This window comes from Coenobita brevimanus, chromosome 87 (genome assembly GCF_032717465.1).
Source record: "Coenobita brevimanus isolate Jiangsu-jjx chromosome 87, ASM3271746v2, whole genome shotgun sequence".
Classification (NCBI taxonomy): Eukaryota; Metazoa; Arthropoda; class Malacostraca; order Decapoda; family Coenobitidae; genus Coenobita; species Coenobita brevimanus.
Genome location: NC_137040.1, coordinates 21,481,954 through 21,554,042, shown reverse-complemented (window position 1 = coordinate 21,554,042; position 72,089 = coordinate 21,481,954). Strand labels below are relative to the sequence as shown.

The 72,089-nt window shown below is 41.9% G+C and overlaps 2 protein-coding genes across 2 annotated transcripts in view; one reads left to right on the top strand and one right to left on the bottom strand.

Annotated features, from left to right (window-relative positions):
* LOC145411029 (uncharacterized) overlaps positions 1–15,302 on the top strand; it is a 132,901-nt gene extending 117,599 nt beyond the window's left edge. Inside the window, exons 4-6 of the mRNA XM_080281090.1 lie at positions 4,100–4,229; positions 5,356–5,531; positions 15,169–15,302. Coding sequence (XP_080137216.1) covers positions 4,100–4,229; positions 5,356–5,531; positions 15,169–15,302 — 440 coding nt within the window. The remainder of the gene's footprint in view (positions 1–4,099; positions 4,230–5,355; positions 5,532–15,168) is intronic.
* A 12,221-nt stretch (positions 15,303–27,523) lies between these two features.
* JMJD7 (Jumonji domain containing 7) lies at positions 27,524–54,525 on the bottom strand. Its single transcript, XM_080281077.1, has 7 exons — positions 54,361–54,525; positions 51,138–51,212; positions 49,654–49,807; positions 47,883–48,036; positions 47,491–47,647; positions 33,729–33,975; positions 27,524–28,470 (listed from the first exon to the last, which is right to left on the bottom strand). Exons 1-7 carry the CDS (start codon positions 54,365–54,367, stop codon positions 28,299–28,301), a joined length of 966 nt encoding a protein of 321 aa, XP_080137203.1. The 5' UTR covers positions 54,368–54,525; the 3' UTR covers positions 27,524–28,298.
* Between the last annotated feature and the right edge of the window lie 17,564 nt (positions 54,526–72,089).

Genomic DNA, 72,089 nt, shown 5'->3' with positions numbered 1-72,089 from the left:
GAAACTTGCTTATCTTTTTCTCTCATTTCTTTCATACGCTTTTGCCTGTTCAGGTATTCATATTTTTCAGTCGCCCTTCTTAACTCCCAATCCCCCTCTTTCTTACAGGTAAGCAGGGATAGATAGATAGACAGATAGGCAGGTAGGTAGGCAGATATGCAGATATAGATAGGCAGACAAATAGATATACATACAGATAGACAGGTGTGTGGAGGCTGGTAAAGATAAACAGATGGATGTAATTCACCGGGTCGGTCAGCATCACTGGATGGTCGTGATCGTCAGCTTTTACCCTCCCGGAAGGGAGCTGAGAGCTCATATAGTCCGATCTAAGGGCAAGGCTGTGACCTTCACACACACACACACACACACACACACACACACACACACACACACACACACACACGTCCCCTTGCTCAAGGGGGACAGTAACCACCCACTTCATCAGTGAAACTTTTCGCAACCTGAGCGAGGCGCGAACTCCCGTCCACCAGTTGGCAAGCGAGAACGTTACCACTGCACCAGCGAGCGGTGTGTGTGTGTGTGTGTGTGTGTGTGTGTGTGTGTGTGTGTGTGTGTGTGTGTGTGTGTGCGTGCGTTGCGTACCTTGTAACATCACAGTACCATGAAATTGTGTACTCTGCTTGTCCATCTCAGCACCACTGCTTAGAGTTCATTTGAAATTTCATTAAGATTTCTCAGCCCTGCAAGGTGCCGCTTGTATTATTTTATTTTATTTTTTTTTTTAAGCGTGTATCCGAAGGTGTGGAGGGTAGAGGAGAGGCAAATGTTTGACTATCCATTCCATATAACTTTGCGATTCGGATATATGTTTGCATTCTAGGTGGCAATGGAGTATTGGTAGCACCTTTTCCTCACTGGTTTCTTCTGCTACCATACTCTCTCTCTCTCTCTCTCTCTCTCTCTCTCTCCACATCCACTCAGCCACTCTCCATCACACGCAGCCACCTCTCCCTTGGGATGGTGCTCCTATTCCTTATTCTCTTTCCGCGACAGGAGATGGTGGGGTTGTGACAGCCAGTGACACCATCCACTCACTCACTCACCCCCCCACTCACTCTCTCTCTCTCTCTCTCTCTCTCTCTACTTCTTAACCGTCTCCTCACACTGACACACTTTTAATGAAGGCCATATGAGTGACCCTTATAGCCTATACCGCTCCCCTTCCACTCCGCCGGGCAATATCTCGTGTTTTGCGGGGACGACTCACTCAGCGTTAGCAGTGTCTATCCTGCATCATTTGTTCATTTCCTACTCCCTCTGCCACACGCACGCCCACACCAGCAGACTGATTCCCCCCCGCAACACAAGAAATCGTCAACTGAATGTCTAGTGCTCTTTACAGAACATCCAGCATAACCCCTCCAGTTCAAAGTCTTCCCTAACCTGAATGAAACTGGCTAAATAGCAAAAATTATACAGCAGGGACGCCCGCGGATTAAAAAGAGTAAAAAACATGGAACCAGACGCCCTCGGTGAACGCAGCCCCATCACAAACTCGAATCTGACCAACACAGCGCACCGCCAAACGCTGGAACATCGGTCTCACTCAACACCAACAATTAAAATTCAAGTTGACAGTTCAGAGTCAGTGGGAAAAGTACAGAGCCCGGCCACCCACACAGGGAGAGGGATTTTTATTTCTATACTTGTCTTCTTTAGTTCATTTCAATACATATCTTTTTACTCTTTCTATCTACCGGTATCTCAGTTCTTCCTCTATATACCAATATATCTCCATTTTCTATACGCATATATCTGCCTTTATCTGTTCCAATATGGCTTTATTTCTATAGCTGTCCCAATCTGCCCCAACATATCTATAACTAACTTTATCTGTCCCTGTATAACTCTATTTCTCAGTCTATCTTCCGTCATAGGTTCCAGCATCTATTTATTTATCTGTTTATTTATACTGAATACACATTAAGGCTGTCTCAATCAGGACTGACGTGATGGTACTAGCGGAAGTATTTTTATGACATGTCGATGGGTCTTTCAGACAAACATTTGGGACTATAATAATGACATTCATATATACAAACTGTTCCTTGCCACAGCCTAAGTAAGATCTAGCCTCCTATCTATCCTCAACTACGTCAGTGTCCTGTATACTCCTATCCGTAATTAGCCTTTATATCTTAACAGATCTTTCATTACATCTAGACGATTCTCTGCCATCACAAACCATGCTAGCTAATCCTGATTTACTCTAAACTTTTCACGTCCATTACAAATTGTCCCAGTTATGAAGATGGTGATGGTGGTGGTGGTGGTCCTCTGTGATGATGATGATGATGATGATGATGATGATGATGATGATGATGATGATGACGATGATGATGATGATGATGATGATTGAGATGATGACGATGATGATTTGATGCCGATGACGATGATAATGACACTGATGCTGCTGATGATAATAATGATAATAATGAATGATCCTTAAGAAGTTGTGGAAGCAATGAAGAAAGTCAAATTGGGGAAAGCCCCAGGAATTGATGGAGTGTGTGGTGAAATGCTTAAGCATGGGGGAGAGATAGCAGTAGAATGGATGTGGAAGATATGCAGATTGGCCTGGGAGGAAGGTAGAGTCCCGGAGGATTGGAAGTCAGGTATAATTATTCCCTTGTACAAAGGAAAAGGGGAAAAAGAAGTGTGTGGTAATCATACGGGCATTTGTCTTCTTAGTGTAAGAGGAAAAGTGTATGGTAGGATACTTACTGACAGAGTTAGGGAAATAACAGATGAATTAGTTGGAGAAGAACAGGGAGGCTTTACAAAGGGAAGAGGTTGTGTAGATCATATATTCATTCTTAGATCTTTAGTGGAAAAGTTTCTAGAGAAGGGAAAGAAGTTGTATGCGGCCTTCATGGATTTGGAGAAAGCATGTGACAGGGTGGATAGACAAGGATTGTGGAAAGTGTTAAGAATATATGGAGTGGATGGGAAGTTGTTGAATGCAGTGAAGAGTATGTATGATGGTGCTAAGGCTGCAGTGCGTGTGGATGGTGAACTGAGTGAATTTTTCTCTTTGAAGGTTGGGTTGAAACAGGGATGTGTCATGTCTCCAAGGTTGTTCAATCTGTATATGGATGGGGTAACAAAAGATATACAAGCTAGGGCAGTGGATGTTGGAGCGGCCCTAGTGAGAGAGGGTAGCGTTTGGAAACTCCCTGTACTGTTGTTTGCAGATGATACTGTGTTGTTAAGTGAAGACGAAGGGGAGCTGCAAGGCTTGGTGGATGAGTCTGGGAGAGTATGTAACAAACGGAATCTAAACGTGAATGTAGGGAAGAGTAAAGTGATGGTCTTTGAGAAAGGTGAAGTCAGTGAATATACAGTGAGGTTGGATGGTGAGGAAATGGAAAATGTGAGTACGTTTAAGTACTTGAGGAGAGTGATGAGTAAGGATGGAAGTTTGGAGAGTGAAGTGTTTGAAAGGGTGCAACAAGGAAGAATGGTTGCTGATTCCTTGAAAGCAGTGATAAGAAACAGTGAAGTGAGCATGGAAGTGAAAAAGTTGCTGCATGGCAGTATTGTGATACCAACTCTGACGTATAGAAGTGAAGCTTGGACGTTGTTGGAAGGATAAAAGTCAAGAGTGAGAGCAGTGGAAATGAGTTATTTAAGAGGAGCCTGTGGAGTCACATGGAGAGACAGGCTGACAAATAAGGATATAAAGGAGCGTTGTGGTGTGGATGTGGATGTGATAGGAAGCGTTAGGAGGAACACACTGAGGTGGTTTGGCCATACGGAGAGGATGAAGGATGAGAAACTGACGAGAAGAGTGTATGTGAGTGAGGTGGAGGGGGGGAGAGGGAGGGGGAGGCCGAGGATGAGATGGAAGGATGGAGTGGAGAGGTATATGAGAGAGGGGGGTGTGAGTTGGAAGCAGGGCAGTGAAATGGCGGGCGACGTGGAGGCGATTTGTTTGTGGCCACCCCGTACGGGATTAAGGCGTCTGGCAATAGACAGATAGATAGCTAGACTGAAGTTGATAAAGATGATAATGATAATGCTGTTGCTGGTACTGATGATGATAATGCTTTCCCCTCCCATCTGTCCTGCCCAGCTCCGGCCCAGTACGTTGACCTGAAGTACTGGCGTCCCTCCGAAAACCTGGTGAACGTGACCTGCTTCGCGTCGGGGGCATCACCACGACCTGAGTTCACCCTCTTCACGCGAGACCCAAATGGCACCAGGTCAGTCTATTTCGGTACACTTTCCTGCAATAGTTCCTTTCCTCCTCCTGACCGACAGTACCAATAATGTTATATTACATTTCATTTACTTTAACTTGGCCCAAGTTTTCGTCCTTTTGCAGCCTATTTCCCGTAGCTCAGTGGCAGAATATGATAATGCTACGGCTCTGCACTCTTTCGACAGCACTTTCTCGTGAATAACACCGTATTCTAGTGCTAATGTATTAATACAGCTCAGCATTAAACATGGAGAGATAACAATTTCAGGCCAAGGTAAAGCGAGCAGAGTATAATCTGGGTAAAGTTGCAAGTGGTCACCATAACCTGGTTGGTTGGTTAAGCAGTTACTTGTAAATAACTCTTCCTTTTTAAAGTTACCCGAAATAATATAAACTACTGAAGGGCAGGAGGAGGAACGGAACTATGCAGACAACTGTACTTTCCTAAATTTTTACTCTAACTTGGCTTAAAACTGCAATCTCTCCACCTTGAATGCTGAGCTGTGGCAATACTTTGACGCCAGAACATGAGTCTAGTCATTAAGAAATGTTATGGAAAGGATGAAGAACCAATGCATTGTCTTATTCTGCCATCGAGCTACGTGAAATAGGCTGCAAGAGGGTATAAATCTGGACCAAGTTAGGGTCAAAATAGTCTCGATGTCCAGTGTTAAGGCAGCAGGTCTATGCTTTACTACAATGCGCGAGTAACAGCTCACGATGACACTCGTCCAGTCTAGAAAAGCCTCGGAGTGGCAACAACAGACCTTTGCTGGGTGTGAAAACCTGTGTACGACTTCCTGTCTATGACTTATTATCTCCATGGTCTTCTGCATCTCCATTTTCTATCTCCATTATGCTACCTGTACATCCCGATTATTATCTATATACTTCTTGTCTGTCTCACTTATCTGCATATATCCATTATCGACTTCTTATCAGCTGATCTCCATCATTTATACTGTATATCTCTAGTACTGTACCTATAAATATTCGTCATTTATCTATCTCCATTCTCTGTAATTTTCATTTCTTCCATTATATAAATATCTCCAATACCTCTATGCCTGTATCAGTTATCTACATATTTGCCTTATCTATCTACTTGCATTATCTATCTACGGCAGACAAGAGGTAGTAGTGCTGGGTGAGAGCGGTGGCCGTGAGGACAGTGGCGTGTGGGCGGCAGGTGCGTGGGGTCTCATACCGTGGGCCGAGACCGAACCAGAGACCATTGTGGGTTGCACCGTGACCCTACCAGGCACAGACCACGCCCACACCACCAAAACGGTCTATCATCCAGGTACGTGTGGGAATGAGGGAGTGGGGTGTGTGTGGGTGAGTGTGGGGTGGGTAGGAAAGTACAGGTTGGGTGGGGAAGTGACAGGGTGTTGGTCGGGCAAGGGAGTGTGTGGGTGTTGGGTGGTTGGGGCAGTGACAGCGTGGGGAGGGTGGGGGAGTAACTGTGGGGAGGGTGGGGGAGTGACCGGGTGTGGGGTAAGTGGGGGAGTGACAGTGTGAAGTAGGTGAGGTTGAGACTGGTTGTGGGTGTGGAGTAGGAGGTGGAAATGAGGCAGAAGACAGAAGAGGGAGATGAGTGAGGAGAGATGAGTCTGGGTGTGAGTAGATCTGTGGGAGGAAAAAAAATGGGTGGTAGAGGGAATGATGACTGAATGTGAGTCTGGGTGTGGGTGGGGAGGAAGAAGGCGAAGTGTGAGATAAGTGGGATGGGTAAGAAAAGGCGAGAGTGAGTATGGGATGGGTGGCTATGTGGCAGTATAAGTTATGCAGCGTCTGACATTGACCTTCCACTGACTGTTCTCGGCAGTCATTTCATCCTTGCCTTTCCCTCAGCCCTTCCTCCAAGTTTGGCTTATATCAGATCAAACCTTCAAGTTAACCTTGCCATGTGACACTGTCCTCTGACGTACTGTTCTTAAAAACCGGTATATGTTAGTTCCTGAGAAGACATCCAACCCTTCCACCAAGTTGGGTCCAAACTGGATCAAAACAGTTTTAACACACACACACACACACACACACACACACACACACACACACGATTAAAATACTGCCCTGCTCTCGCTTCGACAGCACGGGCGTAAATATGGCAATCTGCATATGTCTATCAGCCTACTTAATCGCCTGTTTCACTACGATACCTAAAGAAACCACTAGTTTCTTTGAACTATCCTTTCTCTGATACCTAAGCCTATATGAATGTAGTAATCCAGTGAAAATGGACTAACACCAGTATGCAGCGCTCCAGCACAAACAGACATAATTTAAACAATTTCACGAAGTAAAGGCAAACCTCACTTCGCACGTGCAAGGTTGCAAACCTACCACAATCTCACGCTATGTGAAGTTATAATAAGTCTACTTTCCCAACATTACCACAGTTCAGACTAATTGCCTCTTTATCATTGCAGGGTATACATTAATTACTTCCGACTGCTACGAGAAATTTAAACGTCAGTCTAACATGCCTTGTCAGTACGCCTGCGCTTTGTTGAAAAAATCTACCGTGGAATTTTAGCCATAGTAAACAAACATTTACAATACTTTGAGCCTCTCATTACTTACTTCTGTTATAGCTACGTACAACGTAAGCACAATACCATTACACGGAAAGCCAGGAGAGAGGAAGAACTGGGGTATTTATTAAAAGGATCGATCTACACAATAAACAAGGGTGGGAGATAGTGTACCGGGTCCTTACCTTCATATTTTCCCGAGTCGGTCAAACTGTACACGACAACTGTGTACATCTTCCGCGACTGTCTCGTGATCTCTCACTGTGAAGCACATCCTGAGTCCAATAACCAGTACATTTAGTCAGTTAACCTAGCAACTTATGGCGGGAGTTCCTACCCAACTCACACCCACCACTAACTCAACTCCTGAATGTTTACGTCATGCTTTCGGCTTACGTTGTGGCTTATTTTTAGGTAATTTGTGTAAAAATACAATAACAGAGAGTGGTGACTTTCAAAAATAATACATAATCCAATAGCACTGAAATACTTTAGCTTAAAACGGATTTTCATAGACAGCAGTTATGTTTTTTTTTATTACATAAGTAGGAAATAAATAGTTAAAGGCCGATGCTTTGTTTCTAAGAGTTTAAAAAGACATATCATACCTGGACTTTGGTTTGACGTGTAGTTTAGTTTCGGGGTGATCTCGCCCTCAGTATATGCTGCACTATTTGATAATCACACGAGTCGAAAGAAATTCACCAACCTTCAATTAGGCATATGGATTACACGACATGGTGACCCAGATTCTAATTCTCCCGAAAATTCACCCATACTCTCGGCCACTCCTTGTTATTTTACAGTATGATATCAATTCTACGCACACCGTCATCTCCACTATCCTGGCCTTTTCTCCCACCTCAACTTGGGGCAAGGCAGGATCTAAAAACAAAGGAAGGGAAAGTACAAAACTGGGTGAGCCATCCATCAGCATGACCACTGAAGTATGCCACTCCAGTGATTCACTCTTCATGCAAACCCTCTGAATCCTGGCTCCACACACACACACACACACACACACACACACACGTACATATATACGAGTGTATATACTGTATATATATATATATATATATATATATATATATATATATATATATATATATCTATATATATATATATATATATATATATATATATATATATATATATATATGGGCATAATATAACACAATACTGTATGTAGCTATATACCTATAGGTAACAATATGTAAAACAGGTAGTCATGTCTGAGTTCTCCTGGAAGAGTTACAGAACACATCCTCTTACCTAGACGAACCAAGAATGTCATTCCATATAATGTATATCCACAACCTTTGTTGTCCCAGACCATCAAGATCCTTAACCATACTATGTATCTCAAACTTCCTCATAGCCAGACGAACAAGAATTTCATGACGTATTCAAACACGTGGAGTAACCAGCTGTAGCCAGCTAGTCCACGTGATAAGAAATTTGCCAGACATACACATCCTCCCCCCCCCCAGATGAGAGAAAGGGGAGAGAAGGGCTAGAGAGAAGGTCCTACGTCAGGGTCACGCACTGCTAAACTGTAATTCACTTTTTAATAACTGTGTTCAATTAACTTTGTAACCCAAGAGTACTGTAACTCACCTCGTTGACACTGCGTCTCACCGCTTCATTCTGGCTGAGCTTAACGGTCCATAATCGATTGCCCTATCTCCCTAAAAGTACCTAAGGCCACGCTATCGATATATATATATATATATATATATATATATATATATATATATATATATATATATATATTCTTTATAGAGACACGTACCAGAGCACATAACTTTTATGTCATATATTTTATAAAGCAGGTGATGGAGAGGGACGCTTTCACGTACTGGCACCGCTATGGCGGGCGGTGAAGCTGCCCTGTTATGCAAACGTCCCTCATTCCCCTCCTTATCCCTCGAAAGGATTATGGTGGACTGCGAAAAAGGAAATAGCTTTGACCTACAGTCCTCTGGGTTCACGTTCAAATGACCTGAGGTGCAGCCACTACAACCTTTTAAAGGAGAAGCCCTTTAGATGCAATTAAGAAGCGTTTTGGGATTCAGATTCTTATTATTCTTTTTTCTTTCTCCGTTTCGTCATTATTGATTCATGAATTACACAATGGACAAGTAGTATTTCAAACTTTTAGTAATTCTAATGTTATCTAGAAAAGGTACTGATGTATAATGTGAATGAGGGGGCTTTGTCGTACAATATTCCTTTCATGAACTTCCATTATATTTTAGTACAAAAAATTTATATAACTCCAGTTTCCATGTCATTCCTGAATGGCAGTAATTCAGAACCGAATAAATACGTTATGTTATGTTCAATACACCATATGACACTAGGACAGGAGTCTCAACTAAATCTATGATCAGTTTCATGTAACTAGGATATACTGTTTGCAGGATTATACCTTTCACTTTCCTTGTCTGTCTTACAAACCAGATTTCATTAACAGCAAGAAGGAGCACTCACAGAGTTCCTCGTTGTTGGTCTACAGGTCGAACACATAACTTTGCCCTGTGACCATGACCGACAGATTCTTCTCAGAATCGAATACCTCATCCTTGTCTTACCCTCAACCATTTCACCAAGTTTATTCCAGAGTGAAACAAAATTGATTTATCTGACCTTATCTTTGACCTTGACCTATGACTTACGGTTCTAAAAACCGAATCTTTTCATCCTTGACTGACCATTAACTCTTCCACTAAATTTACACCAAACCAGATCAGCACACCAGGAGCTGTAGAAGCAAAATTTTTACCATTTCCCATGACCTTGATCGTTCACTCACTGTCCTCAGAGTAAAATCACATTAGCTTTTCCATACTCTCAATCCCTCCAGCAAGTGTGTGGGTGTGTGTGTGTGTGTGTGTGTGTGTGTGTGTGTGTGTGTGTGTGTGTGTGTGTGTGTGTGTGTGTGTGTGTGTGTGTACCCCCCTACAATATGTCTACCCCCAATGTATATATGCCCCCCCCCCCAATGCATACATGCCCCCACTAAACTTGCTGACCTAGCACGCTTTCCCAGAGTCCCAAGCCTGGGAAGATGGCGCTACTGCGTCAGTTCAGAGCAGACACTCAAGAAGGGCAGACTATTTTGTTGTGAGCTCGTAATAAACTCCTTAATTAGCTGTTTGTACACGGAGTTTCTATCACCAAAGTATTGCAAGTTACATGTGTGTGTGTGTGTGTGTGTGAGAGAGAGAGAGAGAGAGAGAGAGAGAGAGAGAGAAATGAGAGAGAGAATAAGGAGGAACAACAGAAAAATACATTAACGAGCGGACGAACTCAAACAAAAACAAACACACAGTCAAAACTAAACACCATTAAAATGCCAACCCACAACTTTATAGTGATGAAGAAAGAAAGAATGAAAAGAACAAAAAAGAAAGAAAGGAAAAGAAAAAGGCCTCCATCCTAAAGTGAGGTACGGTAATATAATCAATAGTAGTCAATTCATACAACGTAATTATCTCGTGAATTAGAGGCAGCTGGAAGAGAGAGAGAGAGAGAGAGAGAGAGAGAGAGAGAGAGAGAGAGAGAGAGAGAGTTATTCATGGTGAGTTAGGTAGATCGATGTGATGTGTGGGATATCGATTCACACACACACACACACACACACACACACACACACACACACACACACACACACACACACACACACACACACACATACATCAGGGGAAAACAACAGCTGAAAAACTACATCGATGCCTGGAAATAACACAAAGAAAACACCTACACAAACACAGGCGAACTCACGCACGCACACACACAGACACACACACACACACACACACACACACACACACACACACACACACACACACACACACACACACACACACACCAAGGGAGAACAACAGCTGAAAAAATACATCAGCGGCTAGAAATAACAACGAAAACACCTACACAAAAAGCACACACACACACACACACACACACACACACACACACACACACACACACACACACACACACACACGCACACACAGCTAGCTCCGGCCTCAAATGAAAACCTCACATCCTACCATCTACGTAAAGAATAAGCATCCAAGTGGGGGCATGTGACGGTGTGATGCCACCTGCGATAGACACGATACTGGACTGCTAGACCTCGGAAACGGACCTTATGAATCATTCCGCGTAGGTAAAACAAAAATAATAACTCATTCTAACTCTGAAATCAGGTAACAATACAGAATTCTCTCTCTCTCTCTCTCTCTCTCTCTCTCTCTCTCTCTCTCTCTCTCTCTCTCTCTCCAAAAAAAAGGAAAGGGAGGCGGGTGGGAATGACAGCCGTTTCACCCACCTCGTACCCATTTATTTTCTTTAATTTTGAGAAACTGACACTCTGACTATTGCATCAACAAGTTTTCCATACACTGTGATTATTGTTCATAATGTGTGTGTGTGTGTGTGTGTGTGTGTGTGTGTGTGTGTGTGTGTGTGTGTGTGTGTGTGTGTGTGTGTGTGTGTGTGTGTGTGTGTGTGTGTGTGTGTGTGTGTGTGTGTGTGTGTGTGTGTGTGTGTGTGTGTGTGTGTGTGTGTGTGTGTGTGTGTGTGTGTGTGTGTGTGTGTGGAGGGGGGTGTAGGCTATGTGTGTATGAGAGGTTATAGTGGATCACTCTGTGTGTGTGTGTGTTTGTGTGGAGGGGATGTATGTGTGTATGAGAGGATGTAGTGGATCATTTGTGTGTGTGTGTGTGTGTGTGTGTGTGTGTGTGTGTGTGTGTGTGTGTGTGTGTGTGTGTGTGTGTGTGTGTGTGTGTGTTCACTGAAGTCGGGTATAGTCCAGCCAGAATCAATATTTCTTTCATACGTTTGATGGTGGAATTCGTTTGATTATCACTAACCTGTTTAGCAATACATCATCGAGTTTGAACAATATGTCATGAGTTCTCAGTTTTCCTCAAAGGTTATAGCACTATTTCATTACGTTATTTTTTTTTATTCATTAAGTTTTAGCAATATCTCATTAGACTTAGCAGTATCTTTTGTTACAGCTCTGCATGAAGGATGGAGGTGGCAATTATCGGTCAGGTTAAAGGAATATAGCATTTTATTTTCTCTCAGCATTATTTATTTCGTTGTCATCAAATAAGAAAATTCTGCAAAAAAAAAAAAAGTTCTTACCATTCAGCTCTTCTCTAATTGAACAGATTTGATCATTTGACACCTTCATAAAACTGGTCATGCAGTAATAACTAAGGCTAATTGCGCTCTATTGTACATATATTTGTTTCAAAAAGTTGGCGCCAGGGCATCAAAAAATATGCTACAGCAATTAACTCCTGTAAACTGTGCCTCAGTGTTCATGTATTAAATCTCTCTCTCTCTCTCTCTCTCTCTCTCTCTCTCTCTCTCGAAATAACCTTCATCACAGATATTCAAAATTGGCTAAAATTGTATGGTTGCAGCCAAAATGAGATGAATAAGGCGTCCTCGGCATGAAGAAGTTATTCGTACACCCCATTCTTATTTTCTGGGACTTTATTTACCGTTTTCTGAGACCTATGTTTTTTTATCCGAGGAAGAAGGAACCAAAGGCTGAGCCCGCAAAATGTTCCCTCAAAAAAAAAAAAATGAAAAAAATGAAAAAGAGCCAAATTCAAGATCCATTCATTTCAAGATGCCTGGACACACTGCGTTTGAAAGACTGGAGATCATAGGAAGTAGGAATTACAGACAGAGGGAGACAGTTCCAGAGTTGACCTGTTGCATAAATGAGGGACTGGGTGTAACGGTTAACTCCTGTATCAGAGAGATGGACAGAAAAGGGATGAGAGTTTGTTCCTAGACGGAAGCTACGCACCCGTCGTAGAGGTGGAGGGATGCAAGCAGACAGTTCAGAGGAGCAGTGACCATGGAGCTAGCAGTAGAAAAGAGAGAAAGAGGCAACAGTGTGGCAAAGAGACAAAGACTGAAGGGAGCCAGTAAGACTAGGAGAGCTGATGAGACGAAAAGCCTTTGACTCTAAGCAGGGGGCGAATAAAACCCGTGTATAAAGTCAACAACTGTTCAGGGGTATAGAAGGCATGGAGGCGGGCTAGCACACCTAATCTCTTAGAAGCAGATTTTACAAGAGATGCAATATGATCTTTCCAAGATAAGTCCCGTGTGAATGAAACCCCAAGCATGTTCGAGGATGATGCAGGATTGAGCTGGAGATTATTAAGCATCAGTGGGTACTCCTGTGGAAGATGTTGACGGGTTGATAGGTGTAAAACTGAGTCTTAGATGCATTAAAAACAACCAGATTATTTTTACCCCAGTCAGAGATACGAGCCAAGTCAGACATTAGGTGTGCCATAGTCTCATCCCTTGTTTGTTGAAGTAACTGCTGAGATGGACGTTGCGGAAACCGAATGGAAAGGTGAAGGGTGGAATCATCAGCGTATGAGCGGATAGGATTAGATATACAGCTTAGAAGATCACTGATGAGTAAAAGGAAGAGAGTTGGTGATAGGACAGAGTCCTGAGGAACACCACTGTTGATAGATCTAGGAGAAGAACGATGGCCGTCTACAACAACAGCTATAGAACGACCAGAAAGGAAGCTATAAACGAAGGCACAGATAGAAGGATAGAAACCGTAAGAGGGCTGTTTGGAAATTAAAGATTTATGCCAAACTCGATCGAAAGCCTTTGACATGTCAAGTGCAATGGCAAACCTTTAGCCAAAGTCCCGAAAGGAGGATGACCATGAGCCTGAAAGGTAGGTGAGAAGATTGCCAGTGGAGCGTCCCTGACGGAACCTTTACTGACGATCAGAAAGAAGGTTGTGATAGGAAAGATGCTTTAAAATTCTTCTGTTAAGAATAGACTCGAAAACTTTTGAGACACAGGATGTTAAAGCAATTGGACGATAGTTAGAGGGTTGGGAATGGTCACCCTTCTTTGGGACTGGCTGAATGAGAGCAAACCTCCAGCAAGAAGGAAAGGTACGAGTTGAAAGACAAAGACGAAAGAGTTTACCTAGGCAGGGTGTAAGCACAGAAGCACAGTTCTTGAGGACAATAGGAGGGACTCCATCAGGCCCATATGCCTTGTTAGTATTGAGGCCAGTGATGGCAGAAAACACATCAGCTGAAGAAATTTTAATGTCAGCCATGAGGAAGTCAGAGGGGGGAAAGTGATGGAAGAACAGCACCGGAATCATCTAAGTTGGAATTAGAGGAGAAAGTCTGAGTGAAGAGATCTGCTTTTTCAGTAGAAGAAATAGCTACAGAGCCATCAGAGTAGAAAAGAGGAGGGAAGGATGATGAGGTAAAGTTGTTAGAAAGGTTTTTGGCAAGGTGCCAGAAGGAGCAGGAAGAATTCGAGTTGTAGAGTTGAGAGCATTTAGTACGGATGAAATTATTTTTAGCAGAGCGAAGAACAGACTTAGCACGATTCCAGGCAGAAACGTATAAATGATGTGATTCAGGGGTGGGTTGGCTTCAATACCATTTATAGGCCCTCTCTTTGTTGCGGACAGCATTAGAACATGCGTGATTAAACCAAGGCTTTCTTCCATTAGTCAGAGGATATGAGAAAGGAATGTATGCTTCCATGCCCGAGAGAATAACCTCCGTAATGTGCAAGGCACACTTAGATGGCTCTCGGCCATGGAAGCAATAATCATTCCAGGGAAAATCAAAGAAGTAGGCCTACAGCCTTAGGGCCTCCCAATCTGGAGCTCCAAAGTGCCACAGACGATGTTTCTTTGGAGGGTCCACAGGCTGTACCGGAGCAATAGGACAGGTTATGATCGGAGGAGCCCAATGGAGAGAAACGATTAACAGTGTATGCAGAAGGAATAGTTGTAAGGAAGAAGTCAAGGATGTTGGAGCTCTCTCCAAGGCGGTCAGGGATACGGGTAGGGTGCTGTAAAAGCTGCTCTAGAAGAATAGAAAAGATGTAGGATTTGTTCGCCAGGCGGATTAGTGAAAAGAGGAGAGCCAAAGGTGGTGGTGAACATTAAAATCTCCTAAAATGGAGATTTCAGAGAAAGGAGCAATGGATAGAATGTGTTCCATCATAGAAGTAAGATAGTAGAAGAATTTTTTATTGTAGAGTTAGGAGGTAAGTAAACAGCACAGATATATTTAGTCAGAGAATGACAGAAGAGCCGAAGCCAAAGAGTAGAGAATTCAGAAGAATCAAGTTCAGGAACACGAGAGCAAGATAGGTCGTTGCCCACATATACACATCCAGTTTTGGCTTTGAAATTAGTATAGAGAAAGTAGGAGGATACAGAAAAGGGTTTGCTATCAGTTGCCTCAGACAGCCGAGTCCAAGTAAGTATTTATTTTTGTACTAGCTCGTATTATTTTGTAACCTAATTTATTGTTTCTAGCCACATTTATTTTTGCATTCTCCTTGGCCACCTTTCAGACCTGCCCATCATCACTACCACCACCACCACCACCACCACCACGCAGGCCCCCACCACCACCCGACCGCCACCTCCTCGAACCAACATGTCTCAAGACGCAGCCAACAATGCTACTAATTTTTTCGGTGAGTAACGTGTATTTGTGTGGGTGTGTGGATGAATGGACGTGTGTGTGTGTGTGTGTGTGTGTGTGTGTGTGTGTGTGTGTGTGTGTGTGTGTGTGTAGACAGAGATAGATATAGACTGATTGATATACTGTAGATAGATATGATAGATACGTGTGTGCATATGGATAGATAAATAGATAGATGCATAAACAGATAAAGATACATAGATATAGAAAGATAGATAGATATGATAGATGCGTGTGTGTGTTTTGTGTGTGTGTGTGTGTGTGTGTGTGTGTGTGTGTGTGTGTGTGTGTGTGTGTGTACCTCGTTCTTTTGGTGCTCGTAACTCAAATCTATGTATTAGCTGATTGGAAGGGCAATTTTTACATAGTTCGGTATGTCATAGGATATAATAAGATGCTTGACTTGTTACTGTTATTATTATTATTATTATTATTATGCAAATGTACGTAGCATATTAAAGTGGACAGCAAGACTGACGCATTATTTCTCTCTCTTCTTTCTCTCTCTAGATTTCCACAGCTTCTTCGGCTCAGGTAAGCCAAGTTCACATTCTTATGAGGTAAATAAGAAACACTCCCACACACCCGAGAAAACAGACAGTAGGGCAAGCAGGTAAAACTATTCAGTACTGCACAGAAAGTTTTACATCTAAAGTAATTTGATGAATGAGTGAGAGTAAAAGTTATGTTCCTGGAGCAAGAATCAATTTGCATGGAGTTAACATTTACGTAGGTAGGTAGAAAATACAGCATTAGTTTTTAAAGTTTTTAATTTGGGGAATTCCAGGTGGTTTAAATGGCTGTTCTGTAATTCACGTTTTTATCTATGCTCCTTTTACTCTTCAGTCTCTCTCTCTCTCTCTCTCTCTCTCTCTCTCTCTCTCTCTCTCTCTCTCTAATTCCTTCCTACTTTCCAAACCTCTCCTTCCTTTCTTGTCGCGTCTCTGTTATTCACGGTTATTGAATTCTAATTATGCACTTTAGGGTAGCTCAGGTGCATGTACAGTAAGGCGTTAAGTATGATAATTACGACAGACTCTAATCATGTATATATTATTTGATGATTAATGAATGGTTTTTAGACCCACTGTACTGAGCACTCTGTTGACGGCTTCTCGATTTTGTTTTCCCTTTCCCCTTTTCTGGTCGCTACACATCTGTTTGAAATAATGGATTACCGTGATGATGATGATGAAGATGATGATAATGATGATGATGATGATGATGATCATGATCTCTCTCACAGCCAGCAATGGAAGGAGAGAGTTGCCTTTTGTGTGGCAATCTCTATGCAGTCTTCTGTAAGTATACCACACTACCGTTATAGTATTGTTATATTTCTAGCAAGATAACTATAGTAACTACCCAGATCAGTATCTTTATACTTAATAGTTACATGTAAGAGCGTATCATCTCTTCTCCATGGGAACTCGCAAAAACTCTGTAACTTGGCGAGGGTTAAGTCTCCTGGTTATTTTGTTTTTACTCATTTCTCTCGCACTCTCAGCCACACTTCTCCCCACTCCCACTCTCTTAAGCTGCTATATATTCGAGGGAAGCAACAAAATCAGTCTGAAGAGGCCAGGAAGAACATACATGATTTAGCATGCCCTTTGTAAAATACACACACACACACACACACACACACACACGAAATCGTCTCTACCTTTGCAACCACCTCATATGTCCCTTTCCCTTCCTCTACAGAGCTTCCTTTTCTCTTTTACAGGGTTGTGGCCGGAGAGCTGATGATAAGGGTGGGACATCTGTGAGGACATAACCTGCCTTGCCTCTCCCACCTACATACTCATTCATTCTAACCTTGATACAGTCCTCAGCCGCACCACTTGTTCTTAAAAGTTGAGAGAGAGAGAGAGAGAGAGAGAGAGAGAGAGAGAGAGAGAGACAGACAGACAGACAGACAGAGACAGAGACAGACAGACAGACATACAGTGTGTGTGTGTGTGTGTGTGTGTGTGTGTGTGTGTGTAACACTCAGTGACTGAACACATGATTCAGATCATTAAAATCATCAGATGAATACCATGGTTAGTGAATGGGTATAAATATATGGTATTTAATAATGACAAGCACCTGCTGATTTTCTCTGTATAAGTACTGTATATAATAATAAGAACAACATATGTAAAATGTGTGCGAGCACTTGAGGAAAATCTGTTCTTTTTTACAGTGAGATGTTATGATAGGTCTCGTGTCCTCACCATTTATCCTGTATGATTTATAACAGTGAGCTTATATCTTTGACATTTAACATTAAGAATTACAGAAATGTGTGATGTTAGGATAAGATATTGGGATCCAGAGTGACAATACTTAAGATTTACAGACAGGCAGTGTCATTTTTTACGATGCTGCTTGACTCCATGGAAAAGCAGATTCTTAAAACAGACTTTGCAATCAACGATGTATATTAAATGGTATGCTAAAAGGTGAGTACGTTTAAGTACTTGGGGAGTGTGATGATTAAGGATGGAAGTTTGGAGGGTGAAGTGCTTGAAAGGGTACAACAAGGAAGAAAGGTTGCTGATTCCTTGAAAGTAGTGATAAGAAACAGGGAAGTGAGTATGGAAGTGAAAAAGTTACTACATGACAATATTGTGATACCAACTCTAACGTATGGAAGTGAAGCTTGGACGTTGTTGGAAGGACTAAAGTAAAGAGTGAGAGCAGTGGAAATGAGTTATTTAAGAGGAGCCTGTGGAGTCATATGGAGAGACAGGCTGACAAATGAGGATATAAAGGAGCGTTGTGGTGTGGATGTGGATGTAATAGGAAGCGTTAGGAGGAACACACTGAGGTGGTTTGGCCATTTGGAGAGGATGAAGGGTGAGAGACTGACGAGGACAGCGTATGTGAGTGAGGTGGAGGGGGGGAGAGGGAGGGGAAGGTCAAGGATGAGATGGAGGGATGGAGTGGAGAGGTATATGAGAGAGGGGTGTGTGAGTTGGGAGCAGGGCAGTGAAATGGCGGGGGACAGAGCGACGTGGAGGCAATTTGTTTGTGGTCACCCCGTACGGGATTAAGGCGTCTGGCAATAGATAGATGGATAAAAGTTGAAATAATGGATGATTTCCCCAGGTCTTGCGAATGCTGTATATATATAATTATTGAAAAACTTGTGGGAAAGCTTATGAATACTGTAGAAAGATAGCCTGACGAACAGTTTCAAAAAATTAACTGAACAGCAGCATATAAAAATATAAAAATGCTACTGAGTTGCCTTGGCACCCTGATGACTAAAATGACTTGCAATAATATTCTGTTACTGCATAACTTTGCCTTTGCTTTCTTTAAAAGTATACATTAATCTTAAGTATAATGTACTTAAGTTCTCGGTGCCTATGTCAGTATCAGAATGAAAGGTTTAGTCCACCGTGGAATGCATATTTATCTCTAAAATCAATATTACAAAAGTAAATTAAGTTCACAGTCGAACATTTCATTGCATAAGGAAAGGCAACTCTTTGCTGCTTTTAACTGCCATTCCAATAACGGTGGTTAGTGATAGGATCCTGTAGATGCAGCCCAAGTTAAGAAAAACTGAAACTTCACAGCTCCTAAATTGTAGTAAAATATAGAGGAGGCTATGCTTGACAAATAGTGCCAGGAGGTGAGTCTGTCTCCGACCCAGACAGCTTGCTGCTCCTGTCTGCACCGTGTGAACCAAGCTCACTCCAATATGTTCCAGCACCTAGGCTACTACGTTCCCCCAAGCAGTTTCTCATGTTAGTGATCCCCTAAAGTGTACTGTATGCCATAGCGCCTTTGGGGCCCGTCGTTATCCTGGTTTGTAGGTGCCATTTAAAAAAAAAGGGTCATGCCTTGCGTTTTCCTGCTGTAACCCTCTTGGGCTGCACCCTGCATCCATACAGAAGCTGTTCCAGGGGTATGGCATCCTACCCTTCCTCTGCTCCTCTAACTCCTAGCCTCACCAAATAATAATAATAATAATAATAATAATAATAATAATAATAACAATAATAATAATAATAATAATAATAACAGTAATAATAATAATTCAACTGAATGTCAGTCATGGAAGCTAGGGTCATTAACAATCTCACAGGGCCTGTGAGCTCAGGCACTGAGACCAGGCAGCCAGGCCCCGAGAGCCATCACCCTTCCAAATGCACCACCTGCTTGCACGAGAAGACACATAACCATAATACCCCATCGACTGGCAGTGATGAAAACTACCGAGCGATAAATGACATGAAGGCAGGTTTTGGAAAGGTCATGATTTAGCCTCTCTGATGGACAGGTTGAAAACAGTCTCGTCTCTGACATCAACTGACGTGCAGCGTCCTCAAGGTTCTAGGAGACAGTACGAGTCATGTGTCTTTGACTTGGGTGCGTCAGCATGTTCCCCTCACTATAGCCACCATTTGTGGAGTGGTTGATAACGGTAGCCTTAATGCATTTCCTTAGTTGCATTAATGATCAAAACAGAGAAAGGTTTGACCCTGTGCAAAAAATTGCTAACTTTTTCAGATGATCTGGGTGAAACACCTTTCTGCTGAAAAATATGGACACACCCACAAAAAAAAAAAAAGGGATAATTTTTCATTCACACAATGGATTGGACTGAACAGTCTGATCTCTGGTGTAGTAACTATTCAAAGTTATTAAAGAGTTGTGTGGCATTATGTGCAACATTCTGATATGCTTAAAAAGCGTGGCGGTCTTTTCTCTAGGTCTGAATATCTAAATCATATATATCTAGTCAAACAGTGTGCTTGAGAAGAGCCAACTAAAACAGATGCTCACTGTATTTGTGGCATAAGTCCTAATCCAATACTCTTATTATATTAACTAAACCTGAGCCTCCCATTGCAGATACCAAATTTTCAGCTAAATTCAACAGTCCAAATTTGTATCCCTATATGCTAGCTTTGCACATGGCTGGTGGCTAATGTATGCAATAGACTCATCTATAACTCTTGCCTTAAACCTGTGAGACCTCTGTTGTACTGGAGAAGACGCTGGCAGACACTGGACCCTATTGCCAGTCGCCTTGGATATTTCGGAACGCCTCTTCCTTAGCGATTTATTTTGTCTGTTACATTTGTTTTACCCTCTTGTAACTTACTGAATCAAATTTTGTCAGTACAAGATCTATATTAATAGCATGAAGGAAAATTAAGGTGCGATATGCAAGATAAATCGCTAAGAATATTGTTCTACGAAACCTCCTGTGCCACCTAGAATACGGCCCACTGTATTAACTGCCTTTGTACTTAACACCTTCAGTTCGGTGACGTCATTTGTTGGCTGATTCTTGCTACCTCCAAACAATTGTATTCAGCTGAGGAGACGCTTTATAGTGAAGAGAAAGACTTCTTGTAGCGAAAGGGGAAGACCTCTTGCAGCGAAAGACTTCTGTAGTCTAGGGGGGAGACCTCTTGTACTGGAGAGAAGACCTCTTATAGTGGAGGGGGGAGACCTCTTGTAGTGGAGGGGGTGACCTCTTATAGTGGAGGGGGGAGACCTCTTGTAGTGGAGGTGACCTCTTATAGTGGAGGGGGGAGACCTCTTGTAGTGGAGGGGGTGACCTCTTGTAGTGGAGGGGGGGGACCTCTCGTAGTGAGGGGGAGAGACTTTTTTTAGTGAATGAGGGGAGGCCCCTTGTAGTGAAAGGGGGAGACCTCTTGTAGTGAAGGGGAAGAACCTCTTGTAGTGAAGTGGAAGGACCTCATGTAGTGAAGGGGAAGACATCTTATAGTAAAAGATGAGGACCTCATGTAGTGAAGGGGGAGACATCTTATAGTAAAAGATGAGGACCTCATGTAGTGAAGGGGGAGACATCTTATAGTAAAAGATGAGGACCTCATGTTGTGAAGGGGGAGACATCTTATAGTAAAGATGGGAACCTCATGCAGTGAAGGCGAAGAACTTCCTGGAGGGAAGGTTGGAGAAATATCTTGTAGTCAAGGAAAACCTCTTGTAATGGAAGGATGAGACCTCTTGTTGTAAAAAAGGGAGACCTCTTGTAGTGAAGGAGGAGAACCTCTTGTAGTGAAGGGTGGGGAGGTCTCTTGTAATGAAAAGGGGACACAAGTTGTGAAGGGGCATGTGAAGGCTATATCTGACCCCTCCAGCTTGAAAAGTTTCTCCTCGGCTGAATAAAATCGTCTGGAGACAGCGAGTGTAACTTCAGTTCCTCAAGTCCGATTACTTTTTTTTTTTTTTTTTCTGTATTACCTCCAAACAATTTTATTTAGTTTTATTCTGCTTGGAGAAAATGGGAGAAATGGCATTCCCCCGAGCTAGACCCTGTATTGGATCATATAGCCCTGCTAAGTTACAGGAACGCGCTACCACTCCCGGCACGGCAGTCCCGGGCGAGGCCCGAACTCGCAATCCCCCGATTACGAGCTTGATGCTCTACCACTGAGCCACCGTGCCCCCCTCAGTATGGAGAGCACCTATGTACTGGAAGAGACGATGGACGCTGTTACTGACTACTGGTACTCGAAAAGCCTCTCCTAAGTTGAATGCAATCGTTTAAATAACGAGAACGGAAAATTAAGACAACAGGTAATCGGACTGAGGACGTTTAAGACGCCACTGGTTTGAAGGGGTGAACACTGAGTCGGTACTTTGTTTCTGTGTGAACTTATGTACTGTGAACATTTGAATTTTTGAACATGAGTGACACCCAAGTGCATGCAAGAAAAAAAAAATCCAAGTAATGTGCATTTTGTGTACCGGATGTTTAAAATGATTTATCCACGATGTTTTCAAGGTAATGATATAAAGAGGTTCCCTATATTGGTCGTATTATAGGTGCCAAAGGAGGCTTCGTAGCACCTCTTCCTAAGAGATTTAGTTTACTTATTACATCTTAGCATTCTCTTGTATCTTGTTTAATTATTTATTTTGCACTTATAAGCTTAGCATTCTCATGTATACAGTTTTAATATCAATTCAGTATCAGTCAGTAACATACAACAGGATGTTGATGGTAATGTACATAATAAATCGCTAATGGAGACATGTTACAAAATCTGCAAAGCCTCTTATAATGCGATCCTATGTACAGAGAAGAAAATCGCCTGAAAGACTTTAACCACCTCAGTCCCAGTGACGTCTATTTTAGCTTATTCTTGCTGCCACCAGACGAGTTTATTAAATTTCGGACAAGCTTCTCGTACTGAAAGGGTTTATTAAGGCTACATCTGATGCTGGAGAGGGACGCCTTCAGATGGTGGCACCACTATGACAGGGTGGTTCCGCTGCTATGCAGAGAATTTTCAAACCGGAGGGGTTTGATATTCTCGTAGTCTTTATTATCCCTTCACTGTTAGATGACTGTCCCTAAGTTGCATAAAATCGTCTGAATAACAAAATATATAAACATGTCCTTGGACTGAGATGGCTAAAGCATGTACAGTATAAGCATTGCTTTTCTACTGATCCCTCATGAGACATTTCAAGAACACGTAACTATGAATTGTTACGGTCAATGGTTCGCTGACACTTCCTTGCCGGCTGTTGCCACGGAAAGTGTTAAACGGTTTTTTTTTTTTTATTATTATTATTATTTATTGTAAGAAACAAAGAATAAAACCCTTCAAGTCCTTTCAAGCAAAATCTAAGCAGAAGAAAGCCAAATTCAAGATACGAAGCTCATATTGAAAGGATATTAGATGGAAAGATAATCTTCGACGTCCAGTATGGAATGAGAAACAAAGAAGACAGGACATAATGCTGGCAGGGGATTGTGGGCGGTCCTTTGCTTTGTGATGGGGCACTGGCAGTCAAATCTTGTATCCCCCCTAAGCCACAATATGAATATCTATCAAATGAGGTCAAGAACAGAGGAACTTTCGGGAAGAATATGTGAGGTGTTGGGGTGGCACTGAGAGAGAGAGAGAGAGAGAGAGAGAGAGAGAGAGAGCGTGTGTGTGTGGGGGGGTGAGTCATATTCCTGGTCCATATTCAATAGAGATTCACACTGTGGCTGGGAGTGGAACACAACTTTGGACCGCCAGTGTACTTGCGTTGCTGGCCAGGGGTTCTTTTCTTGGCCCGTATTCTAAGTGGCTTTAGAGATTTCATAACACCTTTTCCTAAGTGATTTATTCAGCACATTGCACTTCCATATCCTTTTTCTTGTTACTTATGAACACTATGATGATGTTAGTAGCCTACAATAAGATACAAGAGAATATCAATGTGTGATTGGCATAATAAATCACTAAGAAGTTACAATGTCCCTCTGGCCAGCCTCCCCGTGTGTAACCACTGCAAGGCTTCTGGTTGTATTCTTGTTGGCAAAGGAGACTTCTAAGCACTTCTTGCTTACTGTATTCATTTTGCTTTATCTTATCCTCATGGTATGTGGCTACAGCATGTATCTGGCTCAGGGAAGATGGATACCCTTGCCTTGCATAGTATCGGGCCATCCTGGGGCAAGGTGCAACACCCATTAACCCACCAAAAAGAAAAGGCTGTAGATGGATGGTTAACATCGTCCTGGGAGGTACTACCACGGAAGTGATGTGGGATCAAGGCCCAATCGCTGACCATGCACAACACACCCATACAGGGAAGTCAACTGCATTTACCAAGTAATTAACATCTGGGCTGAGACTACTATTCATAAACATCTCCTACAGACAGCTCATCCTCTTGGGGAATATACCTCATTTCTCCCTGTGAGTCGCAGTGTGGTAGGACCTTGTCCTGACCCTGGAAAGGTGCTGTCTGCCTCAGAAAAGCAGCTGTTTGCTTATGCTTGATGGATTTGGTCTGCTAGACAGATCAGGGTAGAAAAACAACAATTTTATCTTTGCCTAAAACTGACATCTCTCCTTCCTGAAGGTTGAGCTACAACAGATTAACACTTGAAAACAATGCTGGTCACTAAGAAGTGCTATGGAAAGAATGTAGAGTCATAGCAGTCATATTCTGCCCAAGAGTTATATGAAGTAAACTGCAAGAGGACAAAAATCTGGACCAAGTTAAGGTGAAAAGAGTATATTAATGGAAATCCCAGGCTCATCTAAAAATAAACCCAGTAGACTGCAGGCTGATGCTGCCTCTCTCACAGCACACCATCCTCCTTTGGGGGGATAGAGTAGGAGATGAGGGACATTTCCATAACTGGGCAACTCCACAACCTAGTTATAGTGGTGCCATCACATGAAAGCATCCCTCTCCAGCACCCACACCCCAAGTTGGACCCTCTTTTGGAACTGGTACTGACAGAACATAATAAGAAAGTGTGGTGCACGCGCACACACACACACACACACACACACACACACACACACACACACACACACACACACACACACACACACAGAAAGAGGGGGATAGGGAGGGGTGATGATAGGAAAGGGATGTGCTAGAGAGCCTGTTAAGCTGACAAGAATACAGCCAAAAGTATACAGATTGGCAGTTCAGATTAGCATGTTCTGTCTGCCTGCACTGTATAATGTAAGGCTGAACATTTGTACTGCAATATTATTTTGTAAACTATTGTTGTTTTTAAATGATAAATGTCATAATATATTTATTATACAATCTTTATCTTTTATTAACCTGTTTCTTAGCTAAGGCTTTTTGATACTCTTCCTAACAGTGTCTGGTGGTCTATTGGGTTAAAGCACACCAGCAGGATGTAGCCCAAAGGGTATCAAGTCCTAGGAAAGTTGGAGCTTAATGCTCACATAATGTCACTCAAGGAAGAATGACTTGTATTTTGTCTTAAATGTCTCGACTGAAGAGCCTAGTGCCAAGCCTCTACACATGATGGGGCAACACTGAACTGGATAAGGGATGGATGAATTAAATATTATTAATGGGAAAGAATTTGAAGATCAACCTTTATTTCATTTCATTTATAAAGGCTCCAGTGTGTTTGTATGCATCAGTCTTCATCACCTAATGGTAGTCCACCGTTCTGCTCGATCTCTAGCTACCTCTCTTTTCAGTACCTTATCCTTAAGGCTGAACTCGGTTACCTCTTCCCAAGTGTTTTCCAGTTTACATCTCTTAACTCCACTCACAACATTCACATCTCTCACCCTCCACACCCAATTGTCTTCCTCCATCCTCTCCACATGCCCAAACCATCTCAAACTCAGTATGGAATTACAGTACCTATAAAAGTTCACTCCAAGAGCAATGCACATGTCTGAAGCATGAGCTGCTAAGAAATGAGTTATCATCAGGATGAAGAAGATGAAGCAATGGCAGGTTCTCTAACAAAAAGTCCAGACATGACATCATGATGAAAATTTTATTGGTAGTCTATAATTTTTCATATTTGGGATACTGTCATTAATCAACAATTGAAGAATATTTCCATCTATCTATTCACTCATCCATCAGCCAGTCCAGTTTTGCCACATCAGGTACATAAGGGCCCTGGACTAGAATACTCAGTCCCCTTATCCTCTTTATCCTGAGGACGTTTTTCTGTGATATAATATTGCTACTGAAAGATAATTTCGTTCAGCTTAGGATCAACTCTGAATTGAAAGGGTTAGATATGAACAGAAACAGCCCCTTCTTGAGAAGTTCTTCATAAACTAAATAAAAGTGTCTGGATGTAGCAAGTATAAAAGTAAAAAGGATATCATGATTAAGAGGTTAATGTAAAGTAGAAAGCAAGACCAAAAACAATGAATGATAACACACATGTAGCAAAAGCCACCAATCATCCTACCATTAATCCTCTCAATCCAGTGATTTTTTTTTTTTCTGGTACTCTGTTCTGCTTTGAACAGACTTGTCAAAATGAAGTTGTTAGATACACCCTTCATTAACCTTTCACATTTATACCTTCATCTAGAGTTGAACAAAATTATCTAATGACAGCATGAATAAAATAAAAACTATACATCACTGGACTGAAGGGGTTAATTATCTGATCTGGGATGAGGATCAATTATCTGGCAAATGAGCTCCAACAATAACAATACAACAGCAGCCTCATACTGTCGTAACAAACAAAACTGACGCGATATTTATCCCCAAAGAATCTGGGAGGCTCGCCAATTAGGGGGCTAATTGATGGCGGGCTGGGGCTCCGTTGGCCAATCCTATATAATCTGGTGAGCTCGAAACAAAGCCTTTCATTATCAGGCTTAAGAGATTCCGGGATGGCTATGCTAGTGATCTCCACATTTTCTCTAAAAAATAATCATTTAACTTGCATGAATACATAACTCAGCCCTCAGATGACACATCCCTGATAATGGCTTTCTTTCCTTTACTTATTTTTGAGGGAACAACTTTGAAGATTTATATACATCCCTCTCATTAAATTTTCTTTAGAAGTGGTTGTTTTGTAGACCTTCAGTCTTGACTCTCTCATTGATAAAAAAAAAAAAAAAATCTCTTTCTCTACCTTCACATTACATAATCTAAACATTTCATTGATTTTATACTTGCATGATACTCATCAACTACCCATAAACAACATATTACCTGACTCTACCTATAAATAACATTTTTCTGACTACCCTCAGATATTGCCTTACATGACAGTATCCTCACATATGACACATTATCAAGATTCGGTTTATAATTGAACATATGATACATTTCCTGTCACACTAATGTCATGTTCTGCAGAGGCATATGAACATCAGTTTCAAACATTTTATATACAAGAAGAGGAATCCATAAAACAGCACCATTGCCCCACCAGACATTCATCATTTGGAGGACAAAGTACATCTATAAGAGAAACACTCACTCCAACTATATCCATCACACACTTCAGATGCACACCACACATGCCATAAACACATCCCAGAAATGCACCAGTTGCACTAGACACACCACTAATAAATACCTTCCAATCCCTCAACATACACCCATGAATGTGACCCTCATAAAACTCTATGGTTGCAACTTGCCTGATTTAATCTTTCAAAAAGTTACTGTGATTGTGTGACTGGCACAGTTGGGAACACACACAGGAATTGGCTGCCCATTAGAATATGGCAAAAATTTCTGATGAAGATGAAGATGATGGTTGTGGTGCTGGTGATTGCCGCGGTGGTGACTGAGAAGTATGGAACTTCATAATCTTGATTTCTGCTGAGGACTATATAGTGGCAATAGAAATTTTTATTCACATTTTCTCACAAGGAAAACAATATTTATCTGGCTAATTAGTCTGTGGATGCAACACTTGGTGTAATGGTTACCAGAAATTTAGTTCCTTCAATATATTACTGTCTGTCATACTTTATTTCCCAGATTCTACCTCATTCCACACTTAGATGAGGAAAAGGTGAGGATGATGATAATGGTTTACTTACTAGATGATGATGATTATCTTATTTGCACTACCACCAGTGTGTGAAACCCCTAATAGTAAAGAGATTAACACTGCGACCACTCAAGGTTTTACATAATTTGGTAAGCTAAAAAATATATAGCCTACTGTACACTGTATATCATCATCATCATTATCATCCGGACCTCTTTTCCTACCCTAGGACAGGGTGAGGAGTAGCAACATCCAGACAGCCCAAGTTTGCCCAATCCAACGGGCCATGCTTCCATTCACTCATCATTCAAGCCCCCAGAATCCTGGCTCAGTCTGATATGCCAAAAACATTCATGGCTCTACCTGATACACCAAAAACATTCACCACATTCTGTAGCTTCACATAAACATATCTCATAGAGTATACTGCATATATACAGTATTTATAATATTACACTATTGCAGCAATGCACACTTGGAAATTTTAGCAAAAGAAGCAGAAACTGGACACCGTAAGGAATACAGTACACAAACATTAACCCCTTCAATCTGGTGATGTCTTTTTCATTATATTCTTGCTATTTTCAGATTATTTTATCAACCTTAGAGGAGACTTTTCAAACTCAAAATGTTAAATGTAGACCACCTTAATGATCTGGGGGCTCTTCTAAGCTAAAGGAAACTATCTGGTGATGGCCTGATTGAAGTGAAAAAAATGTTATAGGATGGAAGAGACTGAACTAGGATGGCTTCATTTGCCAAGTAAGGTTCTGCAGGAAGGTGTAGTAACTGTACTTGATGTCATAGTCCATGTCATACCAGAAGTTGACAGCCAGGCAGCCATGGGATTGCTGTACATGATGGAACCACAGTGATGGCAGGTACAAGGCATCACCTGCTGATACTCGACACCTGTGGGGAAGATCCAGTGTAGATGATACAGCTGACTCAGTTATGGTGCTGTACTGTCAGTGGCTATGAAGATTATGTAAACTTCTTCCACAACAATCAATTTTGTACATTACTCATTTATTTAATCTAGTATCTAGTATGCTCTTGATGCATGTATGCAGATGCCATAATCCCATGAGGAGTGACAAAAAACAAATCACCTCAGTGTCCTATCCTCTGCCATTTGGTTGCTTTCCATCCAACTCACACACCCCTCTCTCATATATCTCTTCACTCCATCCCATTATCTTATCCTTGATCTCCCCCTCCACCTCTCCTCTACCACTTCATTCACATACATGCTTCTAGCCATTCTCTGATTCTCCATCCTCTCCATATATTAACATCAGGAAGTGATGAGAATACACTATGCATAATAATTCACTATGGAAGTGGTCTTATGAAGTCTCCAGTGAAAATAAAGCTTGTGAAGTGAAGAATAAATGAATGCTCTTTAGGTAATGCACTATTTCCCTATCCCCTGAAAAGAGGATGGTGAACTGCAGGCATGGGCAAGCTTAAGTCTGGAGTCCACCAGGCTCATGTTTCAAATGAACCTAGGGCCACAGCTAAAATACAATAGCAAAAATCTATGTATCTTGAAACTTTTTTTTTTTTTTTTTTTTTTTTTTCTGCTTGGAGGAAATAATTCTGCAGGCTTCTAGCCTTTGGCCCTTCTTCCTTGCATTAAAAAAAAAAAAAAAAAAAAAAATTACAAACCTCACACGGGAGATACCGTATATGGTGGTATAACCTTAACAACAACAACAACAAAAAAGAATAATACAAGCAACAATACACATTAACCATTCAGCATGATGAAGTCTTCTTTATTACATTCTTGCTATTTCCAGACAATGATAGTGATTAGGAGAATGTATATGAGTGACGTCTATAGGGAGGGGGGAGGGGGAGATAGAGGATATTAAAATATAAAATGCACAGATCATCATCATCATCATCATCATCATCCAGACTTCCTTCTCCACCCAAGGGCAGGGTGAGAAGTAATAAAGTCCAGAGAGCCCAAGTTTGCTCAATCCAATGGGCCATGCTTCCATTCACTCACCATTCAAGCCCCCAGAATCCTGGCTCAATCTGCTACAGCAAAAACTTTCACCACATTCTGCAGCTTCATAAAGGTATCGGATAGAGTCAATCCAGATGCTGTCAAGTTCAAATGGGGTGCCAAATCCCTGATCATGCACTTCTTACAACAATCATCCAGCCAGCTAAATCTCGTCAGTCCCCTAGCCTCATCGACTTCCATACCTCCCTTCCTCACACACTCATCCACCATATCTCTCCACCTTCTCCTTGGCCTTCCTCGCCTCCTCCCTCCTTTAAATTAGTTCAGATAAACCTTTTTCACCACTCTATTGTTATCCATTCTCTCCACATGACCATCAAGATCAACACTTTAAAAATAAAGTTACCAGTAAGGGTGTAGCTGAGGTTCAGACCAGTGAGAATGCTTCAGAAATGGTAAGTTATGAATCAGGTTTGTGCTTTTATTTGGAGGGGGTTAAGAAAGTCCCTAAAGAAAAAATGGCCCCTCCATATACACTATAATGACTGGTTATTTATGACAAACAGGGACACACAAATATTAATCCCTTCAATCAAATAACATTTTATATATATATATATATATAAAAAATGTAAGTAGACCGTAGCACAGAGAAGGAATGCTGATGACAGGGAGACCTGGAGCTCCCGTTTCATCAGCCCTCGGGACTAGTTCCTGACCATCCCCCTTTGCTGAACTTTTTCAGTGTTTCAGTAACACAGAGAGTAGGCCAGCATGCTCTCTAAACCTGTTTCTCTAACTGTCAAAAAAAAAAAAAAAAAAAAAAAAAAACTCTACATGCACAGTAAACACTACACTACCTTTTCAAAATAAAAAAAAAAAAAGGAAACTGGTACACCTATACCATGCCTTGGAGTCCCCGGGAGGGGGACCATAAATGCTCCCACCATCCGCCCCTCTCCCAGTGACAACTCTTTGAGTCGCCTGGATCCACTGTTTGACTAACTTCTTCTTCATTTCTGCAACATTCGCAGCCTTTCCTCTAACTTTCTCTCTGTCGAACACCACTTCTCTTCCTCTAAACCTCACCTTCTCTTTCTTACCGAGACTCAGCTGTCTGAGGCAACTGACAGCAAACCCTTTTCTGTATCCTCCTACTTTCTCTATACTCATTTCAAAGCCAAAGATGGAAGTTGTGTATATATACGCAACGACCTATCTTGCTCTTGTGTTCCTGAACTTGATTCTTCTGAATTCTCTACTCTCTGGCTTCGGTTCTCCTGTAATTCTCTAACTAAATATATCTGTGCTGTTTGCTTATCTCCTAATTCTACTGACAATCAAAAATTCTTTGACTATCTTACTTCTACGACGAGAACACATTCTATCCATTTCTCCTTTCTCTGAAATCTCCATTCTAGGAGATTTCAATGTTTACCACAACCTTTGGCTCTCCTCTCCTTGCACTGATCCACCTGGTGAACAAGCCGACATCTTTTCTATCCTTAATGACCTAGAGCAGCTTGTACAGCACCCTACCCATATCCCTGACCACCTTGGAGAGAGCTCCAACATACTTGACCTCTTCCTTACAACTAATCTTTCTGCTACACTGTTAATCTGTTCTCTCCAATGAGCTCCTCCGATCATAACCTTATTACCTTAACCTGTCCTATTGCTCCAGTACGGCCTGTGGACCCTCCAAAGAAATGTCGTCTGTGGCACTTTGGAGCTCCAGATTGGGAGGCCCTAAGGCAGTACTTCTTTGATTTTCCATGGAATGATTATTGTTCCATGGCCGGGAGCCATCTAAGTGTGCCTTGCGCATTAAGGAGGTTATTCTCTCAAGCATGGAAGCATACATTCCTTTCTCATATCCTTTGACTAATGCAAGAAAGCCTTGGTTTAATCATGCTTGTTCTAATGCTGTCCGCAACAAGGAGAGGGCCTATAAATGGTAACAAAGCCAACCCACCCCTGAATCACATCTTTTTTATGTTTCTGCCCGGAATCATGCTAAGTCTGTTCTTCGCTCTGCTAGAAAGAATTTCATCCTTACTAAATGCTCTCAACTCTCCAACTCAAATTCTTCCCGCTCCTTCTGGCACCTTGCCAAAAACCTTTCTAACAACTTTACCTCATCATCCTTCCCTCCTCTTTTCTACTCTGATGGCTCTGTAGCTATTTCTTCTACTGATAAAGCAAAGATCTTCTCTTAAACTTTCTCCTCCAATTCCACCTTAGACGATTCCGGTGCTGTTCCTCCATCACTGCCCCCCCTCTGATTTTCTTACAACTAATTTCCTCAGCTGATGTGTTTTCTGCTATTACTGGCCTCAATACTAACAAGGCATATGGGCCTGATGGAGTCCGTCCTGTTGTCCTCAAGAACTGTGCTTCTGTGCTTACACCCTGCCTAGGTAAACTCTTTCGCCTTTGTCTATCAACTTGTACCTTTCCTTCTTGCTGGAAGTTTGCTCTCATTCAGCCAGTCCCAAAGAAGGGTGACCATTCCCAACCCTCTAATTATCATCCAATTGCTTTAACATCCTGTGTCTCAAAAGTTTTCGAATCTATTCTTAACAGAAAAATTTTAAAGCATCTTTCCTATTACAACCTTCTTTCTGATCGTCGGTATGGGTTTCGTCAGGGACGCTCCACTGGCGATCTTCTCACCTACTTTTCGGACTCGGTCATCCTCCTTTCGGGACTTTGGCAAAAGCTTTGCCATTGCACTTGACATATCAGAGGCTTTTGATTGAGTCTGGCATAAATCTTTAATTTCCAAACAGCCCTCTTACTGTTTCTATCCTTCTATCTGTGCCTTCATCTATTACTTCCTTTCTGGTCGTTGCTGCTATCGCAGACGGCCATTTTTCTTCTCCTAGATCTATCAACAGTGGTGTTCCTCAGGACTCTGTCCTATCACCAACTCTCTTCCTTTTACTCATCAGTGATCTTCTAAGCTGTACATCTAATCCTAGCCACTTGTATGCTGATGATTCCACTCTTCACCTTTCCATTTGGTTTCTGCAACGTCCACCTCGGCAGTTACTTCAACAAACTAGGGATGAGGCTATGACACACCTAATGTCTGACTTGGCTTGTATCTCTGATTGGGGCAAAAATAATCTTGTTATTTTTAATGTATCAAAGACTCAGTTTTTACTCCTATCAACCCACCAACATCTTCGACAGGAGTACCAACTAATGTTTAATATTATCCAGCTCAAACCTGCACCATTCTCGAACATGCTTGGGGTTTCATTCACATGGGACTTATCTTGGAAAGATCATATTGCATCTCATGTAAAATCTGCTTCCAAGAGATTAGGTGTGCTAAGCCAACTCTGTGCCTTCTTTATCACTGCACAGTTGTTGACTTTATACATGGGTTTTATTCACCCCTGTTTAGAGTACAACTCTGATGTGTGGGGAGGCTCCCCATACAGCTCTTCTTAATAGGATGGAGTCAAAGGCTATTCGTCTCATCAACTCTCCTAGTCTTACTGGCTCCCTTCAACCTCTGTCTCTTTGCCGCACTGCTGCCTCTAACTCTCTTCTCTATCGCTACTTCAATGGTCACTGCTCCTCTGAACTGTCTGCTTTCATACCTCCACCTCTATGACAGGTGCATAGCACCCACTGAGCAACAAACTCTCATCCCTTTTCTGTCAAACTCTCTAATGCAAGAGTTAACCGCTACTCCCAGGCCTTCATTTATGCAACAAGTCAACTCTGGGACTGTCTCTCTCTGTCTGTATTTCCTATTTCCTATGATCTCCAGTCTTTCAAACGCAATGTGTCCAGGCATCTTGAAACGAATGGATATTGAATTTGGCTCTCTTTTGTATTTTTATTTTTTTTCTTGGAAGGAAAGTTTTGTGGGCTCAGCCTTTGGTTCCTTCTTCCTTGCATTAAATAAGAATATATATATATATATATATATATATATATATATATATACCGCGCTGTATTTTATTCTCCATAACACCGATACTTCATTCAACTCAGGAGAGACTTCTTGTTAAAGGGTTAAGGAAGGCCATATTTTTTCTCAAGTTCAAAACATATCCCCTAGGATTATTGAGTCTCTGGAACTGAAAAGAATTATATGAGAACTTCATTATTGGAGTAACGGGGGTTAAAATGTGAAACAGAGTACTGTACTACAGAAAAGATACAACACCTGACAGGAGATGCATGTTTATACTGTGGATAAAGTTCCAAGTTCGGTTTGATTGGGTCAATGCAAATCCAGGGCACATCACTTCCCTCTGCCTTCTGAATCTCAAAATTCCCAGGGGTGACTTCCTTGTAGGTGGCTGGGGGCAGGTTGGCATAAGGTACCCAAGGTGCATCCGTTGGAGGAAGGAGAATGAAGTCCTTGTGGCCAGCAACCACGCAGTAAATATTCTCATAGTGGTCCTTGTGCACTGATAGGATGAAAGAAGAAAAACAAATATACTGTAGTGTATCATCTTTCTGGAGACATATCTTCACAACAGCAACCTTAAAATTCTTTGAAGATTATTAATTAAAGATTCGCAAAACTATTGGTATAACACAAATGAACTGCTGAAAATATTGGCATGCTATTCCTACTTTTGGCAGTGTTTATCTCTACTGTAACAAGATTTCATGAGCTATATGCTGAAATGATAAAATGTAGAGGGGAGGCTGCAATACAATGTTGGTGGGAAAAATGCCTGAAACGCTGGGCGAATGGGGGCTGTATTAGGGAAGTGGAATAAAGTTTGATTGTTCCCTTCAACAAAAATAAGGTGAAAGATATGAGATATTGTGGAACATGGTACAGGAAGAATATTGACAGAGATGGTAAAGCAGCTAACACAATGTTTAATGGGTGACAACTGGTTGGTTTCTGGCGTGGCAGGGGATAAATAGATCAGATCTCCACTAAGTTATACAGGCTTATAGAAAGCTTTGATAAGGAACACAGAATATTAATGGCATATAAAGGCACGTCTCTATTTACGATTGGGTTGCATTTAGGAGAAAACAATTGTTATTTCAAATATCACAAACTGGAATAATTATAATATGGGCTAATTAGGGATATATTAGATAGCAGCCACGGTAACTCTTATGTGGCTTTATCTAATGTTACGTCCAAAACCAACCTATCTGAAATCCATAACCACTGTACACTTGCTCCATCACTTCAAACCACTATTAGCAGTAGTAGTAGCTGCAGCCCCCAGTTCATCTGCAATGTTAGCTTTACAGACTGTAGGCTTAAGCTGCCCTTCTCTCATGATCCACCATCCTCCTTTTGGGGAACAGGGACATAGTCGAGGGATGTTTACATAACCAGACAGAAGAGCAATACAATTTATCGGTGCCACCACATAACGGTATCCTTCTCCTGCATTACTATAAGCCACTGTAACTAAGATGTGTCAGGTTCTAATTGTCTTCCAGTTATTCAAGCTCTGGTTCAGATTATGGAACCTTTTTTGGTTTTCATTACAAATCCTACATGATACTATAGTACCATCCTTCATTCTTCTTCTTCCTACTTGTTCCGGATATTTTGAGGGTTATTCCAAGTTACTGTTTTGTTTTGTTGTATTGTATTCTTACGTACGTTATCTCTTATCCTTTATTACAGTGTCTCGTCGTCAGTGGATGCATAGATGGTGTATCTCTCTGTATTTAATTCGTAAAATGTTTCGATGATCTAACTCTTACCTCATGAAGACTTTGAAGCTATGACAGGAAACACATGATTGAGTGAATCAAGGATTGACTTGCCGCTCCAGTGGTTCATTGCTTTCCACTGTTGAAGTGCAAGCCGAAAATGAGGCTTTTTCTCAGTGTGACAGCAGGAGGCAATGAGAGACCTTGGGGCTGCCATTTTTTTGTACTTAATTGGAGCACAGATGTAGGTGTACTATATATTTTACTTCATGGCTTACTAACATAACTTTGTTATATTTGATAAGTCATATGTCTTAGGTATGACATTACTGGTATACTATTTGAATTTAGTGAACCATATGGTTATCGGGCTGTATCTATTTGGTTACAGTTGTACTTGTGTGTGTCCCTGCCTAATTTGGCTGTTTGGTCTTAATGTGAAGACAATAAAGGAGGAGGGATCAAGTCACAGTCTTTGCTACCCCTGTTTTGGATAATGGCAGCAACAAGAAGTACAAATCTTCTTCAAGTGGACCGGTGGTGACCTGGCGTGACTCGGAATGAAGATTTGCAACAGAATTGTGCAGTTTCACACCACTGTGTCAGCAGAGCCATTTGAGTAAAATAGTGATGTTTTTGATGTGATATGCCTACTGCATTTATGTACTGTGATAACTGAGGTTCAAATAATTTAACACTATGTCTGATACTAATGATATTCAGGGTGCTTCAGCTCCTCCCTGTCATAGTGAAAGAGAACCCAGTGGAAATATACTAGACTGGGAAAAAGTAACTAGAGAAAAATACCAGAAATTAAGTGTTCTCGAGGAGGAGGATTACTGGTGCTTTAACACAAAAAGGGTAGTGAACTTAAGTGTTTGCTGAAAACTGATGGTGTTCAGCCATGGCAAGTGCTTGAAAAATCGATGAAATTGAATATGGTTTGCATGATCTCTGGAAAAGACATGTTCAACTATCTGGATGTTTAAAAAGGGAACATGACTTGGAAGGAATTAGGGAAACTGAGACATATTATAAATGGGTTAATGGTGAATTGCAGAGTATTTTAAATGATGCTCAATTATGGTTACAAAATGTCCAATGTCACGATGACTTAGACCACATGACAGTGGAAGTAGAGTGGATAAGACTTCAGCTGTATCTTCAACTACAAATGTGAGAATAAAAGCTGCAAAATAGGCAACACTGATGGCAAAGGGTAAAATGATGGAAGTTATAAAAAGACATAAAACAGTTCTTGAGAGGCAGAAGTATGAAACAGAACTTAAAAGAATGGAAAGTGAATTGGAATTAGAACATTTAAACTACAAGCTGATATAGCTCCTGCAGCCACTGAGGAAGAAGTTTTGGAAAAAATGGAGGGTGACAGGAAAATAGTGTCTGCCTCCAGTGAGAAAGCTGTGGATGAACTTTCCTCAAGCGAAATCAGTGGTAATCAGGCTGGTGATAAGAGTGTGAATCGGAGAATGGACCACAATGCTATGGAGTTGCCTAGAGAGCCTGAGGCTGAGTGGCATTATTACGACAGAGATCTGGTGTTAGAAAATGGTAATCAGAAACCAGTATCTGTGATAAACCCTGCTGCTCCTGAGTGGCCACACCCCATACGTGGAAGACTGACTAACATACGAGATAGTGATCAAAGAGGTATTAGTGTTTCTAGGGAAAATTCAATCCAGAATAGGCACCAGCAAGAATTAACTGAGGTCTTGCAACTTCCAAAGACTGAAATGTTCAAATCTGATGGGGATCCTTTTAAACATTGGATGTTCATAAGAACATCTGATCATTGTGTGGGTAACACCTAGGTGGGCTCTGCCTCAAAGCTGAACAGGTTATTTCAGTACTGTAGTAGTAAGGCTCCTAAGGTTATAGACTCTTGTGCAGTGATGGAACCAGATGCAGGTTACAAACAGGCTAGACACCTATTGAAGAAGTGCTTTGGTAATGATTACCAGATTGTAGAATCATGGATTCGTAAAATTACCGAGAGATCAGTTGTCAAGCCTTCAGATAAAGAGTCTTTAAGAGACTTGGCTGATAATGTAAGGAGCTGTAAAGAAACTCTTGAAGCATTAGGTAGATCAGATAAGACTGATATGAGAAGAATTGTGGTGAAGATATTAGAACAGCTTCCATTGTTCATCCAAGCTTGATGGCGTACGACAGCAGTTAAAACACTAGATGAGAATGGGAGATACCGAGTTAATGCAGTTCTTAGATCAAGTAGCTAAAGAAGCTAATAACCCTGTATTTGGTTCACTTAAAGAGCACAAAGTTCATGACAAGTCAGCACTAAAGAGAAGGGGTGTTAGCTTTATTGTACAGGCAGTAGATGACGCAGCAGAGAGTAAAAGAGGTCCCTTTCATAGTCTGAAGAGTAGCACCAGAAGTATGTCCTGTTGGATGTGTAGAGATCACCAATTAAGTAAGTGCAATCAGTTTCTAAAGTTAAGCCCAAAGAAGAGATTGGATTTTGTTAAACAGAAGAAAATTTGGGTCTACGAGGCATCGGTCTCAAAACTGTTGGCAACAGGCATGTGAAATTGAGGGTTGTCATATGAAACATTTAGAGCTTTTGCATCAGGCCTTTCAACCTCTTTCACAGCTTATTCAGGATGTTTTAGTAGAATATTTGCCTGAATCTGGAAATAATGCAAGTATTGCTGCCCAGAGCTGTGCTTGTGCTCCAGGTGGAGTGGACGACACTCGTGTAGCACTTCCATTTGTTCCAGTTATGGTGCAGGGAAAGGGAAGTGATAAATGTATTTGGACCCATGCTTTGCTGGATCCAAGGAGCAATAGATCACTTTGTTCTATGGATTTGGTTCAAGATTTAGGACTAGAAGGAACACAGACAGTACTGTCTTTAGCCACTCTGAGTAGTGGAAATGAATCTTTGGCGACAGAGGTATCACTAGAAGTATCGGGTGCTTCGATGCACAAGAAAAGGCGACAGGTTATTGACATTCCATAAGTATACGCAGTGCAGAATTTCCCAGCAAGGAAAGACAGCATAGCTACTCCAGACGACGTGAAGCATTGGCATCACCTTCAGGACATACGTATGGGGCCAGTTCATGGAAATGGAGTCTCTCTGATGATTGGACAAGACACACTTAAAGTTCTTATGCCCCTTGAGCTTAGGTCTGGTAAATTTGGAGAACTGTATGCTGTTCACACTATTTTATGATGTGTATCAGCTGGCTGGAACCCACAGCTGATCACCACTATTATGTATTAGCTTAGGCGTGACTGCACTGTTCCAAGCAGGTTATCAAGATATAATGTTCCGCCTAGTCGAAGTCACTTCCAGCTGACACTCTCCACCAATGTCTTTCTCACACACAGGAGATGGTGGGAATTGGTGTAGATCCTGATGAAGGAATGGTAGGTAGTGCGTGCAGGTGACAGAAAACTGAGCAGATTTCTCTCTCTTTATTGGCCACAGAAAGATACAACTGCGACACAGAGAGAACTCAGAGTAATATGTCCCTCTCATTTGAATGATAAGTGCATTCTGCCTCACATCTGCCCCGTTCCCCACTGGGTGTGGTCAGATCAGCATAAAATAGAGGTGTCAATCCTCAGATATTCTGGGATTTATGCAAGAGCAGAAGTAAGTTACAACTCTACCATGCACATTAAATACCTCAATAAAGAAGCATTGATTACATTAAAATATACCAACAGGGTAAATGCTTCCTCAAGACTTTAAACATATATACAATTCATATTTCTCTATCACCTTTCCTTACCCTCATGTTTACGCCACAGAAGTGCTGATTTTCGCAGGTCTAGTGCTCATTTTATTCCCACACCACATTTACACTAAAGTGGCATTTGGATTCTTATCTGAACACTACAACATATTTTCTCTAAATATGAATAATATAATGTGTACAGTAGCGAGTGGCATGCTCCAATGTGGAAAAAAAAATGTCAGACACTAGAAGAGATGGACTATAAATGGACCACTATGCGGAACTTGCAAAAAGGGTGAGTCGGTCTGTAACTTTATTCATGCAGTACCAGGGAGAGATGATAAGCTGGATGCACAGGTTGAACAGTTTTGGAAGGTAGATGTAGGGCAATATCTTGCAGACTATTGCCCTCAATATTCAGCAGATGACAGGAAGGCCAGGGACATATGGAATCAGTCCATAACTGTAGAAAAGGGTCATTATCAGCTTGACATCCCATTTAAAAGGAGTCCTCCTGAGCTCCCGAAAAATCATAGCATGGCGGAGAAGAGGCTGCAGTTTCTAGGGAGACGGTTTACTAGAAATCCTAACTTGCACCAGCATTACAAGGAGGAGACAGAGAATCTATTGTATGTACCAGTAGAGGAGGCAGATGCTTTTCCAGGGAGAACTTGGTACATTCCACATCACAATGTCTTTAGTCTAAGTAAGCCTGATAAGTTTTGTATCGTGTCTGATTGTTCGGCTGAATATTGTGGGACATCGCTCAATAAAGCATTTCTGCAAGGACCTGATTTAACAAATAAGCTTAAAGGCGTATTGCTGAGGTTCTGCGAAGATAAAGTAGCAGTCATGAGCGACATAGAGGCAATGTTTTACCAGATGCATGTTTCTCCAGAACATCGCAATGTGCTTAAGATTTCTGTGGAGGCCAGAGGGGGATCTTTCTAAAAGTCAAGCAGAGTACAGAATGATGGTGCACCTGTTTGGGGATATTTGGAGTCCAAGCTGTGCTAACTCTGCCCTTCGACGTACTGCAGAGGATAACACAAATGATTTTGAGCTGGAGTTTTTTTTTTTTTTAAACCAACAGAACAGAGGGAAAAAAAAAAAAAATATCCATGCACTGGATTACTGGTGTCCTCTGTTCATAAAATATCTGTAACAGTTAGACTTGAATAGATGTAGGTTGAAGTTTGGAGGGAAACAACTCTGGGGAAGCGAGTTCCAAAGAGATGCAGTTCGGGGAATGAAAGAATTCTGATAGGCAGAAGTTCTGTAGAATGGCTGAGTGACATTCCAGTCATGAGCACTACCAGATGCCCATGTAGCACAAGGGAAGGCATGGAGAGGTGGCACAATGAACGCAACTTCGTCTGAGCATTTGCTATAAAAATATCTGTAAAATAATGCAAGGGAGGCAACATTCCTTCTTACTTGTAGGGGAGGTAGTTTGTTAGCAATAGCAGGGTTATTAATAATTCTAACAGCTTTGTTCTGAATTTTGTCTGGTTGTTTCAATACAACCTTTCCACATCCATTCCACAAGGGTGAGCAGTATTCAAGCTGAGAGCGCACATGACTCTTATAAATTATAGCTAACTGCTCGTCAGTGAATAAGTTACGGATTCTGTACAATAATCCAAGTTTCTCTGAGGCGGTTTTAGCAAGTGATCTGACATGAAAGGTCCAGCTGAGGGCATTGTTAAGCGAGACGTCAAGAATTTCAATACTTTTGGAAATGGGAATACTGTATTTGTAACACTGAAGGTAATATACGATTCTGGCAATACCTGTCTATTAGTAAATTGTATATATTTAGTTTTACTAGCATTAAATGAGACAAGGTTATTTTGTCCCCATTCACTGATCGTGGATAAGTCTTAGTTTAAAGAGATGGCTGTACTGAGTTGAGAGTTAGAGATATCAGACTTTGTAAATGGATGTCTGAGTGTGAATAAACTATGAAGTGTTGAGTCATCTGCATATGAATGGATGGGATTGTGGGTGACAGATAAGAGATCATTAATATGAACAAGGAACAGGGTTGGTGCCAGAACTGATCCCTGCGGCATGCCGGCGTTAATTGAGTGGAAATTGGAATATACATCATCTACTTTTACTCTTATTTTTCTGCTGCTGAGATATGAGGAAATCAAAGGAACAAAAGAGTTTAGTCCATAGCAAGGGAGTTTGGACAACAGGGAATGGTGCCACACTCTATTGAAAGCTTTAGAAATATCCAGGGCTACAGCGTGAGTTTCATCATGTAAGTCAACTGACTGATGGATGGTATGAGTCAGAAGATTGAGTATGTCAATGGTGGAGCTTTCCTGGCAAAAAACCATACTGTCTATCACTAATTAAGTTGTTGGATTCAAGATGTTTAACTATGTGCTTATTAATTACAGTTTCAAAAACCTTACCAAGAGAAGATGTGACAGCTATTGGTCTATAATCAGAGAGGTCAGAGGAACTTCCTTTCTTTGGAATTGGGTGGATATTGGCTTCTTTCCATGAATTAGGGAATGAAGAAGTATGGATGCATATTCTGAATAATTTAGCAAGAACAGAGGCAAGTTCTGGGGAACACTTTTTCAAAACAATTGGCGGAATTCCATCTGGGTCTGGAGCTTTGTTGGTAGGTAAATTGTCTAGGATGGATTTCATGTACCTTGTCTGTATATTAAGTGGAACACTTTCGGGAGAGTCAAGTTCTAGTGATGGGACGTTCTGGCTGGCTTCCTCTACTGTAGAATTTCTGGCAAATGTACTGGCAAAGATATCTGCTTTCCCACACGGGTCATTTGTAATGTTGCCATCAGGAGATTTTAGTGGGGGAACGGATGATGACTTGTTAAAGTTATTAATGAAAGAATTGAGAGTTGACCAGAATATTCTATCGTCATTAGGGTTGTTAAGTAGTTTTGATGCTTGGATTTGAAGATAGTTTGATTTAGCAAGATTTAATACAGCTTTTGCATGATTTCTAGCAATTTTAAATTGACAGCATGATTCAGATGTTTTTTATTTTAAGTAATAGTTATATGCTGATGATTTTTGGGCTGTTGCTCTGGCACAGTTGCTATCAAACCATTTTGGAGAGTTCGATCTTTTAGTGAATTGCTGACTTGGTATGAATAAATCCATACCAGCTAGTATGAAGTCACAAATGTGGGACTGGGTAGAACTGACATCATTAGAGAAGAAGGACTGCCATGGAATGTCAGCAAGATAATTTCTAAATTCATCCCAGTTTCCCCTATCAAAGTGCCATCGGGTCACCCTGACAGGTTCAGAATGGGGAGGTTTGGGGGGGCTAACTAATGAGGTTTTGATGAGATTGTGGTCAGAGGATCCAAGTGGAGACAATACCTCAATCCTGTACTGATCTGGATTATTTGTCAAGAACAGATCCAAAAGATGGACATTATGGTCGGGATTATCTGGTATTCTGGTTGGTTGCTTTACCAGTTGCGTGAGATTAAACGATTCTGCAAACAGCTCGCACTCTAGACCAGCATCGTCAGTCCTGGCAGAATGCAATAACCATTCAACATTATGTATGTTAAAATCACCCAAAATGGTAATTTCTGTGCTAAGGGCAAGATTAAGGTTACTCAGCTGTGTGGAAATGGAATAAAATACAATGGGTTCAGAAGAAGCACTGGGGGAGCAGCAGACGACACAGATATATTTGGTAGTATTCTGACAGTTTAGTTTATACAATGAGTAATCAAAACTGCGTAAAGTGAAGTTTAAAATGGTGTCAAGTGCATATTGGGATTTGATATAACAACAGGTGCCACCCTTGTTACGGAAGTTTGTGAGGAGATGGTAACCGGGAAAACAATATGGGGATATATCAGCAGTCGGTGAGATTTGTGGTTCTGTGAGGAATAGGGCAAGAGGGGATATGGACTGTAGGAAAAAATGGACTGAATTTGAGTTGGTACTAAGCCCACGGATGTTGGTGAAGAATAAAGCGGCATTTTCACTTCTCCGCTGACGAGCATAGCCGGAAATTGCACTAGTCAGTTATGGAGAACTTCTATCCTGACGACTGTTTAAAATCAGTTCGGACTGAACAGGAGGCAATTTTACTAATTCAGCATCTGTCACATCTGTTGGCTAGAGGTGGTTTCCATCTTACAAAGTGGGGAAGTAATAGTAAACAGGTATTAGATTCTGTACCATCAAAAGAGACGAGTAAGGAAATAATGAACAGTCAGAGTCAAACAAAGGTCCATTGCAAAGTGCCTTTATTAACAAGAGATTATAACTGGTGCTGTCTCTTTGCTGGCCAAGAGAATCCTGAACTTTTGTAGAAATCGACTGGCCAAAGGTAAAAATGAGTACAATTCGAAACTACAGTATATGAAACAGTCGTATTGAAATATACATCTGACACCGTATCACTGCCACTCATTTGTTCGTCACTGCATGCTTTGTTATTCATGAACCAATCTTATCTAATAGATATAATAAAAGTAAACATATAATACACGGCATATATACATATGTACCAATAATTTATTATTTACTTACACAGAGCCTAAACTTGGACAGAGATGATTTACCAGTGGAACGCTCACTAGGTTTAGAGTGGAATATGAAAAGAGATTACCTCAGTATCAGAATTCGAACGAAAAAGTGTGAATACACCAGACGAGGACTCTTGAGCATAATGAGTTCAGTTTATGATCCTTTGGGATTTGTGTCACCTTATGTCCTAAAAGCCAAGGTCATTTTCCAGGATGAATGCAAGAAATCGAAAGGCTGGGATGAGGAGCTGAGTGAAGAAAACCAGCAAAGGTGGACAAAATGGTTGGCTGATTTGCCAAAGCTGAGAGACTTTGAAGTAGAGCGGTGCATACTGCCACAAGATTTTAGTCAGTTACTTTCCTATCAACTACACCATTTTTGTGATGCTTCACAGGAGGCCTATGGGTGTGTCTCATATGTTAGGATCTGTGATGTCAGTGGAAGAGTTCATTGTAGTTTTTTGGTTGCTAAATCTAGGTTGGCACCTATTAATCCTATGACAGCTCCGAGATTGGAGTTGTCTGCGGCTGTTGCTGCAGTGAGGATTAACAGTATGCTGACTAGAAAACTGACTGTAGAACTGCTGGAATAAAGGTACTGGACTGATAGCATGATAGTATTGCAACATATAAAAAACCAGCTTAAGAAGTTTCAGAGTTTCGTAGCAAACAGGATAGCCATAATACATGATGGTTCTTCTCCACGGGAATGGTTCTATATGGATTCGAAATCCAATCCAGCTGATGATGTATCGAAGGAATTGAGTGTGAATGAAATGGCTCTTCTGTTAGGTGGAGACAGGGGCCGGAGTTTTATAGAAAATGAAACCTGTTTGCCTGTGCAAGAAGACTGCTTACCTGATCTCCGCAATGACAAGGAAGTTAAGAAGGGCATGAAGTCATTTGCAATCAAGGCTGATAATTCTGATAGGATGGAATGCTTATTAGTAAGATACTCCTGCTGGCATCACTTGCAAGAGACGATTGGATGGCTATAAAGGTTCTGTAAATGCTTACATCAGAGTAGACTGAAGAGGACAACTAAATTTAACTTAAATGTTCCTGAACTGGAAGTGGTAGAAACAGCCATTTTCAAGTACCTTCAAGGGAAATACTTTAAGAAGGAGCTGCAGGATTTGAAGAAACGTGGGCGAGTTAGCAAAGGTAACAAAACCTATGGGCTGGAACCATTCCTTGCTGAATATGGATTGTTATGAGTAGGAGGGCGGCTACAAGCAGCACCCATGTCATGCCAGGCTAAACATCCTGCCATACTACCTCGGGAGCATCACGTAGCTACATTGATTGAAAAGGACCTACATGGAAATGCTGCAAAACATTCTGGCAGGGAATATGATTTGTCCTTGCTGCGCCAAAAATATTAGATTACAAGAGTCTGGCCAATCAACAAGGTACTACAAAGCTGTACACCATGCAAGAAGCAACGTGGAACTACTGGAGTTCAGTATATGGCAAGCCTCCCAACAGACGGAGTAACTCCAGGAAAACCTGCATTCTTAGAGGTTGGAGTGGACTGCTTTGGACCTTTCCTCGTTAGAAGGGGCCGGACTAGGGAGAAAAGATATGGGTGTTTCTTCACTACACTCAATCCTCGTAAATCGAGTGTTTATAAATCACGGCTAAGTGGCTGTCAGACTGCCGGCACCCTTAAATCGCTGTTAAGTCACGAAAATCGTGGACCTAAGCACCGAAGTGGGCCTTTTCCGAGAAGAATCGTAAACCGCGGCATTCAAACTGAAAATCGCGACCCAACAACCAATCATCACCTGTCACTGGTGGCAAGTGTGCATACTATTGCCACCACGTTGTTGTTGTTCTTCCCGCCAGTCTGCACACTACAGACCATCGCCGTGGAGTACGAGAGCTATCTGCCTTTTTTGTGCACCTTCCCCCCTGCCTCCTACCTTCCATGGCCCCTCCCGAACCCCCGATGAAGCGCTCTAAGCAGTATGGCATCAAGAAGCAGCCGCCATTGTCGTACAGTCAACGTTTGGAGCTCATTTGTCGTGTTGAGAAGGGAGCACCTCCAACTCATGCTGAGAGGTTCTAAGTTCTTCCCAACACCACCCCATTCCATTCACTTAAGCAATATTGTCATAGGATTAAGGTGAGATCCCTTAACACTGCTTATTTCTATTAAATACATGCACTGAATATTCCTAAATTTGTATGTTTGTGTTTGATGGTGCCTAGACAGGTGTAGGTAGGGTGCTGTGGGGGGTGGTTGGCCAAAGTCCAGACCCAAATTCATTTTTCACATAAGAGTTATTATTTATAAACCACGGAATTTGTAAATCGCTGCAGTGGTCCAGACCCAAATTGCCGCGATTTACGAGGATTGAGTGTAGTTTGGTTATCAGTTCATATTAAGTCATATTCTCTTGATGTTGATTCATTTATTAATGCCCTCAAGAGGTTCCAGTTAAGATTAGGTCTGACAATGGAACAAATTTTGTAGGATGAGAAAGGGAACTCAAGAGAGACAGTACAACAGTGGAATAACAACCATAGGTCCAAGGAATATCTACTGCGTCATCAGATAACGTGAGAATTTAATCTTCCGGCTGCATCACACATGGGTGGAGTCTGGGAGAGGCAGATCCGGTCAGCACATAAGGTGCTTACGTCTGTAAAGAAAGATCAGGTCATGGATGATTGGCGCATTGATACAATCTTTTGTGAGGCAGAGGCCATAGTGAATGGACAACCCTTGACCCCTATGTTAGACAATCCTCAAGACCTTGAAGCCATCACACCTAACCACCTGCTGTTATTACGCTCGTGTAACAAGGGACCACCTGGAAAGTTCTGTAAGGATGATGTATTTGGACGACACTGGAGACATGTACAGTGTGTGGCTGATCAATTCTGGAAGAGATGGGTTCGTGAATACCTTCCCACTCTGCAGCTCAGGCGTAAATGGTTGGAGTCTAAAAGAAATTTCCAAGTGGGGGGATGTGATGCTGGTGTCTGAAGAAAACACACCAAGAAGAATTTGGCCATTAGGAAGCATTCTTAAGGTTTTCCAGGGAAAGGATGGACTAGTTCGGTCGGCTTAGGTGAAAACTAGGGGTAATATATTGGTATGACCTATTTACAAATTGTGTCTACTGGAGGCAAATGACCTGCAAAACAAATGACATGCTAAAGAGTATCCAGGAAAGTGGCGGTTTGTAATTTTATAGTGTAAAATCCTTCACTCCATTTCCTATTTGATGGAGCTGAAGTCTCTTATGTTTTATTATGCATACTTTGATGGGTAATTATATCTGGGATGACTGAAGTTTTCTTTGTAAAACTGAGGTAAATGTTCCTTTTTAAGAGTCACATTTAAGGGGCCGGGATGTTCCAGATATTTTGAGCATTATTCCAAGTTACTGTTTTGTATTGTTATATTGTATTCTTACGTGCATTATCTCTTATCCTTTATTACAGTGTCTCGTCATCAGTGGATGCACAGATGGTGTATCTCATTGTATTTAATTCGTAAAATGTTTCGATGATCTAACTCTTATCTCATGATGACTTTGAAGCTATGATAGGAAACACGTGACCGTGTGAATCAAGGATCGACTTGCTGCCCCAATGGTTCGTTGTTGCTTTCCGCTGTTGAAGTGCAAGCCGAAAACGAGGCTTTTTCTCAGTATGACAGCACGAGGCAATGAGAGACCATGGGGTTGCCATTTTTTTGCACTTTATAGGAGCACAGATGTAAGTCTACTGTATATTTTTCTTCATGGATTATTTATATAACTTTGTTATATTTGATAAGTGATATGTACTGGTATATTATTTGAATTTAGTGAACCATATGGTTATAGGGCTGCATTTATTTGGTTACGGTTGTACTGTACTTGTGTGTGTCCCTGCCTGCTTTGCCTGTTTGGTTTGATGTCAAGACAATAAAGGAGGAAGGATCAAGTCACAGTCTTTGCTACCCCATGTTTTGGATAATGGCTGCAACACTACTGCTACAAAGGCTGCACATATTACTCACTTGAGGTGACAGCTCTCTCATCACCCATCCAGAAGTTCACTGTATCTGGTGCTTTACCAAGGGCTTCTGAGAACCAAGGAACATCAACAGCTGCATCACACAGCAACTCAGAAAACTCTTCTGTGAAGTTGGAGTTCTGCTTCTGGACATAGAATACCTGACGACAATGAGCCATGTCAATTAAGGCAACATAAAAGTAAGCTTTAAAATACTATTAAATTGTTTTACTGTGGTATTACTGTATTACAAACTGCTCACAGTACAAAAAGACTCATTTTAAAATTTGTCCTTAATAACATAAGTTTTGACAATGTACTAAATGTGAACTGCAAACACTATAAATGGCATATATGTACCTATGGACCACTCCATCAGAAACGTCCCTGACTTACCCCTGGCTGGCTACTTGGGGCTTCCATAATGTCAAGGAAGGAGGAAAAGGTCATGGTACGCTCTTCTGGCATTACAAAATACCCACTGTTGGGGGCATCAGCGTACCCATTAGGGGTCACTGCCACGCTAACATTCTTGCTCCCTACTCGCTCTCTGGAAACAATTTTTAACAATTATACAACAAAATCTATCAGCATGCCTCATCCCATCCTAAGGTGAGAAAAAGAGACAAAGATGATGACAAAGACAACAATGACAATAATGACAACATAAGTAACCATTTTTCCAAAACTGTGATGCAATATGAATTCACTTCTGGGTATTACTAAACAACTTGAATCAGCAAGCGGCACTAGATGTAGGTGACTAGCTACCACTAACCTAGTAGGTACCAACATGAGAATGAAATACAATAATCCCTTGATTATCCCAGGTAACAAAGCCAAAGGCATGTCTGGGTAGTGGCTCCATCCGGACAGAGGATTTTTCCCCTTATCATCCTTTCAAAGTTAGGTTATGTACATAACCTAACTTTGAAAGCTAGTGTAAAAGGCCATTACAGTACATCGTTCAACACTTGTTCTAGTTGTTTAATACTACTCTATCTGGTCAAGGAGATCTATAAACTACAGCCAAGTAATTACCATGGTCAAGCAGACCCATCAACCACAGACATGAAATCACAACTGCAGGGCCATACTCTGTAGTGACATGAAAAAACATGAAAAAAACAGCTACACAAGAAAAATGCAGTGGCCACACAAAACATAATGGTAAAATGGAATAAAATCATGGTAAAACAGAATAAAATCATGGTACAGTACAGTATGCTTGATTAAAATAAATGTCAACACTCATGATTCGACCATTCCGCATCAATCTTACACAGGATCTCCTGCTTCTAAAGAGTCAGCATTACCCTCTTCCTTTTCCCTGGTGAAGTGGCCATCATCACACATCCTAGGAACAGGCATGCAAGGAACAGTAAGGCCTGAAAGAGGCAGGGAACCACCACAAAAGATACCACGTACGCCACCATAACAACGGTCCGGGAAGAGTTGCTCGCCACAAAAACAACCTGCATGAACTGAGAGCGAGCAATGTGGGTGTCTGGCGGACACAGGGTAAACAAAACAGCCCAACATAGTGGCACCACCGGGCTGTTCTCGCCCGTTCAGGAGGAAATTTTGAAACGGACACAGGCATTTTGTCCGAAGTGGGAAAAAATATATGAATAATAGTTTGGAACAGCCAGATCACAGAGTCTGGGTAATGGCCATCTGGATAATCAAGAGATTACTGCATACCATAATGGTGCCCCAATTAACTGTGTGGTGAGATGCAAATGCAGCATCCATCTGGGAAACAAACCTCCACACTCTTCACCGTGACTTGCTGTGGTGAGATAATGTCTGCCACAAGGGACCATTGATTCACCAAACAGGACAGCCCTGCAGTGGTGATTGCTTGCCTGCAGTTAATGAGTATGCTCATCCTGACAGATCAGGGTTACTTGACAACAACAGCAGCAGCCGTAGCAGCAACCCAACAAACCATAACCTTTGTCTTCTCCACAATAACATTTAAATCCAGACATATTATTATCTCCTTCCACCTCCTGAATATCTACATAGCCTCCTCCTTCCTAAATGCAGTCACTACTGAAACTTTTATATAATCTGCAAACAGCAGAGTACGTTGCTAGACAACAAAGACATGACTTGCATATGGACCATGCTATCATTAACATAATCAGAAGGAGCTACCAACCTTAAATAGTCTATTGACCACTTTCTGACAGCAGGCCAATGCTTTACTGCTCCACAGAATATAACAGGCTTGTTTGGTGCGACCCAATCGCGGTAAAATTCTAATGGAGTTGGGATGTGATCCAGAACAGGTACCTCATTGTTTAGGTACAGTTCTGAAAATGGTAAAACAGTATAGTATACTCTGTACTGTAACTGGAAAATGTAAATTATGATGTTCTAAGTGGTTAATACTGTATAAAAAAATAAAAAGAGATTCTTTGTGTTTCAATACGAACATGAACGTGAAAATAAACATATACAACACTCCTATATAAATGGTACCCACAGGTAAATATCCGTCAATCTCCACACTTCACCCTATAATCCTAGATATTGATTTACTGTCCGGGAAACACTGATGGTAGAGTGAGAGTGAAGGGCAGCAACAACCTTTGTAATTAGTCACATAGGCTAACCTTAAGCTCTTAGCCAGAGATTTCATCCACACAAATTGCAAGCTGAAGTTCACACAATTCCAAGTCTTCAAAATAGATATCTAACCCCTTCTTTCTGGTATTCCTGGTACTTGGGGAAAAGATCACTGTCCATGTATTCCCTTTGTGTTGAGGTAACTAAAAGCGAGTGTGTGGTATGCATTAAGAATCTCTCCAACCTCTACACAGTTACTGTATTACATACATAACAGATTCAACAAGCAGCCATACCTGATTCTCATCTGCTACCCTTTCCTTTGCAGTTATACAGGACTTTCCTTCCACTCCTCAGGCACTCTTATTTTGTTTCCAAGCAAAATCTATACAGCTTCCAGGACTAGTCTGTAACTCCCCTCCAACTTCGTTTCTCCATTCCACTATCCACTTCTGACACATTTCCTGCCTTGAGCTCTTATAATGCTGAAAATACCTCTCCTCTACTGATCTTGCCCTCTATTCTGTCTTCCTCCAGGTGTTCTGTGGTAAACCCCTACCCCACAATCTGATATCACAGCACCTCCTTTACTTATCACATTCAACGACAGCTGAAATATTCTTTCCACTACTTCAATACCCAACTTCTGTTCATTAACACTTTACCACTCATTCCCTTCACTTTTCTGCCACTCTCATTACATGCATCTACTGTATAACTTCCCTTACCTCATTCCAAAGCAATCAATTATCTTGACATCTGCTACTTCAATGTCTGCTAAACTCATTTAATCTCTTCTGACTATCTATTATCAACCTCTGTTTCCCTCACTTTCAACACATTTCTCTCTCTTCTATATATCAGGTGTCTTCAAAAATTCAAATTTCCTATTATGCTTACCTTCAGTAGTGCAATAAGGAGTATGGTACATACTTGATTTCCTTAACAGATATTTCTATTTCTTATTTCAAAGCTAATGAAAAGGGACAAAACAATTTATAAATAAACTGATAGGAGCTCAGTCTTCCAATTCCTGACTGGGACAGCACCCCAGTTTTAAACCAAACTGCTTACCTTTGGCTTCTGAGGACAACTCAAGAAGGCATTCTCGAATATGCCCACTGGTCTCTGGGTTAATCTGCTTGAGATCTGAAAACAAACAGATAAATGGGAAATGGGGAATGTACAATGAAGTACAGTACTCAAATAACTCTACTCAAGTTAGAATAGCATGACTCCAAACCATTAACTCTCATAATATTATCACAAATGGCCACCCCTTACGGGATTATGGCATCTGGCAACAGATAGAGAGATAGATAGACATCAAATTTTTCTGAAAGTGAGAGACATAAACAGCTAGCACTACACAGGGTTAACCCCTTTGCCTGGGTAGCTACATCTTCATAGTTTGATAAATTCCAGATGATTTTATTCAGCTTTGGCAAGATGTCCCCTGGCTATAGGAGTTTGATATAATCTCTAACTCCTTCAGCACAAGTAGCTACATCTTTTTATATTTCATTCTGGCTGAAAATAATCCTACAGTGAAATGGAAAAGTGTTAGGGGAAATACCTACTTTAAAGTGGTTTGGTCATGTGGAGAAGACTGAGAATAAAAGACTGACTAGAAAGAAGGATGTGAGTGAGAAGGAGGGAGTGAAGGGAGAGGCTGAGGATGAGAGAGTGGGAAAGGATGAAGTAGTATATGAGTGAGAGAGGAGTGGTTTGGAGAGAAGACAGAATGTCCTGCCATGGAGGTGATTCATCTGTGGCCACCTCTTCCGAAATGAAGGCATCTGGGCATTGGCAAATAGGTACACTGAACTTTGAGAAAGTCTCAGCTTGTCTTATAAGTTCATGTACTTTTGGTAGAATATTTTTTACCTGAAAAGCAATGACTGTGTGGCTAGTCACCAAGTTTGTAGCCATACCAGTATTTCACTCTCCTGGCAATACAGGACTTCCCAAAGTTGATGGTAGCCAGGAAAAAAAAAAAAAAAAAAAAAAAATCTGGGCAAAAGAACGAGGTTCCTTAGTACTGAGTCTGGTCTCAGAAGCCTATGACAAACTGATCTGGACTGATCCCCAAAATTAATATGTGTCTGAATTGGTTACAGTCAATAGAGGCTAGAAGCAGAGGACAGAGGTGAGATCTTCCAAGGATGGAGGTGGAAGAACTGTAATATATCAATAACAATCACCATAGGACAGAAAGTGGAAACTGAGGTTGTCAGTGGAAAACTTATTGGTAGTCTTGTGTCTCATTACTGTGTGCAATCATGAAACCATTGCTCCAGCAGCTGGGGTTACTGTAAAAGGAAAAGGTTTTACACTTGGTCTGAAGTCCCTGGATCACTGAGCAGTATGAGAGAGGGGTATGGTATTATAAAGGGTGATCAAAACCAGCTGTCAGAAATGCTGTGTAGTGAGAATGAAAGGTTGGGGCTGTACATCAGCAGGATCCTCAAGATCCAAACCATCTGTTCTTGGATGGAAATTTTAGATCCCAAAAGGAGTGGACCCTGTAACATAGAGCAAGAATGACAATATATCCTACAAAGGAATTAAAAAAAAAAAAAAATCAGTCAGGAACTCAACACGTGATAAGATAAGGGTGGAAATTCTCCAGTCTGTAAGACCAAGGATGAGATGGAAAATTGGAGTGTAGAGATATGTGAACGGGGGAGGTGTACGCTGGAGATAGGGCAGCCAAATGGCAGAACACAGGGTGATGAGGAGGCAACTTGTTTGTGACCATCCTTTACGGAATTAAGGCATCTGGCAATAACTAGATAGATGTTCAAGGAAAATTACCTAGCCTATGACATTAGGACCCCACTCTATGTGGATCCAGGTAAAAAAAAAAAAGGTAATTTTTTACAAGTGCACAGGGACGTCTTTTTTGGTGAAACCAAGGTATTTCTGATAGTTTTTGATGTGTTTTGAACGAATCTGATCTTTATTTCTGCCACAAATCAGTATATTTTAAGATATCACCCACCCCCCCTTCCCCCCACAAAAATGGGGGAGATGGGCGAATCCGGGGTTTTTGGGTGGGGGAAATCACATAATATATTGATCTGCAATAGAAATGAAGGTCAGAATAATTCACAGCATATCAAAAACCACCAGAAATACCTTGGTTTCACCAGCCAGGCTGCTGCGCGCCGGGCCGTCTGGCCTACTCCCCACCGCCTCGCACCAACAATCGCCCTCCTGCTGTCACCAGCAAACCATTATCTCCTAAGCTAAACTAAGCCATAAAATTATATTTTTCCGTGCCAAGAACAATGGGGAACCTGTGGGAAAGCGGGATTTTGGGTGGGGAACACACACAAAAATGAGTGATTTCCGACTGAAACTTATCTAATTCAAATCGAAAACACTAAAATCCTTCGGAAAAATGAAATTTTAAGCTTCTTAGGGAGTCCGTGTTTGCTAACTGGGGGGCTTTGCCCCCCAGACCCCCCAGCCCTAGCCGTGATTTCTAACTGGGGGGCTTTGCCCCCCAGACCCCCCTTGACATTATCCAAACTTCATCTAACCTAACCTAACCGGGTGTAAATATGAAATAATGCCTTTACTCACCAGTTTACAGCTCCTGAAGTACTTACGGTAATTTTGCAGGCTTCACAGGTCGTGGCTGGAGATGAACTGACTTTCAAATCCCGCGAGACCCTAGCGTATCTGAAATTCAAATTTGCGCGCCGGTTGTATCAGTTTGAACTTCACGCATGAGCAGATAGCGCGTGACGTAACAGTAGACACATGCATTAGCCCCACCCATAAGTCACGTGCACCGTGACATGATGGTAGACACATGCAAGACAGGACCACTATGCATTAAGCACGTGCCGCAATGGGTCTCACGTATAGCCAGACTATGTAAAGAGTAATTTTTCGGAAAATTTTCAAAAATCTATTTTCGCATTAATATTCATTTGCAGAAGTTGTTTCTAAGGTTCAAAATGTTCGCAATGGTGAGATTTAAATATCTGTAAGAGTAAAATTGAGATTCCAAATCCCTGTGCACTTGTAAATACCAAAAAAAAAATAGTATATAAGTAAATACGGGAACCAGTAAACTACCCACGATACAGTTCGCTACTTTCTTTTCCGAGGTTCAAATAGCCTACTTCCGCAACTAAAATTTTTCATTTCCCAAGGACAATGTCACATACCGGTAAAGAAAATGCCACTACTCTCCTTACTAACAGCATAATACCTTATTATTTACTGGATTATGCTTTCCACTGTTTTACCTTTTTTTTATTTATTTTTTTTGTAAACTTACTGTTCATTGCACACTGGATGGCTTTCGTGGATGTACCCAAATTTAAGACTTCACAGCTTTGCTTTTCTGAATTTGTTGAGGACTGGGTTGCTACCGTGTTTTCAGAGCATTTCTAAATTATGTAGTTCTTTGTTATCACACTCTACAAGCATATCATTTAGCAGTCAGCATCACTACCCATAACACCCACGTTGTCCCAGTCAGCTGATTTTTGTTATTCCCGGACCTTTACTATAGTTGCCAGTTTACTGGTATACAGGCTTAGCAATTGACAAATAACGACTCGATTGGTGTTATATTGTAGTCTCATTTTTGCCATTCAGTTAGAAATACTGTTATAAGTATCTCTGCTCATTTTATTAGAAGCAAGGCATTCGGCACAGATGCCCAAGCATTCGTTAACTGGGAACTCTCGACAATGTTTACAGTATTGCCAAGCCTGCACAAAATAGTAACAGGATGATTGCAAACAAGGAGCGTACAGTTTTGTTTAATAAATTGTTACTTTTCTTCTAAGCCATCGTGTGAATATATGTTCTAGTGTAGTAGATGCCTCTCACTGTTTTTACATATACCTGTGTTTCAATTTTCACCATCATCATCCGGACCTCCTTTCTCACCCTACGGTAGGGTGAGGAGTGTGGTAGCAACGTCCAGACAGCCCATATTTGCCCAGTCCTATGGGCCACGCTTCCATTCACTCACTATTAAAGCCCCAGGAATCCTGGCTCTATCTGATACGCCTACTTCAATAATAATAATAATGATAATAAAATAATAATAATAATAATAATAATAATAATAATAATAATAAAATAATAATAATGATAATAATAAAATAATTATAATAATAATAATAATAATAATAATAATAATAATAAATCTTATGAGGACGTAAATGGAATTCTTAGAGATTAAACTGGAGTACCTGGCAACACTGGAGACCCAAACAAACGATTGAAGCGAAAAAGCGGAGTCGAGTGTGGGTAATTTTTCGTTTATTGTACCGGTTTAAATAGATGACAGTGATATATTGTGGAACAGTGAAATTGTTTACTGAATGTTGCGCCTTTTTTATGTTTTCCGTAGGTGAAACAAAAGTTCAGTTAAATTCAGTGCATGTTAGGAGGAATAGCCCTTTCAGGCGGCTCATTCTTTTAAGAATTCCCTTTGATTGGGCTCTATTTTTTTTTTTCTCTCCCATTATCTGTATGATGGTAAATGCACACTTTACCTTAAGCAGCAGAAAGACCTTACCAATTTAATGTATATTCCTTCAGTTTGTTTTCTGTAAAGTTCTGACAATTTTCAGTGAGGTAAATGATGTTTTCCTGCAGAATTCCCCCCCCCCCTGTAATTTTCGCCACGTTCCTTAACGCCTGAAAGACGGGTGTCCTAATATGTTGTCTAAGAGTACTAGGGTCAAAAAGATGGGTGTCCGCATATGCAGTCATGCCCTCCACCCCACCCACACCACCCCCTTACCACCACACCCACACACCACCTGCCACCCACCCCCACCCCGACTCCCCGCCCTCCCCCCATCAACCCCCACCACTCCACTCCCAAACCCCTACCACCCCCCAGCTCCTACTACCATCCCCCAATACCCCTCACTGCCTCCTACCACCCCTAACCCCCCATCCTCCCACCACCTCTACCCTCCCCACCCCCATCCCCTATGCCCCCCACAACCCCGATCCCCCCACCCACTCCCCTACCACCCCTCACTCCCCCTACCACCACCCACCCCCACTCCCCCTACCACCACCCACCACCCCCTAACACCCACCCCCTAACCTCCTCCACCCCCAACCCCCTACCCTCCTCCACCCCCAACCCCCTACCCTCCTTCACCCCCCACCCCCTACCCTCCTCCACCCCCCATCCCCACACCTCCAGACCTCCTGCACCCCACAAACCACCCCACCCCTTCAACCCCCACCCTTTTCCCCCCACTCCCCACTTACCACACCCACCCATTACCCCTCCCACCCCCCACCTCCTCCAAGCACCCAGCCCCTATCCCTGCACCACCCCACAACCCTCACACCCTCACACACCTCCCTCCCCACAAATCCCCCACCATATTTCATTCATTCATTCATTGCCAGACGCCATGTATCCCAAATGGGGTGGCCAAGGGCTTCCGCCAATTATGCTTGTCCTGAGCGTATGTCAAAACATTTCGATGCCCATCTTTTAGGAGTTAAGCTGTATGTATGATTGTTTGTTTTCGGCGTAATGGAAGAAACTTAAAGATGCTCAGAGGTGACTTATGTTTCCCATTTCCTAATGAGATTAGGTTAGGTTAAATCATTAGGCATAGTTAAGCTAGGTTAGGTTGTGTCAAACTGTTGAGTTAGGGCAGTCCCTTCTGCCATTACACTGAAGAATCAAACAAGAGTTGACAGTAGAACATAGCTGAAAAACAGTGGGGAAACAAATTTAACATGAAACATTTATTTATTTGTTTATTTATCCCTTATGGGATTCAGGTGTCTGACAGTAGATAGAGATAGACTGTCAGGAAGAAGAAAAATTGATCTGGTAAGGTGCTCCTACTGTTTTAAGTAATGCATATGTTGCCCCATATGACATTGATTATCTATCTATCTATCTATCTATTGCTAGACGCCTTAATCCCTTGTACTGGGTGGCCACGAACAAATCGCCTGCATGTCACCCTGTCCCCTGCCATTTCACTGCCCTGCTCCCAATTCACACCTCCCTCTCTCACATACGGTACCTCTCTACACCAACCCTCCAACTCATCCTTGGCCTCTCCCTCTCGATTATGCTTTCAGTTATTCTATAAGTTATAGGCTATATTTACTGTACAGTGCCGTGTAACTTCTTGTGGATAGGCTGTAAAGGACAATGAGGCAGTCTGGTAGGATGACCTGGAGAGTATGAAATCTAAGTAAAATTATTGTTTAAGCCCCCAACCCCCGTTTAATTTTATTTTTTCAGAAACCTACTAATTTTAGTGTTGTCTGTAGGATTCTGAGTGTTGAGTTTACCGCAAATTACCTGTTTTCGAGTTTTGGCCGCCCCTTCCCCACTTCTACCCCTCCAAAATGGGCATTTTGTGATATAGTCAGCAATAAAAATTGTACTTTACAGAAATCACTAAAATAGGTTAAAAAAAGAATGATGTATTTGATTAAATGTGTTTTTTTTCATTAACCTAACTTAACCTAACCAATCAAACCTAACCCTATACAGGGAGGTCCCGAAGATACGAGCAGTTTGGTTCCATTTGGCATAGTCATATAATGAATTCTAGTATAACGAAACACGTAACTAACGGTAAAATATTGGTTGGGTTCAAGGACCCCATCAAAGGCAAGTTTTCAAGCTAAAATATACAATACCAAATGCAACAGACATATCTATATTGCTGAACTGTAGAGAAAGCAACCTGAAAGTGAAAGTAGTATGCAAATAACATGACTGCACATTAATTAAACATATAAAACATGCATAACACTCATCTATAGGTGGTAATGTTGTGCTGGAGGTGGGAAGCTGGCGGTCTTCAGCTTCGTGCCAGATTCCCAAACCCATATTATCATACCCAGCACGTTAAAATTATGGCTTTCTTATTTAAAATTATCACACTCATAAACAAAGGCATTTCTTCACATAAATCGGTAATTGCTGTGGAATTAATGTATTTATATGTGGAGTGATTAAATTAACGTTATTGAATAGCGACCATCATCCACTCACTTAATGTAGTGCTGCCTACTTCTTCCTTAGCCTTTATCATTCTTTTTCTGTGCCTGCCCTCCTCTCTTCCTATTTGTCCCATCTTTCCTGTCACTTCTTATTGCTTTTCTTTCCTTTTCAGGTGGCTTTACATTGAGTGACAAGCCAAATGGTTTCCTGTAAGCCAAGAAACCATTTACGAAGCTGGGTGGTAACCATATAACCAAACCATACGTGATCCCTATGTGTCAACAAGTGGGTTAGTGGAGGGTTAGTGCCCCTTCCCCGTAAAATAAATAACTCAAAAGTCAAATGGCCACCCCTTACGGGATTATGGCATCTGGCAATAGATAGATAGATAGAATTTGTTTAACTGTTAAGTACCTACCAGATCATAATACTGGTTATTGTAAGAGTTACTAAATCCTACTGTTGAACCAGTCTTACAGTAGACTTGTTAATTTTGCAATCCCCGATTTATTTTTCAGATTATGAAATAATGAAAGTTACCATATCATATCGCAAAGTGTGCTAAAATTTCGCATTTTGTGATAATTATCGCAGGTCTGGCAACACTGCAGCTGAACAGTCTCGTTATTTCTGTCTGAGGTTGAGAGAAAACAGTGGTGACTGCATTTGCTGGGATGACTGAGTTAGAATCCTCCCATCTCGCCCCAGAATATCGTATCATTGGATTTTCAAGATCGTGTAATGAAAAGTCGAAAATAGTCCCTGATTTACCCAGGTCGTATACTCCCCCAGTATCCCTGCTTGTTTTACGAGGCGACTAAAAGAGATGGTGGTGGGTTAGTGCCCCACCCCGTAATAAGAACTAACTAAACATAAAGCGCCTCGGACCAGGCCGGACCATACGTTGATGACTAAGGAACGGACAAAGAACATTCTTAGGGTGGGGATGTGGAATGTGAGAGGAGTGAATGATGAAGTGAAGGAGAGAGAGATTGTGCTGGTGCTTGAGGATGCAAGAGTGGATATATGTGGATTGACTGAAACTAAATGGAAAGGTGAAAGGGTGAGAGAATGGGAATACGGTTTAGGAATATGTGCAGGAGTTAATGAGAATGAGAGGGCAAAAGAGAGAGAGTATGTCTGATGAGAAGCAAGAAGTGGAAGGAGAATATAAGAGAGTATGGAACAGTGAGTGCAAGGATTGTATGGGTAAGGATGAAAGTAGGTATACAAGCGTGGACAATTGTGTGTGTGTATGCGCCGACAGAGGACCGAGTGGCAAGAGTGAAAGATGAGTTTTGGGTGAGTGTAGAAGCATGTATGGACAAGTTTGAGAGGAGTGAGAGAGTGTCTTTGATTGGAAACATGAATGGCAAAGTCGGGAATGTACGAGTGGATGGAGTGGTTGGCGAGTGGGGTGTGCCAGCTGAAGTAGATGGGAATGGTAGTGCTTTGGTGGACATCTATGCTGGTAAAGGGTTAGCAATAGCTAACACCTACTTTCGGCATAAGATGATCCACAGGTATACATGGAGGGTTATGAGGAGGATGGATGGTGAACTTGTTGAATGAAAGTCAATGATAGACTATGTATATGTGGATGAGTGAATGAGGAGACAAGTGGTGAATGCAAGAGTGTGGAGAGGGTGGGGGAATGGAATCTCGGACCATCACTTAGTGATGGCCAAGGTAAGGCTGCAAAGAAAATGGTTGAAGAGACGAGGGGAAGACAGGAGGAAACAGCTCTTGTGAGAAGAGTGGAGAAATTGCAAGAGAGTGAGAGAATGGCAGAGTATAAGAGCATAGTGAAAGAAAGATTGGGAAGGTATGAGTTAGAGCAGATGGAAGGGGTGGAAGACGCATGTAAGATATTCATGGAAGAGATAGGTGCAGCATGTGAGTTGGTTTGTGGAGTGAGGAGGAGATGCAGGTGTGTACAAGGGACAGAATGGTGGAATGATGAGGTGAAACAAGCTGTGGAACAAAAGAAGAAGGCATATAGTGAATGGCTAGCGAGTAGAGGTAGGGGAGAAGATGAGAGAGAGAAGAGAGAGGTATATGTGAGCAGGAGAAGGGACGTGAAGAGATTGGTGAAGGAGAGTAAGAAGAAAGTGGATGAAGAATTTGGGAGGAATCTGCATGTGAGTAAGAAATTGTTTTGGAAGGAGGTAAAGAAAGTAAGGCCATGTGAAAGGTGAAATAGTAGGAGTGTGAAAGATAGGAATAATAGATTGTGGGTGAAGAAGAGAGAGAATTTGAAGAGATGGAAGGAGCATTTTGAGGATTTGTTGAATGTAGAGAGAGAGAGCAGTGCAAGTATAAGTGGTTGGAGAATGGCTGGGAGAAGGAGAGATGAGAACCGGGAGGAAGAGATCAGTAGGGCAGAAATAGTGGAAGCAGTGAAGAAGATCAAGACGGGAAAGGCCCCAGGAATTGATGGAGTGTGTGGTGAAATGCTGAGGCATGGGGGTGAGATTGTAGTAGAGTGAGTATGGTCGTTATGTAGATTGGCTTGGGAAGAGGGGAGGGTTCCGGAGGACTGGAAATCAGGTATAACTGTTCCTTTATACAAAGGAAAAGGGGAGAGAGAAGTATGTGGTAACCATAGGGGTATTTGCCTTCTTAGTGTGACTGGAAAAATATATGGTAGAATACTCAATGATAGGGTTAGGCATATAACAGAGGAGCTAGTTGGAGAAGAACAAGGGGCATTTAGGAAGGGAAATGGGTGTGTAGATCAGATATTTCGTTTTCGTTTTCGTTTTTAAAGGCTCCAACATGCTTGCATGTGTCGGCCTTGGTCACCTAATGGCGGCTCTCCACGCTGCACAATCCATTGCAGCCTCCCTGTTCAGTCCCTTAACCCTAAGGTCACACTTAATGACCTCGTCCCATGTCTTTCTCGGTCTACCCCTCATAACCCCACCCCCAATATTAACAGTTCTCACCTTCCTCACCCAGTTATCATCCCCCATCCTCTCCACATGTCCAAACCACCTCAATCTACCTCTCCTCATCACAACACCAATACACTCCAGTCCCATCCTACCTCTCAACTCTTCCATTGTAAGCCCAGCCCCTCCAGGCCTTGGACGCAGGGACGCACTGCACATCCACCTAATCATTGTCATTTCTGTACATCTGAGCCGGCAAATGTCTTCCTCCTTCACTGCCCAGGTCTCACTGCCATACAGCATTACACTCCTAACACATGCTGCATACAAAGACCCCTTAGCACGTAGGGAGAGCCCTCTCAATGTCAGGAGAGGCAAGAGCTCCCTGAACTTCTTCCAACCACTTCTCACCCTAGCCACAGAGCTAGCTCCAGCACACAACATGTCTCCCAAAAATATCTAGAGAAGGGAAAGAAAGTGTATGCTGCCTTCATGGACTTGGAGAAAGCTTATGACAGAATTGATAGACAAGGTATATGGAAGGTACTGAGAATATATGGAGTGGAAGGGAAGTTGTTGAGTGCTGTGAAGAGTATGTACGAAGGAGCTAGGGCAACGGTGCGAGTGGATGGTGAGCTGAGTGAGTTCTTTGATCTCAGTATGGGACTGAAACAGGGTTGTGTAATGTCTCCATGGCTGTTTAATATATACATGGATGGGGCTGTAAAGGAGGTGCAAGGTAGGGCAGTGGATGTGGAGCTGGCTCTAATAAATGAGGGTGAAATTTGGAAGATTCCGGTGTTGTTGTTTGCTGATGGTACAGTATTGTTGAGTGAAGATGAATGGGAGTTGCAATGTTTGGTGAATGAATCTGGGACAGTGTGTAGGAAGAGGAATCTGAAAGTTAATGTAAACAAGAGTAAAGTTATGGTGTTTGAGAGGAATGAAGTCACAGAATGCACGGTGAGGTTGGGTGGTGAGGATATGGAGAATGTGAGTGCATTCAAGTACTTGGGTAGTGTGATGAGTGAGGATGGAACCTTGGGGGATGAAGTGCGTGAAAGGGTACCGTACAGCAGGGAAGGAAGGTTGTTGGTTCACTGAAAGTAGTGATGAGAAATAGGGGGGGTGAGTATGGAAGCTAAGAAGTCACTGCATGATAGTATTGTGATCCCTACCCTGACGTATGGAAGCGAGGCATGGACCTTGCAAGAAGGGAACAAGTCAAGAGTGAGAGCAGTGGAAATGAGCTACTAGAGAGGAGCATGTGGAGTGACATGGAGGGACAGGTTGACGAAGGAAGAAGTGAAAGAACGTTGTGGGGTGGATGTGGATGTGGTTGAGAAGATTAGGAGAAATACACTGAGGTGGTTTGGACATGTGGAGAGAGTGGAGAATGAATGACTGACTAAGAGGGTGTATGTAGGTGAGGTGGAGGGAGGGAGAGGGAGGGGAAGACCGAGGATGAGGTGGAGGGATGGAGTTGAGAGGTATATGAGGGAGGGGAGAGTGAGTTGGGGGAGGGTAGTCAAATGGAGGGTGACAGAGCGACTTGGAGGCATTTTGTCTGCGGTCACCCTTTGCGGCATTAGGGCGTTGGGCTATAGATAGATAGATAGTATCATCTTTTTCTCGTATATCAAGTGGTCGTATAACGGGACCTACCAGTATAAGGCTGTGCTGTATTAACTGAAATAACTTTTTTTTTTTTTAACCTAACCTAACAAATCATACCTAACCTTGTAGTAGTAGTAGTTGTTGTTCCCTAGGCAGTCTGGCCGAACAACCCCAAGTCCCTAAGGAAGGCCATGGCTGAGGCTTGGCTTTCCCATAGAGCTCTCAAAGAGTGTATGTTGTGTTGTTGGCGCAGGTGATTGTGTGCAATGCAGTCTTCCGTAATGTGCTTAATAATATGGGGTGCTGTGTTACATTTTGGACAGGCATCAGCAACGGAGTCATCCAGTCTCCTCTGGTAACTTAAGAGGGCTGGATGATGCCCATATATCAGCCTGGCCAGGTGGACCCTGTCCTCATGAGGGAGATAGGATTCAGAAGGGTGGATATCAGGAGGCCATACATGCAGCTGTATGTTGTCTTTTTAGTGACTGAATGGAATGGCGAGTGATTTGAGTATGGATATGCTTCTGAAAGCTGGTCTGAGGGGGGAGAGATGACAGGATTTGTGTATGATATTGTGTGCTGTGTTTTGTTGTGATGTTCCTTGGTGTGTGTGGATGTGCTGCCATGTAGTGTAGTGGAGGTTGTGGGTTTGTGGAGGCTGCAGCGAGAATTTGGGTGCCTCTCATGTCTAGGTGATCCTTCACTTTGAGGACTTTGGTTTCATGTTGCAGGTGGTCTGTGAGTGTAGTAGCTCTGCAGCCTGTGATTATTTTTAGGGCCTTATCCTGTATGGTCTGTAGAGGGTTGTAGAGTGTTTTATTGAGGTGAGGAGCCCAAGCAGGGCTTGCATAATTCATCACTGAACATATATATAGCTTGTATACTGTGGTGGTGGTTTCGTTGTGTCCAAATGTTGTTCGGTCAAGTGACCTCAAGACACTGAGTCTTGGTGTTATTTTATTTTTAATGTTTGTGATGTGTTGTTTAAATGACATTGATGTATTGTATGTTACACCAAGGATTTTGTGTGTGTGTGTGTGTGTGTGTGTGTGTGTGTGTGTGTGTGGTAGGGGAGTGTTAATGGTGAGGTGTGGAATGTGACTGTGTTCTGCTGTCCAGTTTGTGAGAAAGGTCACTGTAGATTTGGCTAGGGCTATTTTAAGCCTGTTTGTGGTGAACCATTCGTGTAGTGTGTTGAGGTAAGGTTGGAGGATGTGTGCAGCTGTATTTGCATTTTGGTGTGTACATGTAAGTGTTATGTCATCTGCATAGGAGGCTATGTGTATCTGTGGTGTGTGGGGTGTGTGTATGTTGTGCATGTATAGGTTAAAGAATGTAGGGGCAAAACAGATCCTTGAGGGATGCCATTTGTGAAGTTTCTGATGTTTGAAGACTGACCGGCAAATGTTACATGTGCACATCTGCCTGCTAGGTAGTTTGCAATGCTGTCTTTTTGTGTTATTGTGCATGTTTGTGTTGAATATTTTGTTTTTGAGGTTGTGGTGGGGGATGGCATCAAAAGCTTTCCCAATGTCTAGTGTGACTAGGAGTGTTCTGTGTGGTGACCTAGCTGAATTCATGCCATCAAAAGCTCCCTGTGTAAGGTCTGTAAGAAGAGTGTTTGTGGAGTGTAGTGGCCTAAAGCCATGTTGTGATGTGGCTAGGGGTGTGTGAGGTGTAACTATGGTCTGTCTATTTTATGAAGAGCGTTTGGGCGTTGTCCCTCTTGGGGAGTCCTCGTCCCACAATGTTGCCATACTTTGTACTGGGCAACTTAATCGGATTAGAGACGAGGCGTAAATGACAACTCTCCCTCCAAGCACACCACTCTTTCTCCTCTCTCTCTCTCTCTCTCCACATATAGAAATTGCATTTTTTGTAATTTATTTTTATAAAATGTCTATACAGTTTTATGAATTATTAGAATTTGAGGAAAAGCCTCCTGACTGTCTGTCTGTCTTGTTGCGGTCTTATTCATTCCCTTTCTCCATGCCCTTTCCCCCTACTCTGTTTGTCTGTCTGTCTCTCTCTAACATTATTATTTATTATGATTGTGAGTTTCTCCTTAAAGTATGATGTTCTATTTGTGGTTTATAATTCAGTTTCCACCACATTCCCTCCCTGCCTCCCTCCGTCTTGCCTTTTTTCCTTTATCTCCTGCCTCTCCAACCTCTCTCCCTCGCTGTCTGCCTGTCCCCCTGATCTCCATTCCCTTTTCTTCCTCTCTCTCTCTCTCTCTCTCTCTCTCTCTCTCTCTCTCTCTCTCTCTATCTCTGTCAACATTATGTTTTTCTTATGAGTGTGATACTTTCCTTAAAGTATGTTTTATTTGTTCTTTATAATTTCGCCTTTTTTTCCACACCACCTTTGAGGTTAAAGTCTATCTATCTATCTATAGCCTGACGCCCTAATCCCGCAAAGGGTGGCCGCGGACAAAACGCCTCCAAGTCACTCTGTCACCCACCATTTGACTACCCTCCCCCCAACTCACCCCCCCCCTCCCTCATATACCTTTCAACTCCATCCCTCCATCTCATCCTCGGTCTACCCCTCCCTCTCCTTCCCTCCACCTCACCTACATACACCCTCTTAGTCAGTCTTTCATTCTCCATTGTCTCCACATGTCCAAACCACCTCAGTGTATTTCTCCTAATCTTCTCAACCACATCCACTTCTACCCCACAACGTTTCTTCACTTCTTCATTCGTCAACCTGTCCCTCCACGTCACTCCACTTGCTCCTCTCAAGTAACTCATTTCCACTGCTCTCACTCTTGACTTGTTCCCCTCTTGCAAGGTCCACGCCTCGCTTCCATACGTCAGGGTAGGGATCACAATGCCATCATGCAGTGCCTTCTTAACTTCCATACTCACCTCCCTATTTCTTAAAAGTCAAGGCGCGTTTTTTTTTTTTTTTTTTTTTATAGAGGTTGCAGAGCTCTTCTCTGTTGGTGAGGAGAATACTGGCTGTTCTGGTGGCTGTTGTGTAACGCAAGCTTGATTGAAGGAAGAGCAGATTCGTCTAACTGTTGCTTCGCTCATGTTCGTGGCTTTTGCTGTTCGAGCAACAGCTTTTGAGGGAACAATTATAGGTCCTTTGTTTGCCTTCTCTTCTAAAAAATACTTATTTACATTGTAAGTAAGTTCTTTTTCTCTGCTGTGGAGCACACGAGAGCGAGTAGCAGGAGGAAGAGCATCCATCTCAGGTGGTGGCCAGTGTGGAAATGACCTGGATTAATGCGGTCACTCTACCCTTACAAGCGTGGCAACGTTGCTTCCCAACATTGCCACGTGTTGTGGTATTTATAAAAAGTCATTGTTATTATTAGAAAAAAAGAGACATTTATAACACTATAAGCCTTCTTAGAGAATTAAATATATATATACCGTAAATAAACTTCATTTAGAAGTAGTAAATAGCTGACATGAGGCAGAGAGGTGTACACGTTTGGCAGAGATGCGGCCGAGGAAATTCCCAAGAGGGACAACGCCCAAACGCGCTTCATAAAATAGACAGACCATAGTTGTAGTACCAGTCATTCAGTGACTTTAGAGGGGGTGCAGAGGAGTGTGATGGGACGGTGTGAGGAAGGTAACGTGGGGTCTTTGTTGGGTTTAGGGATAGTGATGATAATGCTATGCTTCCAGATGCTGGGTATTATGTTGTGTGAGTAGCTGTAATTTGATATGTTGGTGAGTGCTTGAATGCCTTGTGGTCCAGGGTGTTTTTTTTTTTTTGGGTGGGGGGGAAGGTGGGTGAAAGTAGACAGGACAGGAAGAAAAAAGTAGGAAAATAGGAAGGAATGGGAAGTAGACAGATGGTGGGCTGACCACCTTTTTTTTTTTTTTTTTTTAAATAGCTAACTAGCTTGGTGGATCTCAGATCCTGTAGAGGAAGTGTTAGTAGATGGGGATAGGGTTCGGGTTATTTGCTATGGTTTTTAGGCCACTAGGGAACCATTTATGAAAGGTGCGGTTCCCTTCATCTATGGTATTTTTGAAGGTATTGTATGTTTCATTGTTTAATTCTTTTATCTTATCCCAATTTTTTTTTGCTTGGTTGTGCAGTCTTATATTCAAAGGTTTGGTTTTGGTGATTTCGTGTATTTGCTACGTGGTTAATGTGTAAGAGTAATGCTGGTTAGTGGCGAACCCAAGTGCTTTGTTTTGAATTATCTGTATTGTGGCTGAAGGTGTGTGTGGGGATGGAGGGGGTAGTCAAGGATGGGGAGAACCAGTGCTCTAACTAGATGGGTTTTAATTTTTTGTAGGCATGTTTTTAAATCTGAGTAAGCAACATAATGCTCCTGTTGCTTTATTTTTCCTGTCATTTATACTGGGAAGATTGCCTCTTGTATTGAGTTTCAAGCCTAGGATTTTTCCCTCTTTTTTAAAATCAACTATTTCTTCAGTAATTATTAGCAGTTCTTTTGTAATATTTACGAGTTGGATTACAGTGAATTTATTGATATTTGTTTGAATTCTCCACTTGATTTCTTGTGCGTTTATTTTCTCGACCTCTCATTTTGTTCTTGAGTTCATAGCGTTTCTTGAAGGGCCTGGGTATTTTATAATTTGGGTGATATCATCCACGTAGCTGATGCTGGTCCCATGTGTGGCTTGAAGGGTGTCACTTGTAAAGACAGTTAAGAGAGTTGGTGACATCAAACTTCCCTGTGGGACACCACAGTCCAAGGTGAAACTAGCACCAGTGTAGTTTTTTATCTAGATTTTTTAAAGGTGAATGTTGCTTATGTTGTCTGGTCCACAGGCAGGTGAGTGCTTATGGTTGCTAATGATGTACTTGGTCTGCTTGTAAGTGAAAGGTGTTAAGTCTGGGTCTTTGGGGAATAGGCTTTTATGTCGGATGATATGTCGGTCATTGCGATGGGGGTTTAGATGGTTGACATGTGAAAAGTGATTGCTAAGAGTGTTTGCTTGTTGTTTATTTGAAGGTATGGTGTCTGTTGTTGTGATGGCAGCGTGTGATTGTGTAGTGTTGCTCTTGGAGAGTGTGATGCAGTTTAGTGTTTTGTAGAGTTTGCTGGTGTTTGTTTTGTGGTCAAGTGTTTCGAGATAATTTTTCAGTTTAATGTTTACTGTTCTGATATTTTATTGTTAATCGAGTATCGAGTTCTTGTATTTGTTGTACGGTGTCTTGTGTATGGGGTGCTGGGGAGTGTCGTAATGTGTCCCGTTGACTGATGACGCCTTGAATTTCTGATGTGAAGTTGGGTTTGTGTCTCTTTCTGGTGCCTCTAGGGATGTGTCTTTTTTCTGCATTTTGTATAATTGTACTGAAAGTGTGCACAGCGGTGTTGATGTTTGTGATGGTTGTACTGTTTAATGTTTCAAAATGTTGTTCTGTTTCAGTTACAAAGGCCTCCCAGTTGGCTCTCTTATAATTAGTGTAGGCTATGTGTGTCTGTGGCCACCTAGGGTGATTCTGGTTTTGGTAGTGATGATGATTGGGAGGTGATCAGATCCAAGGGTTTTGACCACTCTCCAGGATGTTGTGGGGGCAAGGTTTGGGGAGCAAAAGATGAGGTGTGGGGATGATGGGAGGAAGAGGGCGTGGTGTGGGATATGGGTATGTTGATGGAGATTATTCAGTATGAAAAGATGATCCATTTGGGACTGTAGTACCAGCCCTCTGTCTGTGTCAGGGCTGTTGACATGCCAGGCCGATGCCTTGGCATTGAAATCACCACCCAGGATGATGTTGGATGTATTAGGGATGTGGTGTATTGTGGAGAGTAATTGTGTGGTACTGTGGGGGACGATTGGGGGGGAATATATGTGTTGGCGATTGTTGTATGTGATTTGTTACCAGTGTATATTTTAATTGATTATTATCTCTGTTGTGGTGTCATGTGGGGGGAGAAGTTACTTTGTGTGTGCGCTGGTATCTGAAAGTTGATGGATTTGTGTACCAGGATGATGAGTCCACCGCCACTGCTGTCGGCCCAGTCTTGCTGAATGGTGGTGAAATCATGAAATGTAGGTGTTTTTTGTGTTCTATGTAGTTTTGTTTCTTGTAAGATGGTAGTGTGTATGTTTTGTTGTTTGATGAATTGTGTGAGTTCTTGGTTTTTTGGTGTTTATGCCATCTATGATTAATTGACGGATGTTTATGCTATGTGTATCGGGTGCTGCAGCACGGGGTGGAGGTGGTGGTGTGAGTGGAGGGGAAGGGGTAAGAGAAGGTTGTAATGAAGGTAAGGGTTGGGGTGGATTAGGTTGGGGTGGAATGGGAGGGGTTGGAGGATTGGATGGTGTGGGAAGGATTGGTGGGTTATGCTGAGGAGGTGTGAAGGAAGTAGGAGTAGGGTTGGTGGGGGGGTTAGTGTATGGGGGGAAGGAGCATAAGGAGCAGGTCCAGGTGTTTGTGTAATGTTTTCTGGATGCAAGTGCTGTGCAGGTGTAATGGGTCCAGTTCTTGCAGGAATTGCACTGAACTGAACCCTCTGTCTGTCGGCTCGATGTGATAGGTTTTGAGCATGTTGGACGTATGTATTTGTTGGTGGATCCAGGATTGCTCTCAATGTCCCCGGCTAGAAGAAGTCATCGAGAAATGGCCACCGGTGAGTCATTTCTTGGTGTAGAAAAAATGGTATTGTTGTATGTGTTGTGCTGAGAGATGTGGTACTTGCCTGGGCAACCAAAGCCACTTCCTGGTTCTCGGGCCCCATGAGGGGTTGGGGGGGTTTCTGGTGGTTTGGCCCCCATGCTTTCCTCTTCTGCTTCGACAGCCTCTGGGAGGTAGACCCACAGTGAAGACGCCACGACTTCAGGTCCACCTAACCTTGTATCAGGTCGTGCTGTATTAGGTGAACTGACCTTAAGTCACTGGCTGTTGGCTTGCTTGTGTGACTTGTAGAGATGTGCTGCAGTGAAGAGGAAATGGAGGAGTGTAGCAGTCGTATGTTCCTTTAGGAATAAATATCTTGGGAAATACTAACGGAAGTACTCTGTCTTCATTCCTGGATGCTTCATCCAGAAATTTAATAGTAGCATGGTTGTTTTCAAAAAAATTTACAATGAATTCGTAAAACCCATTGTCACAACTTGGACAGGTGCGCTGGAGATTCCCCATAGCTAGATTGAATTCAAATTCATTTGAAGCGCCTCCCTTTCCTATTTAGGGAAATTAGGTTTGAAATGATTGGCCTAAAACAAAGGGAGTTGTAAGGTTGCTTATTGACCATAGACCGCCTTTGACATTAGTTTGCTTCTTGGCTGCTGGTCAAGGCCAGTAAAGCACGGTGGAAACAACGTATACATGCGCTCATAACTCACCAGATCTAGCTGCGACAAGACCAGCTTCCGACCGAAATTTTAGAAAATTTAAACAAAATCTGTATTGCCATTATTACTGAGTTGCAGTGTTGTGTTGGTACTCAAAGTTCTTGTCATTGAGAGAACGCCCCATTAACAAACAGAAAAACAATTAATTTTATTATGGATTGAAACGATAATAGAACCAAAATCTACTTATCAGAAAGTACTTGATGGTGTGTGAGGACACTGTGGACTCTGCTATACCTAACCGGTTTAGGTGATCATTTAGCTCTGAGACAGACTAATGTGCAGGCGGGCAAGGGCAACATCCATACGACGATTGGGATGGCGAGCCTTGGGGTGGGCAGCTGCATTAGTAGGGAAGACGCTTAGTGGGGTTGCACCAAGGTCACACAAGAGGTGTGACTCCCTTATAAGTTGAAGTGCTGTGTAAAGCACCTAGCTAAAATCACTTTTGTAATCAAAATAAAAAAATGTGGATTCCAGTGGTTTTTAAGGTGTTCATCAAATTGTTAATCATCTTGACTGCTAGGTATACGGGTAGAGAAAACTTCTATCGAAATTTAATCTGAATAGCCTGGTCTGCAGTGCCCATATTTGGTAAAATTATACCTTGATTAGGTTTAGGTTAGATTACATTGGAGTATGCAGTATTTAATATTGGAGTGAATTTGGGTCCAAAAAACAAGGTTAGAGAATGCCCAAGAGAGAGAGAGAGGAATGCTATCTATGGTATGTTCATAAAAATGAGCCATTCAGGCTCACAGAATCTTGGCACCATCTTATAGGCTTAGCTTTTAGCACATATTTGTTGTATTTTCTTTATAGATGCATGTCACAACCTGCCTTATAAATAAGAGAATGTAGTATGAGCTTTTACTTATATATGTGTATATTTATACAGTACTATATATATACAGTACATATATATATATATATATATATATATATATATAGTGGTAGGTGGTGGCGACCATCATCCACTCACTTGGTTTAGTGCTGCCTACTTCTTCCTTAGCCTTTATCATTCTTTTTCTCTGCCTGCCCTCCTCTCTTCCTATTTCTCCCATCTTGCCTGTCACTTCTTATTGCTTTTCTTTCCTTTACGGGTGGCTTTACATTGAGTGACAAGCTAAATGGTTTCCTGTAAACCAATAAACCATTTACAGCGCTGGGTGGTAACCATATAACCAAACCATACGTGCTCCCTACGTGCCAACAAGTGGGTTGGTGGAGGGTTAGTGTCCCTCGTTGTAAAACAAATAACTCAAAGTCAAATGGCCATCCCTTACGGGATAATGGCATCTGGCAATAGATAGATAGATTTATATATATATATATATATATATATATATATATATATATATATACAGTATATATATATTTATATATATACAGTCAATCCTCTTAAATCACGTGTTCATAAAGCACGGATTCGTAAATCACGGCTAAGTGGCCGTCAGACTGCCGGCAACCTTAGATCACTGTTAAGTCACAAAAATTGCAGACCTAGGCAACCAAGTGGGCCTTTTCCGAGGAGAACCGTAAACCGCGGCATTCAAACTGAAAATCGCGACCCAACATCCAATCACCGCGTGTCTATGGTGGCAAGTGTGCATACTATTGCCGCCATGTTGTTGTTGTTCTTGTCCCGCCAATCTGCACACTACAGACCGTCGCCGTGGAGCACGAGAGCTACCTGCCTTTTTTGTGCAACTTCCCCCCGCCTCCTACCTGCCATGGCCTCTCCCGACCCCCCGATGATGCGCTCTAAGCAGTATGGCATCAAGAAGCTGCCACCGTTGTTGTACAGTCAATGTTTGGAGCTCATTTGTCGTGTTGAGAAGGGAGAGAAGTTTTCAAATCTGGCAAAAGAGTTTGGGAAGAACGAGTTCTTCCCAACACCATCCCACATCATTCACTTAAGCAGTTTCATCATAGGATTGAGGTGAGATCCCTTAACATTGCTTATTTCTATTTAATACATGCACTGAATATTCCTAAATTTGTATGTTTGTGTTTGATGGTGCCTACATAGGTGTAGGTAGGGTGCTGTGAGGGCGGGTTGGCCAAAGGCCCAAATTATTTTTTCACATAAGAGTTATTATTCATAAATCACGGAATTCATAAATCACGGCAGTGGTCCAGACCCAAATTGCCGCGATTTACGAGGATTGACTGTATATACAGTAATCACTCTAATATCCGGACGCCCAATATCCGAACATCC

Bases quoted from the DNA above. Each gene is read 5' to 3' on its own strand.
- JMJD7 (XM_080281077.1), bottom strand. The intron at 48,037-49,653 runs GTTGGTAGCTCC...AATTGTTTCCAG, and splicing joins TGGTCAATAGACTATTTAAG to AGAGCGAGTAGGGAGCAAGA. The intron at 33,976-47,490 runs GTGAGTAATATG...TCATCCTATCAG, and splicing joins TGAGAGAGCTGTCACCTCAA to TGCACAAGGACCACTATGAG.